We start from the raw sequence: 72,089 nt of genomic DNA, 5'->3' as shown, positions 1-72,089 counted from the left end.
CGTATCCCGTATGCAATTTTGGTATATTCGTGTTGTGTCCCCTTATTGCTTTTGTGTGTGTGCGCCCCCGCATCCTCCTCCTAACGACCACTCGCATCCTCCTCCTAACGACCACTTGCCCCTCGTCGCACGCTGTCGCCAGATGCCCCCCCATGGTGCGCCCCCGCATCCTCCTCCTGTTTTGGGAAGCCACTCCCTCCCGTGGACGCTTCTCCGCTCCCTCCTTTCTTCGGGCGGCCAGTTCGGCTCCTGCCTCGGTCGACGCTGGTCGCACCCTCATCGGCTTTAAATAAACGAAGTCTTAAAGTACCGTGTGCGTCTTTCGCTGCATTCAACACAGCGGCCGGACACGACAGTGGCGACGAGAAAGTGGATTCGACCCGCGCTACGCAACGCTATTGACAAGCCATGGCTACGCGAGGGTTTCCCAATCAGATACCAGAGTTCAACGGCTCATCGTGGTCATCGTGGGTTGGACGCCTTCAGTTCTACTTTGAAGCTAACAACATCACAGACCCAGCCTTGAAGAGGGCCAACCTGCTGACGCTGTGCGGGGAGCAGACCTACGATACTGTCTGCGCCCTTATTCAGCCAAGCACACCAGCGGCAGTGTCTTACGACGACATCGTAAAAGCGCTGCAAAAGCACTACGACCCAAGGCCATCCGAGGTCTACAGCCGGGCTCGCTTCCAACGACGAGATCAACTGGGAGGAGAAACTGTGAGCGCCTACGTAGCCGCGCTCAAGAAGCTAGCTGCCGACTGCAATTTTGGAACGCTGTCGACAACAGCTACCGGGCAGGAGGGAGACGCAGCTTCTTCTGCTAACACCACCATGCTTCCCTTGGACGTGATGTTACGCGACAGATTTGTGTGCGGACTGAGTGACGAGTCACTGCAGCAGCGCCTGTTCGCTGAGAAGGACCTCACATTCAGCAAAGCTTACGACATCGCCGTTCGAGCGGAGAGCGCCGGTCACCAGCAGAGAGGGATTCGCCGGAACACCGAGCCGGTACACCAGACAAGCAACCAGGTGCGCAAGCCTTCTGTTGTTGTAAAATCGGTCAAAAAGGCACAACGCTGCTGGCGGTGTGACGACCAACACAACCCCCAGGGATGTCGATTCCAGTCAGCCACGTGTAATTTTTGCCACAAGCGAGGGCATATCGAAAGAGCATGCATTACGAAACGGAGACTTGCCAAGATAAAGTCACCTTCCCAGCCTAATCACAGCGTCAACGCCTCAGAGAATACGCCGCTATCTGATCTCCATGGAACAACATCAGCAACACCATCTGTGTTGTACGACCTGAACACCATGAATCTCGGCACGCGACCGAAGATTTTTACAGAAGTAAGCGTACATCACCAGCTGATTAAGTTCGAGGTGGACTCCGGCGCAGCCTGTACTCTGATCAGTGAGGACACGTTCCGAACTTCATGGCCATCTGACGCACCCGCCCTGCAACAAGACGACACGCACCTGCGAACGTGGTCAGGACAGAATCTGCCACTATTGGGCTCTGCCAACGTGCAGGTTAACTACAACGGCCAGACCCATACGCTACCTCTGCTTGTTGTGAAGGGCACAGGATCAAGCCTTCTAGGGAGAAACTGGTTTTCTCCACTAGGCGTGATGATATGCGGCATACACCAGACGCCGAGCCAGGACATGGTTGAGCAACTGCAAGAGAAATACGAAAGAGTATTCTCGGAAGAGATTCCAGGAAACGAAGGGCCCCCGGTCACACTGGAGTTGTTGGACAACGCGCAACCCAAATTTCTGAAGGCCAGGCCGGTGCCGTTTGCTCTCCGAGATTCAGTTGAAAAAGAGTTGGACAAACTGGAGCAGCAAGGTGTCATCGAGCCGACGCAGCATTCAGAATGGGCCACACCACTTGTCGTAGTTCGCAAGAAGAACGGAACCATACGCCTCTGCGGAGACTACCGGAGCACCGTCAATCTTGCGACTAAAGCGTCCTCTTACCCGCTACCGACACCTGAAGAAGTATTCAGTGTACTGCGTGGCGCAAGAGTCTTCAGCACATTGGACCTCACCCAGGCGTATCAGCAGCTGAAGGTGAGCGAGTCAACTGCTGAATTATTGGCAATTAACACACTGAAAGGCTTGTACAAAGTCAAGCGACTGCCTTTTGGCGTAGCTGCAGCCCCGGCCATATTTCAAAAATTCATGGAGACAGTGCTTCAGGGCATCCCAGGAGTTTGTGTCTACCTTGACGATGTCATCATCAGTGGCACTTCCACTGAAGAGCATGCAGTGCGCCTAGAGCTCGTTCTCGAAAGGCTAGCAAACGCTAATTTGTGCATAAGCAAATCGAAGTGCTGTTTTGCGGTGCCAGAGGTGCAATTTCTGGGACACCGAATTGATGCGGAAGGCATTCACCCTACCGAGGACAAAGTGCGAGCGATCACAGAAGCACGAGCTCCAACAAACAAGCAGGAGCTACAGGCTTTTCTCGGACTCTTGACGTTCTACGACCGGTTCTTGGAACAAAGAGCTACCGTGGCCAACGACTTATACCAACTCCTTCCGAAAGATGTGACATGGACATGGTCGCCACGCCATCAGCAGTCATTCGATGCCCTGAAAGACCTGATTCGAAGATGTACAGTCCTCCGCCACTACGACGAAAGGAAGCCTCTGCTTTTGGCTTGCGACGCATCACCGTACGGAGTCGGCGCGGTTCTATCGCAAACTGACGAGCAAGGAAGGGAAGCTCCCATCGCCTTCGCCTCACGTACGTTGTCGCAAGCAGAACGCAACTACGCGCAACTTGACAAAGAAGGGCTAGCCATCGTCTACGCGGCGACACATTTTCACCAGTACATTGCCGGCCGGAAGGTGACCTTTATAACCGATCACCGACCGCTATTGGGCATTCTGGGACCACAAAGGCCTATGCCACCAACTTTGTCTCCGCGAATGACACGTTGGTGCATCAAACTCTCAGCGTACGACTACGCTCTGGTCTACCGCAATGGGAGTAAACATCAAAACGCCGATGCGCTAAGCCGTCTGCCACTAGACGCAACTGTTGACGAACCATTTCCACCAGGAGACGTTCTGATGTTCGAAGCACTGCCAGAACCTCCGCTTACAGCAGGCACAGTTGCAGCATCTACGCAGAAGTGCGCAGCTCTCCGGCTAGTTTACACAGCTGTTCAACAAGGCAACGTGCATAAACTCAAAGGGGACAACTTCGACGCTTACCGCAGGCGAGCTACAGAGTTGAGCACCCATCGCGGCTGCATCATATTTGGGTCCCGAGTTGTGATGCCAAGAGAACTACGCGCACAAGCTATGTCTCTCATCCACGCCGGACATCGGGGCATCGTTGCAATGAAAAAGTGTGCCAGAAGCTACATGTGGTGGCCTGGCATTGACAACGACATCGAAACAGTGGTGCGAGAATGCAAGCCTTGCCAGAGCAGCCGGAGCGCCCCGCCGAAAGCTCCTGTCCCAGAATGGGAAAAGCCAGACACACCATGGCACACACTGCACATTGATTTTGCAGGACCAATTGAGGGCTGCACTTTCCTTGTGGTCGTAGATGCCTACACAAGGTGGCTTGAGATAAGGCAAATGGGACAGACGACTTCGGCAGCAGTCATTGACAACCTCCGATCACTATTTGCAACGTTCGGCCTGCCGCGCAAGGTAGTGTCTGACAACGGAACACCGTTTGTGTCTGCGGAGATCCTCAAGTTTTATCGCGACAACGGGATCTCATCAGTTACATCGGCCCCCTACCACCCAGCGACAAACGGACAAGCCGAGCGCTACGTAGCCGAGCTAAAACGCGCCCTTGAAAGAGATCAGACAGGCTCGCTGCAGCGCCGCCTTGCGCGCTTTCTCTTCAAGCAGCACACGACGGTTCAGAGCACAACAGGCGAGACCCCCTCGAAAATGATGTTCGAGCGTGAAATGCGAACCCAGCTCACAGCCATCCTCCCCGAGCCAAAGGCAGAGACGTTCCGGGAAGAAAAAGCAATTCCGCGCTGCGGCACGCTTAATGAGGGGCAGCGCGTCCTCGCCCGACAGTTTCTGAAAAAGCCACGCTGGGAGGAAGCTACAATTGTCAGACGCATAGGCCTGCGCTCTTGGCTCGTCAACATACATGGCACAGTAGCACGCCGACATCTCAACCAGCTGCGTATAGTCGGATACAACTTAAGTCTGCAGTGAAGCTCCGCCCACATTCAGCCTCTGCACACAGAATTCCTCCACGACAAAAAAGTAGTCCGCTGCTTAAACGTTTCTTCTTACCTAAACAAGAAGCTTATAACAAGAAAAAGAATTATGAGCTCTATTATTTTGATACGTGGATTGTTTGATATAGTCAAACATTAAAAAGCTGATTTCGTTTACAGTTGCAATTGGCCAGCGGAGTAATACAGGACGCCGCGGACCGCGGCCCAGTGTTAGCAACTGCTGTTTTTTTAAGTTGTATCCTACTATAGATTTACGACGCCGTCTGAGAGCTGTCCGCCAGCGGAGAGAACACGTGCACCATCTTCCCACATAGCCTGGCACCTCTTCCCGGAAGAAGAGACTTCGCCCAGGACAGACCTAGGAGACACAGCGAACAACAGCCAGCCTACAAGTGTTTCTCCCCCGAGCGCACAAAGCCAGCGCGCCTCCACGCGTGAGCGCCGACCCCCTGCACGATACCAGGCAACTTTCTAAGGGGGAAGGAAGTGTTGTGTCCCCTTATTACTTTTGTGTGTGTGCGCCCCCGCATCCTCCTCCTAACGACCACTCGCATCCTCCTCCTAACGACCACTCGCATCCTCCTCCTAACGACCACTTGCCCCTCGTCGCACGCTGTCGCCAGATGCCCCCCATGGTGCGCCCCCGCATCCTCCTCCTGTTTTGGGAAGCCACTCCCTCCCGTGGACGCTTCTCCGCTCCCTCCTTTCTTCGGGCGGCCAGTTCGGCTCCTGCCTCGGTCGACGCTGGTCGCACCCTCATCGGCTTTAAATAAACGAAGTCTTAAAGTACCGTGTGCGTCTTTCGCTGCATTCAACACAGCGACCGGACACGACAATTCGATAGGCTAGGAAGGGAGTGCTGCCTTGTTCGACGTTCCGACAGGCCCCTCGCGAGTCGGTAATTATGTATTTTGAATTGGAATGTGTGGCCGCGAGAGCAATCGCGACCTCTTCTGCTTGTGTTGCACTGCGGGCTCTGAAAGTGCCCGACTGGTGCAGCCAGCACCTGTTGTTCCGGAGCCGCAACCCTACATCATGACCTACAGCGAGGCACTTCGACGGCCTGCGGCAGTGGCACAAGCTTTTTCACCTGTGTCGGCTATGCAGTACCCACGTCCAACTGTGCCCACCACCGTGCCGCAGGAATTCCGGCCCGCCATGCGTAAAGCGGACATGTGGCGAACGCCGAGGAACCGGCCACTCTGCTACCACTGCGGTGAGCCCGGCCACATCCTGCGCCACTGCCCCTACCGTCGGATGGGTTTAAGGGGTTTTTCATCAGACGCTCCTCGACCACGCTACGGCGAGCGACCCCAGGAGATTGAACAGTACCTGACGTCCAACTTGCAGGCTCAGACCGTGCCGCGACGCCAGTCTCGATCCCCATCGCCAAGGAGATTCTCTTCTCCCAGTCGCCCGTCGACCTCTGGCGAATTCAGAGGCAGGTCCCCACGGCGGGAAAACTGAAGACGGCGTCCACTGTGGGTAGGGCCGCCGCAGCTAGAAAGAGACAGGAGCCTCCACTCGACGATTTGCAGCGACTATGAGACCAACGACCACCTGACCCGACGAGCCCACCGACGAAGAGCCAGCAGTTGGCTTCTACGGAAATACTAGTAACCGCCGATAACTGTGAAGTAACCGCACTGGTAGATACCGGCGCTGATTTCTCTGTTATAAGCAGCCGGCTAGCCACGACCCTCAGAAAGGTTTTGACACCTTGGACTGGGCCGCAGATCCGCACAGCCGGCGGCCATGTTGTTACGCCGACCGGCGTTTGCACCTTACGAATTCAGATCCGCGGCGTCACTTTCCCCGGCTGCTTTGCTGTGCTTCCTGAGTGCTCTAAAGGCCTGATTCTCGGTCTGGATTTCCTACAGGAATATGGGGCTGTCATCGACTTTAAGGAGCTGATCGTGTCGTTTGCCGCAAACCGCACTGTTGCTGACGAGCCCCAGCAACGCAGGACTAAGTAGCGGGTCTGCGATGATGACGTGGTGATTCCGTCGAGAACCACCATGTTAGTAACTGTGGAGAGCAATGACAGCGCCGGCGCTCATGGCATCGCTGAAGCCAACATGTCACTGCTCCTGGGTTGGTAAGTGTGTGTCGCTCGCGGGTTTATAGAACTGAACAATAAGCGAGCCGAACTACTGATAACAAATTTCGGTTGTGAACCCCAACGTTTAGTGGGCAACACAACGATTGCTTATTTTGAAGAACTCGGGGAATGCGTCGGAGAATACGCGTTGACGGGGACTACGAAGTCAGTAGAATCAACGAATGCTCCGGTTAAACTCGGCGTGAACCCGAATCTCCTGCCTACTCAAAAATGCAACCTGCAGATTGTCATTGACTCTTTCCGGGACTGTTTTGCGTCAACCTCCAGAGGTAGACAAACGCCGATAACAAAATATCGAATTTTAGTTGATGAAAGCCAGAGACCATTACGCCAGTCGCCGTACCGGATATCTTCAAAGGAACGGGATGCAATTCGAAGACAAGTTCAAGAAATGCTTTGGGACGACGTGATCCAGCCATCGAAGAGCCCGTGGGCGTCGCCTGTGGTCCTAGTTGCAAAGAAAGATGGGACCCTACGGTTTTGTGTTGATTGCCGACGTCTGAACAAAGTAACTAAGAAAGACGTTTATCCTTTGCCTTGCATTGGTGACTCCCTAGACCGTCTGCGCCACGCCAAATGCTTTTCATCACTCGATTTACGCAGCGGCTACTGGCAAATAGAGGTGGACGAGCGTGACCGGGAGAAAACCGCATTTATTACCCCGGACGGTTTGTACGAATTCAGGGTGCTCCCCTTCGCTCTATGCTCAGCTCCAACAACTTTCCAACGGATGATGCACACTGTGCTTTCTGATCTCAAATCAATATTATACTCTATCCCCCGGCTACCACATACCTTATACGCAGACGACATTACCCTCGGGGTTTGAACAGGCAACGATGCTGAGGTTGAATCCTGACTTCAATAAGCAGTCGATGTCATTGGGCGCCATCTAGCCACGCCGACCTCTCGTGCTCCGCTCAGAAGTCTGAGCTGCTGCTCATCCGAGGTTAACCCTGACTCCATGGCCATCTCCCATCTGCATTACTGCTAGTGGCCAGCCCATACGCGAAGTGTCCACCATTAGGGTATTGCCGCTCCTCATCCAGGCCAATGGGAAAAACACCGACACTCTGGCTTAGCTTACTGTCTCTGTCTCGTAGACCATTCGTATAATTCGTCGCAGTGCTAACAAATATAGAGGCATGCGAGAGGCTAACGTCCGAAGACTTGTTCAGGCGTTTGTTATCAGTCGCCTTACATATACCCTCCCTCACCTCTACCTCAGCTGCCAGGAACGGGACGGCGTTGACTGCCTTATTATACAGGCTTACAAGGCTGCTCTTCATCTCTCCCACCGGAAACCCACATATAAACACTAGCATAAGGGGTATACAGCACTGTGACGGAGCTCTTGGAAGCTCATCTCACTTCTCAGAACGACCGTCTCACCCACCCGTCCACGGGACGTCACATACTCGACAAGCTTGGAATACGCTTCGAAACAACCGTCGCCGACAAGGTCCAGCTTCCGCACCACATCCACAGCAACCTTATTGTTACCCCTCTTCCTAACGCAGAGTATCATGTCACTCGTCGCAAGGACAGGGCTAAGTCTCTGCACAGAAAGTGTTTCACAGATCTATGTCGATGCCACCGAATATCCCGACAGCGAAGCTTTTTCGCTCGCGGTTGTAAACTACTGTGGACGGCTGCTGGTTGCGTGATCCATTCCCGTCAGATCGCCTGAAGAGGCCGAGGAGGCGGCCATAGCCTTGGCGATGGTCCCCACCTCAGCAGAAACCATCTTCAGCGACTCTAAATATGCGATTCGTAATTTCGTCAAAGGCCAGGTCTCTCCTGTCACCCTCTCTCTCCTCCACCCCACCAACCTCCCACTCCGCCCGATCGAATTGACCTGGGTCCCACGCACTCACCCCATCCAGGAAACGAGGCGGCCCACAGTTACGCCCTATGATTCGTCGACCGGGATGTGGTGTCAACCGCCCTGCGGACGGCGAGCGATCGTATGGTTACATTTCATGACAAAATCATGCACGACCGCTTAGGTACACTTCTATATCCCCCGCACATAGTTCTCTCACCAAACCCCAAGAGGTTGCGTGGAGGGAACTCCAAATGAACACCCCCAACCCCGCGATATATGCCCGCCTATAGCCTGGGGTCTACTCCCCTTCCTGTCAAGTATGTGGCCAAAATACCACTCTAACCCACATGCACTGGGCTTGCCCTCGAGACTGCCCTCCTCGAGGCTTCCAGCTCTCAAATCAAGACTAGTGGGGGGCCGCATTGCTCAGTTCCGACTCGGACACACTGATCCGGGTTGTGACAAGAGCCCTAAAGTCGCCGAACGTCACGGGCTCATGACCACTTCATGGGGCTATAACCCCACACCGCCAGCTACATTTGTCGGGGGAAATAAAGTTTATCCTCCTCCTCCTTCGAAAGTCCCTGCGCCCCTGTATTTTGGTTTTTATTTAGATTTTATATCTAACTTGGCCTAACACAAGCGCGCACTAAAATGAGTGGGCTCGGGCTCTGATCACCATATTTCTTGCGAATGTGCTAGCTCTAGTCTGCGACACAGGGATGAAAGCGTCATTGCGAGCCGCGACGGACAGATCTTGAGGTGGGGAAAGAGTAAAAACGCCCGTGCACTCTGTTACGACACTCCTTCACTGCTAGTTCACTCCTATGGTGACTTCACATATATGTCTTGGTCTTGACCTTTTTTTGTATATTTGTGCTTTCTCCGGCACCAGAAAAATATTATTGATGCTCTTCAATTTCTTGAAACTTAAATGCATACTAAGCTGCACATCTGCTGTAGATGCGGATGTTTTTCTTTGTATTGAGCGCCTCACAGATAGCTAGGTTTAGGTATCATGAACTGTTGATACGGATCATGCAATAAGGTTTAGAGGCTTAGCGAGCGTTGCAGCAGAGAGTTTTGTTTGTTTTTAAAATTTTACTCAAAATGTACTTAGTTCTCACAAATTTCTCATTGCAGAGCACATTTTATACAGGTTGTTTCACATATGACGTTACACAATTTTTAAAAGTAAGCTTTTCGACTTAGAAGAGCGCTTTTTATTCGGTATAGCGTTGTCAGCCGTGTAGTACATCAGAATATAGCTAAGACGTGCTAACTAGCAGGCTGGTTAACTAATATTAAGCTTCTTACTTACTGCGGGGCATATAACACACCGTGAGTAGTATTCATATCGATGTTTTGAATTTTGAAATCGCAGCTGCCATCGGTGCTGTGAGAAAACGAATGTTGGCTATTTCGATGTTACGTCCACTGCAAAGGTTGCTTTACCTGCAAGCTTCTCAAAAATGCATGAATGTTGGCGTGATTAGTCAAAATTTTTTGGGCCACAGCGCCGAGGGTAAGAGCGTTTGAAAAACTCCAACAACTGATATCTATAATTCCTACGGTGTGCTACACGTCTCTCAATAATTAAGGAGCCTAAAGGTAATAGATATAAATTTAACTATTCAATATCAGATAACAAGCCTGCTAGTTCTTGCGTACTTTACCGCTAATGTACTACACGGCTACATTCTGATCTACTAAACTACTGACAATGATATGCCGAAAAAGCTGTCTTCAAAGTCAAAAATCCTATTTTTAAAAATTCTGTAGTCTTGGGTGAAACACCCTGTATAGACTATCTGTTACAGCAATATCAATGTAGGTTACTTTCGAAAGTTATTGGCCGCACCAAGGACCCGGAATTAATAGCTGAAGTTCTTAAAGTTACAACTATGTGCATTATGTTTAACTGCTTCCGAAAAACAAGACGCTTTCACCGAGGAAAAATACCTTAAGAGAGCATTGAAGGGGTCCCGCTTTCCCGCTTGATCACCTGCCATTCACTGGAGCTTTTAGACATTAGCTTAGTGCTAAGCTACAATCATACGTCTCGGCCCTTTTCCTGAAGAACAGAACAAACTACGTCGATGGGATTCTGCCCGCTCCAAATTAGTAAATATGGGCAAAGCCAGCGATTGCCTAGAGTGGCTTACTAAATTGTTGACTCCCATTGCAATGCTTGGAAGGTTGCACAATCAGGCGCAAACTTGTGTTCAACCTAGTTATCTGCTTGCTGAGGGCACGCGTGGCTGAGAAGATAAAAACCGCAATCGCGGATGCGAGGGCTAAGCGCGCCCTCAGAACGACCAAACCTGTAGAAGTAGCAAAAACGAATGGATGCAAAAAACACTCAAGATGCATGACACAACGAATGGATGCAAAAAACGCGTAAGATGCATGACACAACCCGCCGCGGTGCTTCAGTGGTAAGGCGCTCGTCTACCGAGCCAGAGTAACCGGGCTCGAACCCGACAGCGGCGGCCGCATTTTTATGGAGGCGAAACGCAAGAGGCGCCCGTGTGCCGTGCGATGTCAGTGCATGTTAAAAATCCACAGGTGGTCGAAATTATTCCGGAGATCTCCACTACGGCACCACTTTCTCTCTTTCTTCTTTCACTCCCACCTTCCCCCCTTCCGTTACGGCGCGGTTCAGGTGTCCACCGAGATATGTGAGAGAGATACTGCGCCATTTCCTTTCCTCAAAAACCAATTTATGCATGACATATACATCGCAGGAATTGTGTGTATTATTCCGTTTATCTGTGGGCGTACCCACATAAGTGAGAAGAACTTATCATTTTATTTTTTAGTGAAAGCATGAGCGTTCAGCGAAAAATAAACCAGGTGCGCTTTTACTCCTTCGCAGTAGTGCATGTGTGTGCTCGGCGTGCTTAGAATTAATCAAGATTCTACACAGAAGATTCTACACGTTTAAGAATCCCGGGTGGACGAAATTCCCGGAGCGTACCTCATACCATGAGCCGCTTTTGGACGTCAAACCCCCATAAACTACGAACCATCTACACAGAAGCCAACGCATTGAAACACATGAAAGCGTACCAGGTAAGGAAAAAGGGTGGTGGCTTCCTTGAATTTTTTTTTTAATTACAAGATAAATTTTGTGCAGAGTTTGGTTTGGCATGCCCACTGCCTTCATTTTGGCCCCTCCATTTGGGCTTCTATTCATATCTAGCTGCATATTCCTTACCACGAAAGTAAACAAAATTATTTGAAGGTTTTTAATTTGTGCTAGAAAGAACGCCAACAAAAAATGAATAACACAACCGGACAGACATCTGTCGAATGTTTTTTTTCAAATTAAATGTGTATCTATGTCCTCTAAGCTTTATACCTTTCGCTAATCCTTTATGCTTGCACAGTATGCCGCTAAAAATACATAAATGAACTAGTCCGCTCTTTGGAAAGCTGACAAAGTGTCTACTGGAAAAGGGCGCTATACATTCCCAGATTCCTGAATTCTTAGAGTACTGCTTTCCCAGATGCAGCAAATGCTTATGAGTTCAAGCATACTCTTAGAGTTGGAGTTTATTTTGCTCGCGCTGTATAGTAGTTCTTGTTTCACCCCCTTACATGGGTCGTGTGTCAGTATTTCGGTTGAAGACACCAGTTTTATGTGCGTCTACTCACCGCGATGCGAGTGCCAGCCAGCGTTTGTGTGTGTGTGTGTGTGTGTGCGCGCGTGCGCGCGCGTGTGTGTGTGTGTGTGTGTGTGTGTGTGTGTGTGTGTGTGTGTGTGTGTGTGTGTGTGTGTGTGTGTGTGTCGACATCACCCGTGAAACTCATTGTATTATGCCATCATCATCTTTCATTCGCACTTTCCTTTTCCTCCCCTTCCCTTTCCCCTGTGTGGTGTTGCAGGCCAGGGCCATGTTGCCACTGGCCGACCTCTCCACCTTTTCCTCATTAAAAATTCCTTTTCTCTCTCTCCAAAACTTTCTAACGGTGTAGTGAGAAATACCGAATATTCGAGAGCCCGAATAGTAATCCAGATGAAAAGTTGAGAAATATACGTGTTCTCTTTTCATTATTTGCTGTTTTGGGAGTACTACGAGTGGGATATTGACTCAGGGAAAGGTGGCAAGTAGCTAAAATGTAGAGCATCTATCTGGAACTAAGCTTTTCCGAAGGACAACATGTTAAGCTAGAATACGGACGTAACATAAGCCCTATATGTTGTTCCAGATGGCATTTTGAGTGTCCGTGTGTTCTTTTTCGCATTGACTACTTTACGGTACTAAAAGAAAAGACTTCCGCCTGGGTCTTCTTATGTGGAACCTAAGTCGAACACAGGGCCCCCTCATTGTGTTATCGGTTTTAAGATTAGCAAGAGCATTTCTACAACCTACCACCTACCTTCTGCAGCGTTTTTGTCGCAACGATCTTCCCGAAGAAGTCGATAACCTTTTTCAAAAGTGTTCAGGGTGTCCTTGACGTCTTCAGGACAGACACTGAATTTCTCGTAGCACTGTGAGGGCAATGTGTACGTTCTGTAAAAAATGTTCACATGAGAATACGCCAATATTTAGGGTATTTGGTCTCAAGAAAAAAACTCAGCAACCTCTCTCTGTAATATTACACCTAAAGCGCAAAGGATTTAACGATTTTAAAAATGAAAAATATATTGCATACACTGGCAACTGTAGTTTCATTTTTAGGGCAACCACTTGAAGCAGCATACCGCCCTGAAAACTTAATAAGTATGATTAAATATTTTGGAACATATGGCGCACAATTCCGTCGCAGGCTTCCGGCACGTGTCTTGTGCGACACAAACTATTTACCATTAAATGTATGTCTGCGATCTTCGACATATCAAATGTACCCCTTATTAATCCCACATGCAACTCGGGTACAAACTCTAATGGTGCCAATACGCTCCAGCAGCCTGAGCTTTCCGCTAAAAATGTATTGAGCCGATATGAGGCGGCTGTCTTCTGAGGCTCGGGGGCTGACGGGCGAAGACAAAAGGGCGACGACTAATTTATAATAGTTACACGATGTAATGTTACACAATCGAGCCGCGATAGCGCGACACACACACCATTCATCCCACGTGGATTCAGCAGAAGACTGCGCCAGTTATCGTTTGTGCCATGCAAGCTAGGGTGCCTCGATGCGGCAGGCACATTCGTGGCGCCCTAATGCAAGCAAGAGATGAGCTGCTCCCTGTCGCGCGGCTGACGAATCATAAGAATTGTATGGCTGTCGGGTGCTTCCGTCTGTCAGCAGCTGTAGTAGATGGCTCGTGTCTCGCGTCCCACCTACTTTTTACTACCAAACCCCTTGGTCGTAAAGTTACACAAGTTTATCGCTAGAAAGTCATATTACGTTGTTACGGAATAAAGACTGATCTTGCAGATGCAACAAGAAGGGAACTGTTGCTGAACTTAGTCACATCTTATACGCGTTCCCAATAGTCACACTTCAGTCTAAAACAAAGCCGGAATTCAGCGGCTAAGGTGCTGTCGTTATCAATGTGACTGCTGCGGCTGCATCCGTTCAGAATCCACGGAGGTTCTGGCTTCAGTATAGGCAGAGCTGTTTGGCTTCCTGCTAAGGGCCAGTGCACTCTTGCCCAGAAATCCGGCGAGCGAAGGGGATGCGGCCGATTTTTATGTCGACCACGGTAACGTGGTGGCCGGGAAGTCTGTGGAAAACCGAGAAACAGCGGTAGCACGGCGGTTCGGCCTCGCCCTGGCGTCAACAGATGAGAACAGGTGCTTGTTTTTCAGACGAGCCAAGCGGATTCCCTTGCCGGATTTTTGAACAAGTGTGAACGCTCCCGTTCAAGCGTTCATTGAACCTCCATTATCTAGTTTGACTGTTAGTCGCTTCCATAATCTCGTCTCTCATAATCGTTGTCTCTGGCTTATCATCTGGTTCATTTCAGACCCGTGGCTTAGCAGCAGGTTTCTTCTTGGCAGGGGCCTAACTCCAAATGCCTGGCTTGGCTGATTTCTGCTTCTTTAAAAAAGCTGTTATTAAGGAAGAAAGTCCTTCCTGGTCCGGAGGGAGTGCACTTGACTCGCCTTTAATAGCTGATGTAGTCTGCTTAGAAAATCGAGTGCGCACTTTCAGCGATCTCTTTTTGCTGGCGGTAGCTCACTTGACAAATTTCTTGTATGCCTCTTTTCTCAAGGAGATGCTTCTTATATTCTTTGTTGAAAGTTTCCGCTGCAACCACTTTGCTGTGGAAGGCTTGTTTGCAGAAATATACCTATATCTAGCTTGACTGCTGTGCACAGTATCACCGTTGTTACGATTGACAATTGCGTCACCTACCACCATAACATTACTGCCGACTGACTGGTGATACGAAGACAGCTGCATGCAAGCAGAGGTGGTAGAAGGTCTGGGCGGATGCTTACATTTACGGCAGTGAGTGTAATGCCAGGTGTAGTGGCAGAGGAACTGATATCTTTAATCATATGAACTGCTAATGATTGCCAGGAAAAATTATTTTCAGAAGGCAAGTCACTTTTCGGTCGGCAGTCTCTGAAAATGGGCTCTAGTAGAGCCAAATGTGTCGAAAACGCAGAAAGAACTGCGTTGGCTATGCACTGAACAAACTTCTGGCACAATAAGTGTGACGTTTGTGACTTCATGTTGGAGCTGGAGTGGCTTTGGTGGTTCAAAGATGACACGAGTTTGTGCAGATAAAAACCCATCTTCACATAATATAAAGGAAGCACGTTGTTCTCAAGAAGTGCGGCTTCTTAGAAGGGCTACACCAATTGGTAGCAAAGTAATGCCTGCAACAACAGCTTGAGGCAGCTCAGTCTGAAGGATGATCATGCCAGTTGCAAGGAGAGCTTTGAAAATTAATGTGACTTTTGATCCAGAGTTCGGAAAGGCGTCAGTCACATTCACCTATTCCAGCGATAGTGGTGACGAAGATTGTAAACTGTTGGTGTGAGCCTCCGTGTGTAAAAGGGGAACTGTGCAGGGCTGGTGGCTGGCGTGCAGCTTGTGTGCTTTCAGCTGGTGGCACGGTTTGTGATGAGTGTTGGCTGCGAGAAGAGCACTTCGCGGCTAAATCTCCTAATCCCATGCACTTGTAGCATACAGCAAGTGAAAGATGTTGGCCACTACGATAGCCTGGTGCGACATGTTATGCAGATATGGCAGCATACTTTGCTTCCCGTTCTTGCGCCAACGTCTATCCGTCATGTAACTAACGGCTCTTACTTCCTGACCCATTTCGACCTTATTTATTTATTTACCCTCAAGGCCTAGGAGGCGTTACAGATGGGGTGGGTACAGGGGTTGAACAAAATTCTAACAAAACAATTTGAAAAAAAAAGAGATAAAGCACACGCGTACAGGCACTCCCGCTTGGGCAGCACTGCTGCCTGCAGTATATGGAAATAAATAAAAACTGAAACATATGTTGCAGGGCTTAAGAAAAGAAACAAAGTGCTCCAGACACAGCAAACAAGTGATAAGAAAAAACATGAAATAAGCAGGCTAGACAGTCAAAAAAATTTTAGCGCCTCTTTGGATGCCACAGGATCTTGAATATAGGCAATGGAGGGGGGGGAGGTGGTTCCAGTCCGTTATAGTTTTTGGCAAGCAAGAATCAGAAAACAAATTTGTATGGCAGTGTGGGGCGCGAACTTCATATGTGTGATCGACACGCGTTGATATGTAAGTAGGTTCCGAAAAGCGTTCACTTTTCAGCAAAGGGTTATTGAAGTAAATTTTATGAAACAGGCACAAACGGGAGATCTTCCTTCGAATGTGCAAGTTTGGTAGACCTAGTTGTGATTTCGTTAAGGAAACACTTGCAGTCCGGGCATAATTAGACAAAATGAAGCGCACTGATCGATTATGGATTGCTTTAATGTTGTCGCTTAGTGTGGAAAGAGCTGGGTCCCATATTCCGGAGGCATATTCTAGTTTCGGTCGAATGAATGTTTGATACAATATTACTTTGAGATGATTTCGTGCTTGAGAAATGTTCCTACGGAGATAACCGAGAGTGTGATTAGCATTGCTCGTAATATATTTCACATGAACATGCCATGAAAAGTTGTTTGTTATGTAAACTCCGAGATATTTATAGGATGTGACATTTTCAAGAGCTATGGAGTTAATTCTGTAGCAGGAAGGTATAGGCATGCGCCGCCATCGCCTCTTCGACAGCAAGAGGCGCCTTTTCATCGATGCAGTTGTGTTCGCTGTCACTCCTACTGACATCCGCACGCCTATTCTGATATGCTTGAATGCTGAAGCTCTGGAAGACTTTCCTGACGTTACAGCCCCGCATACTAAATAAGCCATGCAGTCACAGTGTAACCCGCCACGCAGTAATGCGTGGTCCACCGTCGCATCATGACCACGCTGTCTCATCGGTGAGCGTCTGGCGATTGCTAAAAGGAAATTCGAGCAGATGCTCAGCCGGGGTATAATACAATCTTCGCCCAGCAGTTGGACCTCACCACTCCAACTGGAACCCAAGAAAGAACCAGGAGACTGGCGGCCTGTGCAGAGAATGCCGGGCACTGGAAGCTCACACGGTCCAAGATAGCTATCTGTATCCCCACCTGAAATATGTCACCGCCAACTTGTAACCAGGCAAGACCTTTAAGAATGTGGACCTTTCGATGGCGCATCATCGAATACCTCTCGAGCCTGTCGGTATACAGAAGACGGCCATTACTGCACCTTTCGGCCTGCTTGAGTAGGTGCATATGCCTTTTGGGCTCCGCAACGCAGCTTGGACTTTTCATCGATTTATTGCCAAGGTAACGCGCGGACTCCATGCTGTATTTGGATACCTCGACGACATCCTCGTCGCGAGTCGCACACAGCAAGACCACGAACGCACCTCCGGGAATTCCTACGTCGGCTTCAACAATATGTGCCGGTAGTCAATGCCCAGAAATGTGTCTTCTGGTGTCCCGAGCTCGTGTATCAGGACCACCACATTTCGGCGCTGCGAAGGTCAAGACTGTTAGACTTTCCAGTATCCACTATGCTGAGCAAGCTACGGGAGTTCCTAGGCCTCGTGAATTTCTCATGGTGCTTTGTTCAGCATTGTACCTCGATTCTGCACACCTTGGCTGGCCTTCTTCGCGCAACCAAAAGCTGTTGATGCGCGATTTCCTGGTCCCACGAGGCTGAGTCTGGTTTCACGGCTGGTAAGCAAGCCGTTGCTGATTCGGTTCTTCTCGTTCACCCGAGGGCTGATATGGCCACAAGTTTCACGGTGGATGCTTCCAGCATGGCCATCGGCGCTGTTCTTGAGCAGCAAATGGACTGCGAGTGGCATCCGTTCGGTCTCTTCTCCCGGAAACTCAAAGCTCTGAGACCCGCTACAGCTTTTTTGGCACTGACCTGCTTGTCATCTACTGCCACAATACAGCACTCCCAGCATCTTGGAACGCCAGGAATTTTACATTCTGACGGATCGTAAGCCTCTGGCATATGCGTTCCGTAGAAACTCTTCCAAATGCATCGCGCGAAACCTCCATGGCCTGGCCTCTATATTGGAGTTCACAACAGATATCTGCCACATCAAAGGCATCAACAACAAGGCAGCGGACGCACTTTCATGCATCACCTACAATGGCATTTCTATATTTGCTGTGGACTGTCAGCGACTGGTCAAGGCGCAGATAGAGGACCCTGAGCTGCAAGCCCTGCGTGAATATCCCCGTTCCCTCCGTCTGCAGTTGATGCCTCATCGTTTTTTACCTGGAGCGCTCTGCTGCGGCTCGTCAACGGTTCTACCTCGCCCTATCATTCTGACTTTCTTTCATCGAGCAGTTTTTCACTCCATAACATCTGACATCCACGAATCCGAGCCACGCAGCGCCTCGTTATCCAGCGGTACATCTGGCCTAGTACTACTACTGATGTTTTGTAAAACTAAAACTTGAAATAGACTGCGTTTGTATTTGTAGATTCGCATGTGGGACCGCTCGTAAAATGTATTTTATTTTATCTGTTTTAGCCTTAAAGAACATGCCTTTGTTATCACCGTGGTTCTTGCTGTTTCCTTGTTGGCTGCTCATCATAGCTACGTTTGCATCTGGTTTTGATGTATCATAAAAAAGAGGAGCTTCGCAGTTTTTGCTGGACAGTACCTCTTTTTGTTTTGTCACCGAACGAGAAAGAAGAAAGTATCCTGCCTGTCGGGGGGTTTTCTGGTTTCTTGGTGTATGTTGACAGATTTTGAAGGTGAAAAATGCTTCTTACCTAACTTCCTACATCGCGGGTCTAGACTAGAAACTGTATAAATACGTTGTCCCCGTTTCTTGTTGCCCTTATTCAACTTGTCCGTTGGCCTTTGACGCTGATTCATCAAAGGACATCCTGGGGCCTGGGAATCACGGAGTTTAAGCGCTTCGGGCGATGGGTTGACATATAACACCAAGTGGCTTTTTTAGTCAGGCAAGTATGAAGATTCCGTCGACGGTACAAGTAAAGCTGGCACACGCCGTAGGACAACGCGTCATTATCAGCAGCGTCCGATGCCCAGAAATGGCACGAATCACATTTAGGGAGCCCTAACACTTGTTCAAGTGTCTAACTGTTCAGCTGTGGCATTTGTCTAGTGTCGACATTAGTTGCATTGATTCGCCCATTAATATGCGTTTAGTCTTATTATACGTATCTGACTTTGCTTGTAAAGCGGGTGCAAGCTCGTGAAGCTTCTTGAAATTAACCCACGGCCCTTTCCATAAGTGCCTGGACTCCACACTGTGAATTGAGAATACTGAGCGCTAAGATCCCCACTGTTTTGCGAAGAACTTCACTGCACACCACTTCAGAAGTTGAGAGTCCGATTGGAATGGTGGACTACCATGCTCCATCTCTCAGCCAGATACGTCTCTACCTCCTACCTTTTTGCAAAACTAGCTCATCACCGGTGCCTCGGCTATTGACCAACACGGACAAGCACGCGCTTTAGCTTTTGCCTAAACACGGCAGCCAGGGCGGGCAGAATCGACAACGCCCTGATCCGCACCCTGAGCGACGACCTCATAGAAGAGCTCGTAAGCTTTCTTAATAACAAACATTGGGAGGCGTAGACGGATCCCGACAGTTGGAAACACGCCGAGGTAATTATGATATCTAAACCTGGTAAAAAAGTCAATATTGAAACTCTCAGGCCTATCTAGCTCATGTTGTGCCTGACAAGCTTTACTAGTGGGTCGTTACGCTAAGACTACAACGTTACCTGGAAGATAACGACTGTGTACCCCATACCATGTTCCACTTCAGAGCAAAAATCTCGACGCTGGACGTTTTCATCAAAATACAAGATGTGCGGCGAAACATACTCCGAACCGATGAAAATGTCATAATGGTCCTGGACATTAAGGTGGCATTCGATAACGTCCGTCACGAAGCGTTCCTTACGAGCCTACACGACCAGGACGCAGTATCCATGGCTGCGTCGAAGCCTTTTTGTCCGATAGAACTGCCACCATCAGCATGGGAGACCATCGATCGGACAAAATCAGCACTCCAAACAAGGGAACAGCCCTAAGGTCAGTTCTCTCGGACATACTTCTCAACATAGCTATGGTACTCCTAGCTAGAAAACTAGAGAAGACCGAAGGCCTCAGGCACGCCATGTATTCGGAAGACGTAACGTTCTGTACAAGCACGGGCTCCCTCGGAGAGAAAGAAGAAACACGGCAGGGAACGGCCTCCTGTATTGAGCAATACCTCGAAGAAAGCGGACTCGCATGCTCGGCCGGGAAATCGGAACTGGTGCGAGTCTGGAGGGGCAAGCATACCCGGACTGTCCCAACAAGCGAGGACCTGAAACTGAAGGTCTAGCTCGATGAAATGCCCATACCGGAAAAGACATCAATAACAATCTTCGGCATGTTGATTTAATCTAACCAGCGCAGTAAAATCACACATTCAGCCTGCCCAAAGCAACAACTCTACAAGTCGCACGCATGACTACCCGCATCACATACAGGCGACATGACATGTGTGAAGAGGACGCGCTAAAACTGGTAAGAAACCCGATAGTTAGCCGAATCACGTACAGCTTCCCTACCAGCGCTTTACCAAGTGCGAAATAGAACTAGCAGATGCTCTGTTACGCAAAGCGTTTAAGACAGCGCTCCGGCTACTGCGCAGAAGGTCTACTGAAAAATTCATGGCCCTAGGATTGCAAAACATCTCTGAGGAGCTACGAGACGTGTTGCTTGAGTGGAAAAAACTCACATTGTTGCAGGCAACGACTGGAAGAGCGCTCTTACAGATCCTCGGATACCGCGAGCAGATGTCAGAAATTACAAAGACGAAAAGGATCCCCGACGAGCTTAGCAAGTCCCTCGTGGTAGCGCCAATACCAAGAAACACGGACCCCAACCTCCAACGAGGCAGAAGAAATGCAAGGGACGAATTCATCGAGAAAACATACGCTCCTCAAGGCACAACAGTGTATGCGGTTGCATAGTTCAGAAGAGAATACACCAAAATCCCAGTGGCCGCGGTGGTCGATTCGTCTCTACGCGAAATGACCAGCGCGTATATTCGAGACTGCACGGCTACAGAGGCCGAGCAAGTAGCCGTTGCGCTAGCGGTGGCGGAGGGCTATAGAACCGGGTGGTCGCTAGCAATGCTCCAGGACTCCCAAACAGTCTGACAAAATTACATGAGTGGCAGGACAGGTCGTCAAGCGCTTCGTATACTCCTGGCAGCGAAAGACAGCATTAGAAACCACGAAGAAGAAAATTACAATATAACACACTAAATTGTGCTGGTACGGGGCACAAGGGGTCGCAGGGAACCAAGAGTTGGAGACAATAGCTCGAGGATACATTACTTTCCGAGCATCCGACGAGTCCTCGAAACTCCGGACAGCACCCAAGGAATACTCGGTCATATTCGAAAACTATAGAGGCAGAAGAATGCGATATCCTCCGCCGCACAAACCTCTCAACAGAGGGGTAGCTGTCACTTGGAGACAATTACAAATAGGTTCTTTCCCAAACCTACATGTACTAAACGAAATTCACCCTACGATATACGCTGACAAAGGTCCCTGGTGCGACGAAATACCCACTCTATATCACACAACATGAGCCTGCTATAACATAGACATGGTCCTCAAAATACAAAACCCGAGCACAGAGCAACGGGAGACAGCTGTCCAGCGACCGCTGTAAAGACCAACAAGGTCTGGTACAGCGAGCTCAAGGGATGGCAGTGGCCAGCGGAGCTTGCGACTGAGGGAAACCGACCACTGGTTAGAGGTGGAGGACGTCGACAGAGAAGACTCCTGTGGATACAACCGAGGAGAGAACGTCTCTGAAGATGCCCCAAAACCGCACAAAAAAGCACTAGAGCAAAATAAAGTTTTCCCTTCCTTTAGCGTTGCAATTTAGGCAGACTTCTTAAGAACTTTTTACAACTACTTTTATTTGCAAGAGCTACAAGTAAGTTATGAGCCATATTGATGGAGACGGCATCATATTTTTTGTTTACTACGTGCAAACGTCTTATCGAAGCGATTGTTTAGTTCGGAGTAGTCTAACCACTTTGAATCAAGCTCGAAGAACGCACCGCCGCCAAAATGTCTATCCTCCGCCTCATTGGCTGAAAGTGATATTACAAAGTTCACAGAGCCGGTGTCAGCATTTTTTAAACACTACAGGATTTATGGACAAGAATCCGTGGGAAGACTCTGGTCGGACAAAAAATGTTAAGGAGTGCAAAAGCAGGTAAATGCAGTAAAGGCTATTTACAAACTGAAATGGTGAGGGGTTCAAAATTGGCGGGGCAAAGCTGTCACGACTTGCGTGAACGAGTGTTAAATATTGATCACACGGTGAAGCCGTCTTCTCTGTGTGCAGTTTGCTTGTTGATCATGAGCACAGTAAGAGAAGAGGAAACATTACTCCAAGCGCAACAGTAAGTGTTAAAAGCATAGTCGATAGGGCAAAGTCAAGAAAAGAACCCTGGTCACTACTGAGAATCTCTCGCACGGTCACTACAAATGCTTTTAATATATTTGCGCTGCGGTATGCTGTGTTATTATTAAGTGTGTATTTCAAGCGTATTAAACCCGCCCGACACCATTTTTTCCTTACCCAGAGGCGAGAAATGCGCCTCTCACTTTTCAAAGAAAACGTTCGGGCAGTACGCTATCTGTACGCCATGTCAAGCGCTTTCATTGGACCATTAGTTCGTCGGCAATATCTATTTCAACTTGTGTGAATGAATAAACGCGACGGTGATGAACACTACTTGCAAAGCGGGTAAAAGACAACAATTTTGGCTGCACCTGGCTTTGATAAGCCATTACCCAAAATCTCCCAGCCAAATATTTCTTGTGCCCTTCCGGCTTGCGGGCAATAATTACGAGCAGCGAACTATAGCCCTGAAGTAAAACCATGCAAGTAAAAAACTTTCCAGATCGCGTAGCACGCTAAGTACTAGTGCCTTGGTTGCGCGTCAATCAAATTTCGTAACAGCATTGACAACAGAACCTGAAAGTAAGTTCCATTCATCCGGTTATTAACGGGCAACAAACGGATCGCTAAGCTCGTTTCTCAAAACGCTTAAACGTGCGCAAAACACCCTGAAAAATTCCTTTGTATTGTCACAGTTGCAGGAAACCCGCCTTTAAAAATGTTTGAGGTTTTTTACCAAAATACCAATGCACTTGTATTCAAAATATGTTCTGCATTCTTTCTTACAAAAATTATGGTCTATTCCGCTCACTGTAGGGCTTCCTTCATTTTTATTTTGTAGTTCATGCAAGCTATAGGACAAACTCCAGCAGGTTATTCTTCGTACTTGGTGACCGACTGTGCCAATATAACAGGTTCATTCAGATGCTACAATGTGCGGGATCAAAGCCTGAGCTGCTGCTGACCTAAATAAAGTGTGCAATACAGTAATGAACGTTTTCTTACGCGCAGGCATCGGCGAACATTTTCTCGTTGGTGTTTCCTGGTGGGCCTCGTGTCATCCCAACATCGTGTTCGGAAACGAGGCCTACGTAACACTCTTTCATCGCCATCCAGGAGCAAGGATCTTGTTTAGGAGGCACTACAATGACAGCCAACAAACGCATGCAGTCAATAAATGTTTAAGTGGACAGACTATTGGGGGAAAAATCAAAGTATGCAGTCAGTAGCAAACTAGAGAAGGTAACAGCAGCGGAAAAAGACGGGAACACAAGAGACACACAACCAACAGGACTGGCGCCAGTCCTGTTGGTTCTGTGTCTCTTGTGTTCCGTCTTTCTGCGCTGCTATTACCTTCCTTAAGATGAACCACCGACTAGCCCATACAAAAATTTTGATCGCATACTACAGAGTTTTTCTGCATCTGTAGGACAGCAAATTTATAAATTATTACCAAGCCTTCTACGCGGCATACCCCGTTAGCCAAATGTTCCTGTCACTCTAAAATACGTATCAGTTATTACTTTATCTTAAATGCAATAGTTTACTCGTTGTTCTTACCTTGTTCTGATGCCGCGAAGTGGCAAAGCACAAGTACAGATGCTGAAACGAAGATTGCCGCCATCGGTGTGAACGTGCCGCAAGATCTCATGTAGCTTTCAACAGAGTGGTCTCCGTTGCTCCAGTGTTTATATAGCTCTTTCAAGCGATCGCATCGCGCAGAAGCCATTACGGCACCGTCGATAACTTATCTTTGCGCGTTTAAGAAGACGTTCTTTGGGCTTGATGCGCTAGCGTCTGCCACGTAATGTGTTGCCGCATTGTGTGGTGCAGACTCAAGGTAGAGCTTGAAGCGCACTCTTCAAGATAAAAAAAATGACTAAGACAAACAATGAAAGGTTGCTGTCATCATTGCGTTCTATAGTGGTATTTCGTATGCTCTCGAAAAGTGCTTGTTGTACTCCTTTCACCTCAATGCGAGTCATATTAAAAGTGAGAAATGACAATCCCTCATAGCTTTTCTGGCTTCACTTTGCGCCTGGGTAGGTTGTATGGTTCCCCTGTGCTTCAATTCATGTCCTGTTTGCCTTGAGCTTCTTACGGTGAACCGCTCGCCCCTTCACTGCCCCTTAGCATTTGAGCGTTTTGGCTCCGAAACCCTGAGTCATGCTTTATATTAGAATGTCGTGCCAAGAAGGAAAGAAAAAGCAAGATACGAAAGAAGCATTCGCTCACGTAGCGCTTGTATCTGCTGTTCTTGAGTTTAATGACAAAGGTAAGGGGAACGTGATTGAAGAAGGAAGAAAGAAAATGGCCTTTGCAGGTTGCCACCAATAATGCTCTGTTTTATTTCTTACTTTGATAATACCTGTGGGCAATTTCTATCAGTGCGTGCCGGTTTCTCGTTAACAGAAAATGCACCAACTCCACGCTCAGCGTTCCGTTTGTTTTTTTTTTATATGTTGTTGGCATCTATAGCCCAGAATTATTTCGAACAAGAAGCGTCAAATTTTCTCCTAATTATGCAGGAGGATTCAGAGAAGAATGGCCCTACCAATCTGGTTCTTGGGCAAAAGAAAAACGATCTTGCGAGGCAACAAGAGCAGCGGATACGGAGATCAGAAAGTAGATGAATCATAATATCTATAAATGGTTAACTTAATTCTAACAGTGAAAACTTTTACTTTGAAGTTTCGTGTGTAAATGCAATTATTTAGTTGAAAATATACTGCAAGCCTTTTTTCGCCCTAGCAGGAGGGGTGCAGTAGAAGAAAGACTTGAACAACATCACGACAAAATTAGTGTTAACAACGGACAAAAACAAGAAACACAGTAAGGTACACAAAGCGCTATATTAAAAGAGGATTAAATTCTAACTAACCAAGAACAGACGCCCTACTGCAGCCACAAAATATCTTGACTAGAAAACGTCACGTGGTAGTGAATGCCACTCAGCAACCGTGCGGGGACCTGCAGCCGGCAACTAACTCTATCGATAAATTCCTAGAATACTGAACACGGGATTGTGGCGACCTCGGTGGGGTAACAAACACTGGTCATACCACGTGTCTTGTAATACGCGTGTAGCAACACCGACAAAGAAACAGTCGTCGTCGACGACGCCCATGTCGCAAGACCTTCGCATTCTCGCCTAGAGGCGAATAGCGAGTGGCCCGGCCAGAGTCTGTCACTTGACGATTTGCTTGAAGATTCCACCAATCGGTGCGCTGACGCGCAGCCGAATTGGTTCTGCGAAAAAGAATAATTTATGCTAATTCATGGAGGATGTCCGATTCTAATTTCAAAATAAAAAAAATATTGCTGTTTGCTCTGCTATCCACGAAACTTTACAAGTTTGAAGAGACCGAACACTGCGTTCGCTAGATTTTTATCGTTATCTCATTTCTCCGTATGTTAATTTTTTTTATGAGAAGAAAGAGAGGAATCACGTTCCTAATCGCTTCGTTGAAGACACATCCGTTTACCCTTAGGGTTGTACGGATATAAAATTTTTTCAGTGTGAATCTCATATGAATGCGAAAACGGAACGCCAGCAAATATCCAGTCCAATACTTGTTATGTATTCTGAGAAAGTTGAAAAGCCAAAGTTCGTTCTCATGATTTTTTCAGAGCAATATGTGGTCCTTGCGGCCAATAGAAAACGCAACCCGAGTGTGTCTCAGAGCCATAAAAATCATGACGTGCACTTAAACGAATGTTGCTTGATAAGACAGCATAACAGATCCAACCTGTGCTGTGGTCATGTGTAAGGAACCTCTAACTGAAATGCATGAATCGATATGACTGGCAACTAGATAGAAAATGATGGGAATTAACGTCTTAATTACTCGGAAACAAAGAGACTGCAAGAAATGTCCTCATCATGCGAAGGTTCGGATATAAAATGCGCACTCATCCATCAAAATAGAAAAGGTCGAATTTGTGAAATTTAAAGTGAGGCTTCACAGCTTACGAATAAATAGCGAAAAGCTCCTTACGAGCGCACGGTTTCATCCTACTGCAAAAACAAGGCAGTCGTAAGCGAAGAGAACGCGCATTGGCATTGGAACGGGGAGGCGTCGTCCAAGAGCAAAGAAGAATGACCAGCGATGCATATAGAATGCGCGGGCCCGAAAGCCGTCGTCGCCGCGAGATAGCGGCAAATTCTCAGAAACCGAAACTATGCAGCCAGGCTCTTTTTTGGCCCACCGATATCGACTCTCCTATCACCGTCAAGCCCGCCTTTCGCGCAACATGGAGGTCCACCGCAGAGAGAGAGTAATGCGCCGTGTAAGAAGTAAGATTTTTACGCCATCCCTTGCTTTTCCGGCGACACTTCGACTCAGCCTACCTCCGGGAGCCGCATGGAGAATTCTTCAAGTGGGCTTTTCAGCATATCATAACTAACCAGATGAAGTGGCGGAGGTCACTATAAAAGCGCGTCAATTTGGGCGACTGATATTATTTGAGACAGAAAATAAGAGTGGTAAAAAGTGACCAGCATCGGTCTTGTGTTTTTCTCCCTTCAGCGATATTATTTTCTGTCCCACGATAATAGAGTCCAGAAGGAGATAGTGTGGGTGGCTGGAGTGTGGGCGTTAAGCATGCAACATATTATGCATGAAACAAAAATCTGCTCTTTTTAACGTTTTTATTGCAGTCAGCTCCTTCTTCCCACCCCGTCCGATATATTTGAAAGCCTATGTTCAGAACATCACAGGAAGTTGAAGTTTAGAGCACCTTAATGTGAGAAGCGAACAAAATTAAACACGAAAAAAATAGAAGAGAAAGCGTTTGAATTTTGAGCAGATTATCTGTTTGCGCCACGGTATGAATAATAAAATTGGCGCTCAATTAGACCACTGCTAATTTTTCAGAATTCTTTTTAAATATTCTCATGTTCTCGCCTGTTAACATTGCGAGTATTATATTTATTTATTTTTTATTTTACACATGAAAAGCCTCTAATACGGGTATTACATGGGGATTTGATAATCAGGTTTGCAGTTTTCGGGCTTCATATAGTTGAGTGAGTTGAATAAAAACATAACTGAGATTCGACATTTCGTATATTCTCTTACCGTAAGTTATTACATAATATAGGTGCAGAATCAAAATAACGTGCTCATGTTCAAGGTTATCAGTATAGATAAAATGGGTATTTTGCGTGCTGTGAGGCTGATTTTATTTGCTACGCGCTATTGGTGCGTGTTTTCTTTAAAATAAATGACTTCTACTACCTCCTAAATCTGAGTGCATTTTTCGCCCAAAAGGAGCTTTTTCAAGTTTCGTGCCTAACGTAATATACCTGTATAGCTTTGTACTTACTAATAACTAACCTTTTTTTGAGAAGCAAAGACAGACGCCTTTGATGTCTTCATTTCATGTTCTAAAATGGAGTGGAGATGGAAGTTTCTGGTAGGATAAGTAAGTCAGGCGTAGAATTTTTCGCCTTCATGCAATTGAGAGACCGCTGAAATTCTATCCTGCCAAAAGTATCCATCTGACGTACAGCACCAAAACAAATATATATTCTGCGCCTCAGCATGAGCGTTATTTCTCTCCTTTGACATTCTGCTTTCAAAGCAGCGTGACTGCGGCATGCTTACATCACTGCTCGGTGTTGGATTACAAGACACTTAAATGCAAAACAATGTCAAAGGGCTGTTCTGTGCTCAAAAACATAGCATGACTAGTAATATGCGAGGAGACGGTTTAAAATATCGCTTGCCGCCGGCGCTAAAATGCAGTTTCTGCGTGCCTGGAAGATTTCTGTATGAAATGTTAGGGGAAAAGGAGGCGCTACTTATGACATCTCAAGGTGTTTCTTTTCTGATGCGGCGGGTTTTATGGCACATAGGCAGATAAGGCCATAATGCGCCAAACGCGTCTTAAGGTCAAGACCAACTATTGCACGCGGAGCTTAGAGATGTCAGTCGCGCAAATTGATCAAAGCTTCTACCCGGGCGATAAATGTGAAGTGACCCCAGCATTTAGCCGTCGATAGCGCAATCACATACACCCAAGGGGAGGCAAAACGTTGTGGCTCTCTTAGGAGTCCCAACATCAAACTTGTCACGACGCACGGGCATAGAAGAGTTGTGTCAATATGTTGTATGCGCCTAAGAGGGTGAAACGGTGTCGTATTAGACGGAAAATGCACAGATGAATTTATCTCAAAAAGTACAGCAAAAGGCTAAGCACTTACTGCGCAACCCACTTGGAATCTTTCCTTCGGATGATTTCTATAACACATTTTAGTACCCATTAAGAGGCCCATGCCAACTGCGTGTGTTTTTCTTTTTCTTGACAGCAGGATATCTGATCTGAGTGGATCGTACTAACAGTGGATCGTAGTATTTCCTCTAGAATTGCCAAAAAGGATGGAATGTCAAGTTTCAGCAATGACAGTCAACAAATACTTTCCAGGCGTCGCCACAGGATGCAAAAATAAAGAAATGATGATATCAAAGGTCTCAGCGATGGCTTAGAAAGTTTTCTAAACACACTCAATAAAATTCGTACTATAACATACTACACTTCTTCAAAAATGAGATCAGAAGACAAGTACTTTGAGAAAAAAATGCAAAGCAAATGCCTTGCGCAACACTTGTTGGGCTAGTTGGTAGGATATGCTTCTGAACGGACCAGCGCAAAAAACACAACGGACAAGAAAAAGGTGGAACACGACGGATAGGAGCGCTGAACTTACAACTTTACTTCGGAAGTACAGATTGTAAGTTCTCTTACAGATTGTAAGAGATAATAAAGTTATAAGTTGCTGGGATAATGGGATAATGGAAGCGTCATTCAGAGACTCTATTATGCGGAGAAAGTGCAGTGTATCCTCGACAAAGGAAGGGAGGTGGGTAGGAATATCTGCAAGATACTTGTTCAGAAAAATTGATAAGTTCTCTGTGGGCGTGTCATTGTTTGAAACGATAGGTCTGCCGGGGATATCTGCGGTAAACAAGTCTTCTGCTGAAACCTTATGGATTTTAGGGAGTAGGTAAAAGCGTCGTGCCTGTTTGTTTAGCGGATTTAAGAAGTGGTGGTCGGACTGCGTGATTAGTTCCCTTGATAGTAAATTTGCAGTTTGTTCAGAATCAATTTGCAGAACTCTGAAGTGGAATCTGAATCTAATTTCCTATAATGACAAGGGTTCTTGAGTTACCTAAAAGCTTCTTTTTTGTATTTTTCGGCCGGCAGGATAACTATGCTACCTGCTTTGTCTGCAGGCTTAATGACTATATCGGTTCTAGAAGCTGCGTGGTTCAGAGTAGCCTGTTCCGTTGGGGTAACGTTTCTGCGTTTTCGAGCTTGCTTTGTTTGGTCTATAATTTCTTTCGAGACAGATTTAATGTACAAGTCTAATTCGGGACTCTGCTGCGCCTCCAGCGTCCACGTGCTTTCGGCTTTGAGAGGGATGGGATTAAGGCTGGTTACTTCAGTAGGGTGAGCAGGTGTGTATCACGTGTTACATGAAAGAGCTAGGTTAGGAATCGGTGTGTTCGTTTTTTCGGTAAAAAATTCTTTAATTCGCAATCTTCGCGCAAATTCTGTGAGATCTCTGTAAAGTTCATACTCGTTAAAATTATTGTTAATTGGACAAAATATAAGGCCATGCTTAAGAATCCGTTTGTTGCTATCACTTAGGGATTTGTAAATATCGACCATGTTGTTGTCAGTGTCCTGCGGCGGAAAAGGCGTATCTTTTGTATATATCGAAATTGGCGGGCGGTTGTTAAACTGTCCAGATGTATTCGTATCTAGCGGAAATTTATCTCTAATTTGTTTACGCTGTTGTTTATCGTGCAGCTTGCGTTCCTTTCTGGCTACAAAATCTGCTAGTGCCTGGCTTTCGTGCGAATTTAGTTCTATCTTACTAAGTTGATCATCGAGGGAATTTAACTGCTCTTGATAATGTTCTTTTAAAATAGCTATGAATGAAAGGAATGCGTCATTTGAAACCTTTTCCCATCGAGCGAAGAGTTCAGGCCTGAGCGCACCGAGGGAGCACCTAACATTAACTCGAAGTCCTTTGGGTATTGTCCTATGCTGCGAGTAGGATTTGTAATGTGTAGGTGGAATCGGTAGTTAGTTTGTTTAGTGGCTAGGTTTCTGGTGACCAGGAAAATTCGTCTTTCTCCTGTTGCTGTCTAACCAAGTCCAAGGTCCCTAGACATTCTTTTGAACGTCACTACGTTATCGGAATAGACGACTTGCGGGGTTCCCCGTATAGCACAAAATATCCTGAACACCTTGAGGAATGACTCGGAGGTAAGGTCGAGGACATGCTCAAGATGAATAGCCCTCAAGGCGGGAAAAGTCAGAAACGCGACGTACACGTTCCTCGTGCGGTTGAATTTCGTGAAAGTTGGTCCAGTAATATCAACACTGGTGACTTCAAAACGTCTAGTGTTGTGAAGCCTTTCACATGGAAGAGGTGCTCTTGAGCAGGAACCGCTTTCCTCCGGAACCGTGCACACACCAAGCACTTTGCAAGGGCACTTTTAACACACTGACGGGCTTGCGTCACCCAAAACGTTGCTCGCTGCTCGGTTAGTGTGTCATTTACGCGCCCATGGAGAACGTTGCGATGGGCGTGCAACACCACAAGGAGGGTTGACGGGTGGTCACCAAAGGGCGCCCTTTGACTGGACGTCTCACGTTTAAAATCCTTGCACCCAGATGTGAAGCTCCGGCTTCCATCGGGCCTATCACGACGTGAAAAAATTTTGCTGTGTCGCCTCTGGCTTGCTGTAGCTTTCACCAACCATTACTCTTTCTTAATCGGTATGACCGATAGCCCTACTTGTGTCATCTGTGGGTATGACAAGACTATAACCCAGATTCTTTCTGACTGCCCTGCATACAGCGTCGAAAGGCAGTCTCTGAGCCGTGCGCTGGAGCGTCTAGACCCACGCCTATGACGGAAATGAAGCCGCGGCGTTCGCAGGCGGTGAAGCCCTCCAAGGCACTCCTCCGCTTCTTGCGCACTTCTGGCCTGCACGATTGCTTGCGACTTCAACGAACACTGACTCTTCATAGTGGCTTACATTTTCTGGTACTCTCCTTTGTCTTTCATTTTTAGAGCGCAGCTCTTAGGCGAACGTTTCTGCATTTCGCAGCGTCGCCGTCGCCGTTGTCCGTTGTAACTAGCAGTGGACACCCTTTAAGCTGCGAAAGCAATGCAATGGCAGCTTGGAAAGGAGAATGTAAAAGCGCAAGCTCCTCCCCTTCTTAGCAGCCGGCGCGCCAGTGGGGGACACCACTGTGGATAGCAACCGTGACGTCACACAGTAGCGGCAAAACGAGCACGCGCGCTTCGGCTATGGCAGCTACACCCCCGCTCCTTCGCTAGGTGTCTCGTTGCAGTCGAGTGAGTGAGACGCATGGCTCCGAAGCGAACCAGTCATTCCGCACCAAGCCGTTCCGGAAAGCGGCAGTGGGTTGACCCCAAGGCTTTCGCCAAGCACACTTTAGAATTTTGCAAAGTGTCACCGGTATTATTTTGAGGAAAGGAAATGCGCAATATTTGTTTCCCACAGATACGCGGCGACGCCGGCAACACATCGTATTCTTGCCACGGCCACCTCTCTCGACCAAACGGTTACTCTGTCGTGAGTCACTGGGCATGCCTCGATCGCCGGTAATGAGCACGTTCATGCGCTGGCCCGAGAACTCTCCTCCCGGACCGCGGATGATCAGGCAGCAAACCCTGCGCATGAGGCCCCATTGGTCCTCTCTACATAACACCAAATCACCACATTCTACAAACTCAGCCGTATGACACTGCCACCACCCCACAGTACCTTGTCTTCCTCATCCAGCGCCACATGGCGACAATTACAGACAGGCTGCTTTATTCCCCCCCCCCCCCCCCCCGTCTCTCATGTTTTCACCCCACCTTTCCTCCTGATTGTAAAACCTGTGGCGTGCCCAGCTCCACACTTTTCCACTACCTTTGGGAATGTCCTTCCACAAAGGCAGTATCCCGCAACACAAATCCCACTCATTCTTCCTGGGAGGTTGATTTACGGACCACTTAGCCCGCTGGCCAGAATAGGCTGGTAAATCGGGCTTTGCTTGAAGCACAAGCCCGCAGACTCCTGCACCAGTAGGGGACCACCCTGGAAGATTTTTATTGCGAAAGCAATACTACTTGCGCTTTCACGCCTTTGCCGTGCCGCGGCGTTGACCAGCATCGTGACGCGGCGGTGGCCACCATTGACTTTCATTTGAACTTGATTCCATTAGATTGGATTAGATTAGATTGGATTGGACTGGACTGGATTGGACTGGACTGGACTTGACTTGACTTGACTGGACTGGATTAGATTGGATTGGATTGGATTAGATTAGATTACATTACATTAGATTAGAGTAGATTACATTGGATTGGATAGGAGTGGATTGGATTGGATTGCAGTGGATTGGATTGGAGTGGATTGAATTGGATTGAATTGCATTAAATTAGATTGCGTTGGAATTGATTGGATTGGATTGCATAACCGATGCATCACCACAAGTCTAACCACAAGCACCACCAGCTGTACCATGGCGTAGGTACGGATATTGCTTTTGCAATTACCGGGCTTAACCAAGCTAAGCCACAACGAATTTTTTTTGTATGTGTATGTGTAATAAAGTTGTTTCCATCCATCCATCCATCCATCCGGTACTCACAAATGGGACAGAAACATGGAGGCTAACAACGAGGGTTTGATTGATTGATTGATTGATTGATTGATTGATTGATTGATTGATTGATTGATTGATTGATTGAAAAATGATACGTGTAACGTTAAGAGGTCGGAATCGGGCGGAGTGGGTGGGGAAACAAACGTGGGTGAACGACATCCTAGTCGAAATCAACAGGAAGAAATCGGCTTCGGCAGGACATGTACTGTGAAGGCAAGATAATTGCGAGTCCGTAAGGGTAACAGAGCGGATTCCAAGAGAAGGCAAGCGTAGCAGGGGGCGGCAGAAGGTTAGGTGGGCGGATGAGATTAAGAAGTTTGCGGGGATATGGTGGCCGCAACTGGCAAAGGATAGGGTTCCTTAAAGAGACATTAGAGACGCCTCTGCCTGGGGGCAGTCCACCTGACATTCACGATTATGATCTCCAGAAAAATATGTAGAGAGATTCGGTATATTCTGCGCTTTTCTACGCTACCTGATTGATGGTGTGAATGTGATCTATCATTGTGTATCCTTCTCGAGCGCCAGCCAGATTCTTTGGTTGACTGAAATTAGAACTGATGTAATTTGTTACGCGATCACATTAGTAAACCTCTTGTCAGCAACAGACAGTAACCGTATCGGCCAGCAATTCTGATGGCCTTGACATCCCACATGTCATGTATAAAAACATTTTAGCGTTCTTCCAAGAGTCTGGTTTTGTCGAGGTCGTGAGGCAATGCGTAAAGAGGTTGGCGAGTTTTTGAGGCACAATGCCTCTGTAAAATATCAATACATGTGTATTTACCTTATCCTTATTTGCTGCTTCCCACCTTTTCATTCTGTCTAAGGCTTTCTACCTTTTTCGCTTACCGATGCGATCTACACTTTGCTTCACGTTTAGCATCCTGATTATATTGAATGCTCTAAGAATCTGTCTTTGACACCTCTGTTCTTTCAATTCTCACATTCTTGTTAGCAGTGAGAGGGCCTTCCTTGTCCCTTTGGTCAAAATTGTGGCTATTTCCATTCGCTGACTTCCTCTTTACCACTTTTAGACTATCTCACTTCTCCAGAGTGTCCTCTATATTACTGTAAATGTTATCGTTCTTAATGTCGATAGCTTTCCGCTTATTGATAACGTTTGGAGTTGTGCAAGATTTTCCCACCTAAGGCCTGATACTTCGGCATTTCTTAAACAATTTTCTGTCTCCTGAGAAACCTTGCCAGTATCCTGTGTACATACGTTACCCGATACGTCTATTGCGCATTCGGGAACGATATTTTCAGATTTTTATTGCTTTCCTGAAAGCTATATTCATCATCTTACTTCAAAGCGGAATATTTCTCATCAAGGGCATCATAAATTGTTATATTTTTGTCCTCACCAAATGCTCGTTTGTGTGCTTGCTTTCTTCCAGTTTCTTTCTACCAGTTTTGTTGCCAGTTCAAACCTATTATAATTCGAGACCTCAGATCCCATGGTCACACCTTACCCTACACAGCACCTCCATGTCCTGCCCTCTGCCAGGATGAGCGCCCAATATGAAGTGCATTTTATTTTTAGTCTCACCGTTCTCACTGCATTAGATCCACGTCCGGTTTTCCTATTTGCGGAAGAAGGTATCCATTACCTGTACACCATTTTACTCTGCGAACTCACTAATATCCCTCCCATCCTATTCCTAGAATAGACGCCGCAATCTCCTACTGCCTCGTTGCCTACCTGCTTCTAGCCTGTGCGGGTATTCAGGTCTCCCATAAGTGAGGTCTAGTGCATTTTTATCCTAATGATTGGTGATTCTACACCTTCCCAAAGCCTTCCGACTACCTCGCCATAATGACCGGCTGTAGCTGCAGTGGAGTGCACCAACTTCGGTTTACGCCTCTTGTTAGCTCTAACTGGAGCTATTAACTGGTATCCTTTGTTGCTGTAGAATATCTTTGCTTCCAGCTAAATTCTTTTTGATCAGGAATCCCACACAGCCATTGCTGGTCCGGTAAACCAAGATTGCACGGCACGTACTCGCAGTTCAACGCTTGATTAGATTAATCTGTCCTAATTTCACAAATTCTATAACACAGGATTTAATGCGCACTGCACCCTCGAACACTATTGCTAATCTAGCCTCACCAGACAATATTCTTGCGTTAAACTTTGCCACGTTCTGTTTCACTACCGGCCGTTCCAGTGCCAGAGACTCTCAGCACTCTCCGCTGCGTCACAGGTCCAGTCCGACTAGTCGTCTTGGTTAGTGCCTTCGCAGCCACTTTTTCGGAGGGCTAGGAGTTAACATGTGTTTTCATAATGTAAGTGGTGTCCAAGGACTACGCCTGATTAGTGAAATCCTGCTCTGTGGTTCAAATGTAGGCACTGCAAAGATAGCTTAATTTGCCTAGCTAATGCACAACCTACAGGACAGCGGGATGTGAAGGCATTTGAAGTCTATTCAAGGTTTGGTCTCTATTTTCTGGGTCCTCCGAGTCCATTTATGGTTTTCGCAGGCACGAAATTATCTGTTGAAGGCTCTTAAACTGTTGCTTTGTGCGAACAGTACTACTAGATTTGGTTTGGTTTGGATTATTGGGGTTTAACGTCCCAAAGCAACTCAGGCTATGAGGGACACCGTAGTGAAGGGCTCCGGAAATTTCGACCACCTGGGGTTCTTTAACGTAAACTGACATCGCACAGCACATGGGCGTCTAGAATTTCACCTTCATCGAAATTCAGCCGCCGCGGCCGGGATCGAACCCGCGTCTTTCGGGTCAGTAGCCGAGCGCCGTGACCACTGAGCCACCGCGGCGGGGAGTACTACTAGAAGGTGTCTTCCACTCTCCATACTGAGGACTATGTTCCCCTATCCCTGGTAGCCTGCCAGCTTCTTGCCTTGGAGCGCACTGAAGCCGCCGATCAGTGCATTGTAAAGCATTTAAACGTTATATTTTGCGGTATTGACCTCCTGGCATCTCACAGGCATGTAGAATCATGAAGGGATGTATATACGAAGGCCTATAAAATATATTTTGCCAGCTGTTTACTTTCAGGAAATGCCATGCTCTCGTTCACGCTGCCGAATTCGTCGATATCGCTAGTTGTTTTCGATCATGACTCATGTAGCGAGTCCACGCCTATTCGGTAACCCGTGAGAGCGTAGTACAGCACATGTGCAGCTTGTGATAATTGTATGGTGCATGAGGAATTCGCTGCACTGTGCGGTAGATGTTTGGCTTCATGCGGTGACTAGGAATGGCGCGTCATTTCATGTGGTTGAGAGATATAGCTTAAACGGGGACGCGGCAAATAAATAGGCCAAGAATGTTATTTTCAATTTTAGTTCAGTTTTTTGTTCTCCTTGCCACTTCATGTGTGTGTGAGCAAGAATTACAGAATATCAGTAGTACAAGTTTATGTAAGAAGCTCTCCCTTCATCTTTATTATAAAAATCTGAGTGAATTGCGCTATAATGGTTTCGGTACATAATGGCATCCGCGATTTTTAATCACCAGCACCGCCTTTTTAGTATGGAAAGAGACCAGAGCTTCTAATTTGATCGCTCTCGTCCGACGGCACAATCTAAGCACAGGAGCCCGTGCTTAATGTTGACTTTCTCATACCTCATCAGTGATAATGTCCTAAAGCAGGCAAGTAGGATAGGGAAAAATTTCCCAACAGTACATTCTTGCTGTGCAAAAGTTTTCCGTCCACAGTCTAGCATACGGGACTGTGGTTCTAGTATCCACTTATCAGAAATTGTCCAGAGTGGTTTATCTTCAGCAAGATAGAAGAGTGCGGAGCGTATGAATCGCAAAAAGATCACAGTTCTTCCTGCAACGGAAGCACAAATGTCGCACTGCGGACAGACTTCACAAGCTTGTTATGTACTGGGCAGTACTGAAGCCCATGCTGTGCGTGCACGTACTAACCTGCTCAGACGTATGCAGTCACGTTTAAGATGAGACCGATTTATTCAAGTCAAATGATTGGTTTACTAATGTTTTGTGCCTGTTTTATCAGAATGGCACTTTTTATTCAGCCCGGCAATGGTATCTATGCGGTTTCTGAACGGACAGCGCTCGTAATAACTTTCTCCGGTGATTATCAGCTAGATTATGCAAAATACGAGCTCATATCAAGCGTCGCCCTGCAAATTTCAGCTCGCGCACCATCCTGCCATTATCATCAGCGCACCCAAACTACACATCTAATGAACGCCACGGAACGCGCTTAACTCTTCCCAGTGCAACAAACAGATTTTGTACCAAATAAACGAAGAAACTTTATACTTTAAAAGATAAATATATTCTGTTCTGTGGATGCTGGCCTGAGTGACCGGCGGCTAGCCGCATCACTTTGCTTTTTAATCACAAAGGTAAAGTTTTATTACCTTGAGGGCCGGCGCCGCATTCCGTAAAACGTTCATGCGTTCCTTTTGCTGAGCATTTACGCTTTCGGGTCGCGTTAACGCGGCATTGTTAGCTGAATATGCTCAATTAGTGGTGATTAGTGAGCGAACGGTAGTTTACATGGGTGTATTAAATGCTGAAGTTGTTCTAAATTTGTAGCGTTGACTAGGGTCGTTTTAAACAGGCTTACTCCAGTCGGAGTTACATCTCGCTGTCTGTCCGTGATGCTTGTGTGTTCGCTGTTACCAACACTGCAGTCAGTGGTGCAAAAAACGGGCATAGGTATAAGAACGTTATGGACCTGTGTATAATTAGCAGATGTTTAGGTCGCTTTTGGTCTTTAAACTCTTCGTCCTAGTGTTCCTAAGCCTGCATGACAGGACCGACGTCTTCTGTGGATGTTACAGCACCGACCAGGACCAACGTACTGGAGCAGTCGCAGTAAGTACAGACGGAGAAAATTCCTTCTAAGGGCCACAGCCCACTAGAGTATGGCTCCGTTTTTATTCCACATATATTGTTTTCATAGTCCAGAGTTCGACGAAAACTCGTCTGGCGAGGAAATGACATCATTGTGAAAAACCTATCACTCGCCAAGAAATTGAAGAACAAGGTAAAAACAAATGACGTTTCGGGACCCCTACGGATCCCTTGTTCACATATGAAAACGAAAAAAAAATGCCTGTGGCTTAGCTTGGTTAAACCTGGTAATTGCGAAGAAAGGCGGCCTCTGATAGGCTTGACGAGAGGAGCGAACCGGCGTTGGTGCCTACCAGCCTCGCGCTGCGACGGCGCGAGATGGGGTCCCGTTTTTTTTTACACAGATAGTATGACGTCACTCCGCGCGTGGCGCCCCTGGTGAGAGGAGCAGGAGTTAGGCCGCCGTTGGTGCCTTCGAGCCTCGCGCTGCGACGGCGCGAGATGGGGCCCCGTTTTTACACAGATGGTATGACGTCATGACAAAGGTCATGCCAAAGGTCAAATGGTGCCTACCACCGCCTCGCGCTGGAACGGGCTGAGTTGGTAGCTAAAGTAGTATTGCTTCGCAATAGAAAACGGATCGGCCGTGTTTATACAGGTGAAGTTCGCTGTAATGAGCATGCGTATGCTGCAGGCAAGGGCCCAAGTGTCCGATTAAGTGTGTGCGGAGTTTATTGGATATGGGATGACTCTAAGAGTAGGCGTGATGACAATGCTTTCTCGGTGGATATGATACTGGCTGCGTCCCAGGCGATAATGTGATCGGTGCTTTTATGGTGATCTGCCAAGGCGTTTTCCTGGGCGCGAGTTTTCGAGTAAAACAAAGGAGTTAGGTCGGTCACAACTACGTGTATGTGCCAGGCGATTCGAATGCATTAATTTTTCTGGATAACACATCACGAGGGGAAACACGACGAAGAGAGAGCAATGCATGGGCAATTCGTCAAATAACTGACACCGAAACATTAAAGCCAGTTTAACTTTACAAGAATTTCGGGCGCCAAGCTCAGTCAACTAGCAAGTGACGGTGTCGAACTTGATTAATTAATATCTGACTTTTCGAAGCATCGTTCTGGCAGCGTCCTCTTTGGCCTTGTCTTTCGTTGAGCGACATGTAAAGGCATGGGGCGGCTTTTTTCTGGAGGCAGCTTCTAAATGAGTGTACCACTGGAACTTTTGGTACATAGAAAACAATCCATTGCTTAAAGTTAAAGACTGGGTTGTGGAATATAAGATGACCACACTCAGTTGAGCTAACGTAGAGCCTCAAAACGCAGACCCTGGAGGTGGTAAAATGATCTGCACGTAGAATCTGTAAACCAAACGTAGTCGGACAATAAAAGGGCCACACTCACGGACAAGAAGTGTGCTATCAATGTAAGAAAAAAACCGTGAACAATATTACGAGTGCGCCAAGACAGAGAAATATCAGCTGCTTGTTAGGAAATTCAACCTTGCTTTGTTGCCACCAGAAAAGAGTCAAGAAAAGTTAAAATCTACGAATGCCCATGGGAGTTAGGGGGCCCGAGGAGAAAGAGCTGAGCCGGGTACGCAGGTGCCGCGAGGAGGGGTCGCTGACTCGCCGGATATGCGCCTCGCACGTGTGCTAGTTGGCGTCTTCATATGCCCGCTCCATTTCTCCCCGCGGCAGGAACAAATGGCTCGCCGCTTTCTCTCTCTCTCTCTTTCCCTCTCTCCTGTTGTCCCTTTCTTCCCGCGGGCGCTTGTTGGGAAATAAACCAGTTATCAGTGTGTACGGAATCTCTACGCTGTCGAGACGTCTCTGCGTTTCCCTCTCGGACGAGCCTGGCGCGCGCTACGGAAGCAATTAATGAATGTTTCATGCTTTGCGGTATTGAGCTAAATACGAAGAAAAAAACAGTACATCTCCGCATTGCAAAAAAAAAAAATCCAAGTAAATTCCCTTATCTGCTTTGCGGTACACCTGTTTTAGCAGTACAGACGTGTACGTACTTAGGAGTGGCAATTTCTGACAGCACACATTTCTGATACCGGTTCAAGCGATACGAAAACTGTGGTTCATTAAAAGAAAGCTTAAAGGTGCCCCAATAGTTACTAAGATGATGGCCGTAAGAGGATGTCGTAGACCTGTGCAAGAGGGTGAATGCACAGATGACGGAAGCCGACAAGATCAGGCATATCCTCAAAGGCATAGATGACGACGCCTTTGAGATGTTGTTGGCGCGAGACCTGCGCACCGTCGCCGAAGTCATCACCCTATGTCAAAGCTTCGACGAACTACGCAAGCAGGCGAACACACCACGAGCATCGGCCCGCTTGCTGGCCTGAGCGATGCAAGAGACCAGTCCCCGCTCCTGCCGCAAATCAAGAGTTTCATCAGTGAAGAAGTTGCTCGGCAGCTCTCGCTTATTTCATGCCATCAAGAGCCATCAGCACACATAACTCCGACTCTGAGGCACGTTATTCAAGAACAGGTCGCTGAGGCTCTCCCACAAGCCCCTCAGCCCACCCCTCTCGCGGCCCCGCTGACCTATGCGGAGGTTGTTGCGCGACCTAGACCACCTACCTATGCTCTGCCTCCTGGTCCTTTTCGAGAGCCTGCTGCTTTTATTCCACCGCCTGCTCATCTGCAAACCTCCTGGGGCACGCCTGATAACATTCGACCGCCAGCTCAACTGGGCACGCCTGACAACCGCCCGATCTGCTACTTCTGCGGCTTGCCAGGTCATGTGGCGCGGCTTTGCTGTCGACGCATAAACGCCTCACGACCACGTCCAAGAGTTTCCGGTTACTGGTCCCAGCGACAGTATTCGCCTCCTGCAGAGCCGCCTTGAAGCCGTTCTCTGTCTCCTGAGCGCACCGCCTTCTCTGGACGCCGTTCGCCTTCTCCACGCCGTTGCTCCATCTCTCCGATGCGACGGCGCCCCTCGACCACTCAAGAGGAAAACTAGGTGCCGCAGTTCCTGAGGCGAGAACTGCGCAGTCGTCGAAATTTGAAAGGCCTCGTTTGTCTGCTGCTAATTTAATTGAAGTTTTTGTAGAGGGCGTACCTGTCATGGCGCTTGTCGACACCGGTGCTGCGGTTTCTGTCATGGATGCAGCGCTTTGCCGCTCTCTGAGGAAAGTGAAGACGCCCCTTTCTGGCCTGTCGTTACGAACTGCAAGTGCGCACCTCATCCAACCGTTAGCAGCGTGTTCATAGAAGGCATTTTATATTTGGTCGAGTTCATTGTTCTGCCGTCCTGTTCGCATTCGATCATCTTGGGCTGGGGCTTCCTAACGCTCCACAATGCGGTCATCGACTGTGCTCCTGCTCTATGCGACCTCTCTACGCTGCTCTCTACGCTGCCAGAGACTGAAATTTGCGGTGCCCCTGTTTCTACCAAAGATTTTGTCGCCGACATTACCCATATTCCTGCGTGCTCTTCCGTGATTGTGCCTCTCCTGTGACTGCGTTCGCGATGCCAGTGTCATCTTCACGCCGTCTCCTACTTTTCTACGCCGCCATTGTCTGCCTCTGCCTTATGCCCTGCTCACTTTATCCGCCGGCCTCACCGCACTGTGGGTCTAAAACCCGTTTTCCAGCCCCTTCGCATTGCGCCGCGGGGATTGCGTCGGAACCGTGCAGCTCTTTGATTATGTTTTAAACCTCCCCGACGCTGCCGCAGAATCACCGCCGGTCGCCATGGACGCCCTCAGCTCACCTACTCCTGCGCCCGCCACGTTGTCGACCGATCTGTTTCTTCGCTCTATTGACACCAGTCTTCCGTCAACTCAGCGAACCCAGCTTCTTGCGCTTCTTGAGGAGTTTCGCTCTTCCTTCGATTGTCACCAACGTGTTTTGGGACGCACAACGACTGTGGAACACCGCATTGACACCGGCGCCCATGCCCCTCTGCGCCAGCGCCCATATCGTGTTTCCGCCGCTGAACGACGAGTTATTGAAGAAAAGGTAGACACCATGCTTCAGAGCGGCGTTATTACCAGCGCCTTCCACCAGCGCCTGGGCCTCCCCGGGTGTCCTCGTCAAGAAGAAGGATGGCTCCGTTCGATTTTGCGTCGATTACCGCCGCATTAATACGATCACACGCAAAGACTTCTACCCTTTGCCCCGTATTGATGACGCTCTGGACTGTCTCCAAGGCGCGGAGCTCTTTTCTTCCCTAGATTTAGGCTCTGGTTATTGGCAGGTCCCAATGGCAGCTGCAGATCGTGCCAAAACCGCGTTTGTGACCTCCGACGGCCTCTACGAGTTTAACGTCATGCCTTTTGGCCTGTGTAACGCTCCTGCTACTTTCGAGCGAATGATGGATACCGTTTTGCGTGGTCTCAAGTAGAAGACATGCTTGTGCTACCTGGACGATATAGTTATCTTTTCGCCCGACTTTGAAACGCATCTATGTCGCCTGAAGCACGTCTTGAAATGCATCAGAAACGCAGGCCTGCAGCTGAACTTAAAAAAATGCACCTTTGCTGCCCGCGAAATTACAATTTTAGGTAAGCTTCGAAGCTGCGAAGCTTCGAGCCGAGACTGAGTTTCCCAAACCTTCCACCACTAAGGAACTTAGCAGCTTCCTAGGGTTCTGCTCTTATTGTAGACGTTTCATTCGCAACTTTGCCTCAATTGCTGCCCCTTTGACTCAGTTGCTCGGCACCAATGTTGACTTTTCGGCTTGGTCACCCGCATGCGATGACGCCTACAACACCTTGCGTCGTCTCCTCATAGCACCATCCATCTTGCGACATTTCGACCCGGCGGCCACCACTGAAGTCCACACGGATGCCAGTGGTATTGGTCTTGGTGCAGTGTTCGCCCAACGCAAATCTGGCTTCGACGAATATGTCCTTGCCTATGCCAGCCGCACACTTACCAAGGCTGAGTCTCACTACTCTGTGACTGAAAAAGAGTGTCTCGCCATTGTGTGGGCCTTAGGCAAGTATCGCCTTTACGTGTACGGCCGTCCCTTCGACGTCGTTACGGATCATCACGCTCTTTGTTGGCTTTCCTCACTAAAGGATCCTTCCGGCCGCCTGGCGCGATGGGCGCTGCGTCTTCAAGAATACAACATCCGAGTTGTGTACCGGTCGGGCCGCAAACATCAGGACGCCGACGCCTAGTCTCGCTCCCCGCTCCCCGCCGAACTTGCTAGCCTCTGCGAAATCGACGCCCCGGTTCCGTCTCCCACCATCAGTGACCTGCCTTCTGAGCAGCGCACGGATCACTGGATTCGTGCTCCTCTCGACTTTCTCTCCGACCCATCGGCAGTTGTGCCATCCCGCGCCCTGCGCCGTCAAGTTGCACACTTTGAGGTCAGAGATAACCTGCTTTATCGCCGTAATTATCATTCTGATGGACGAAAATGGCTCCTCGTCATAACTCGCCACCTCAGGTCCTATATCTGTTCATGTTTTCACGCTGACTTGCAATGCGGTCACGCGGGCTTTTTCATGACTTACACGCGCATCCGCCTCCGCTACTACTGGCGTGGCATGTACAATTTCGTTTTGCAATAAGTACACTCCTGTCTCGACTGCCAACGCCGCAAGAAACCCACCAACCGTATTGCTGGCGAGTTGCAGCCGCTGTCTTGTCCGCCTCGCCCTTTCGACCGCATTGGCATCGATTTATACGGGCCCCTCACGTATACTGCTTCTGGCAAACGATGGGTCATTGTTGCCGTCGATCACCTCACGAGGTATGCTGAAATCGCCGCGCTCTCTGCTGCCACGGCCCAGGTTGTGCCATCCTTTCTTCTGCGTCGATTCATCCTTCGACACGGTGCTCCGTGTGAAATTGCGACATATTCTCGAAATTGCGACATATTGACAGAGTTTAAAAGATTCAGAAACAAATTAAACTTCGATCTGAAAGAGGCAAAAGATGATTATTACGAAAGAAAATTTCACGACATTCAGAAAGATCAACGCAGACTGTGGAATACTGTGAACGATTTAACTGGCCGAGGGCGAAAAACACATATCGTGAATGAAATTGTAATCGATAATGCCAGCGTAGTTGGGAAAGAGCTGGTGAATGAAATGAATCGACACTTTATTAGCACAGGGGTATATAGTGGACAAAACTCAGAAGTGCATAGTTTTATGACTGGAGGGCAGGTTGATTCCATTATGCTTGAACCAGCGACCCCTGCTGAAATTGAAAGAATTATCATGGCGCTAGAAAGCAAAGCTGCAGGCGGGGAAGACGAAATAAAGACCCTACCTGTCAAGCATGTCGCTCATCTTATTAGTCCTGTATTAACACATATAATAAACGAGATGCTTACACGTGGTGTGTTCCCAGATGAATTAAAAATAGCTAAGGTCACCCCTGTTTATAAAGGTGGAGATGAGAAAAAGCTTACCAACTACAGGCCAATATCTGTTCTGCCGGTATTTTCCAAGATATTTGAGCGTGTTATCAATGATAGGCTCTCGTCTTTTTTTCATAAACACGATGTAATTACCAAGTCGCAGTATGGCTTTCAAAAGGGTAAGTCTGCAGAACAAGCTTTGATAAACATAAAGGACAAAATAATTGAAAACATCGAAAACAAACTGCTTACTCTGAGAATCTTCTTGGACTTGAAAAAGGCATTCGATACTGTGCAACACGATATCCTTCTTAAGAAGCTTGCTGTGTACGGTGCCCGAGGTGCAGCGAATTAATTTAATTACATCATATCTCTCAAATCGGTATCAGTATGTATGCGTCGACAGTCTGGTGTCACAAAAATTGAAAGTCGAATATGGCGTCCCTCAAGGATCAATCTTAGGACCCCTCTTCTTTCTTGTATACATAAATGATATAACGTCAATACCAAACTCCCCTGAAATAATAATGTATGCTGACGACACAAATATCTTCTTCACTGGCACCACAAAAGAGGGCATAGAATCATCAGCTAACAGTTACCTCCTGCATCTTTCCAGATGGCTTAAAAGCAACCGGCTGAGTTTAAACACATGCAAAACCAAATACATAATTTTTAAGCGAGCAAATAAAAGAGACCCCTACTGTGTTCATCCGAAATTTGAGGACACGCTACTGGAAGAAGTCACAGAGCAAAAGTTCTTGGGCGTATGGTTTACAGAGCACCTAACATGGAATACTCACGTTAACAAATTAAAAAGTGAGCTATCTCGAGTTACTGGTTGCATGTATAAAATACAAAATATACTACCCACCTGGTTGAAGCAAGCATTATACTATTCACTTTTTTATTCAAAACTCAGTTACGGCATTCTAGTATGGGGAACTACGACAGCTTCAAACTACAACAAACTAATCATGATACAAAAGAAAATATTGAGAATGTGTGAAAACTATATTGGTGACAAACGAGGACTCCGAACAAAACCGCTCTTCATTAAACACAGCATGCTTAAAGCAGATCAAGTTTATTATTTCAAACTACTTCAGTGGATTTACAAAAATAGGCTGCACACAATACCCGTAGACAGTTGCACTTCATACCCAATACGTAGACCACACCATCTCAAGCCCGCCACAAGAACTAATTATGGAAGCCAAACATTGAATTATCAAACAATTAACATATTAAACAGTGATCACTTTAATGTACAATACACACAATCCTTCCACAACTTCAAAAAGAACTGTAAAAAGCTATTAGTGGGCAGTGACATTGCATTCTCTTTTTGTTAACTTGCGCTCATCCCTGATAACACATGTAACCTCAGCTACGTTGCATTATGTTATGTTATTTCTATTATTTATGTTATATTATGTTATGTTATTTATCTGTTCGGTTGTACAATATATTTGCCATTGTTTCAGCATGTACCCTACCATCAGTCTAAACCTTGTTTTTTTCTGCAATGCTTGTATGTACTGATCTATTTACTGCATATGCGATTTATTTTTCGGACCAATGAATTGTGGTTTTTATTTTCTTTGATTGGCTTCTGATGCAAGCCAATTTTGTTATTACATAATGCCTATTGCATATGCCTTTTCTTCCTCTTTAAAATATACAATGTTCAAGAAAAACTAATGCTGTGAAGACATGTGATCTAAATAACTGAATTTTTTTTGCTTTCTGTTGTGTGCTAAAAATGTTTAGCAAATATGTGTGTAAATGACACGTTATGCTGCCTTGAACTGTGGGGGCGCAGAGGCTCTGTCAGGCATTTTGCCTTTACCTCGGCCCCCTACACGGAGAGAATCCGTGACAAAATAAAGAAAAAAAAACTCTTTAGCGACAGAGGTCGTGTCTTCTTATCTGACGTCATCAAAACTCTTCTCCGTGAGTGCAACGTCATCCATCGGACTTGCACCGCTTACCACCCTCAGACAAACGGCCTCACTGAACGCTTTAACCGAACTCTGGGGGACATGCTGGCTATACATTGGTTCGAACCACACCAACTGGGACCTCATTCTCCCGTATATTACATTCGCGTACAATACTGCTACGCAGTCTACAACCGGATTTTCTCCTTTCTTTCTCCTTTACGGCCGACATCCCTCCGTTCCCATTGATACTGTTCTCCCCTACCACCCTGACGCATCTGAATGTACCACCGTTTCGGAAGCCGCAAGGCCCGTCGAAGACTGCCGCCAGATCGCCCGGTCGCTCACGACAGCTACCCAGACCCCCCAGAAAACCCGCCACGATGAAGATCAACCTCACCAGCATTTCTCGACCGGCTCTCTTGTCTGGCTGTGGATACCTCCCCGTACTCCAGGCCTCTCCAGGAAATTGCTCGCTAGGTATCACGGGCCCTACCGCGTCTTGCAGCAAACATTTCCCGTCAACTACATTGTTGAGCCCCTCACGTCGTCACCCGATCTCAGACGCCGCGGCCGTGAGACTCTCCATATACACCGCCTCAAGAGATACTACGACCCCGCTGTCTTGTCTGTCCCTTAAGTCGCCAGGATGGCTCCTCTTCTGTCCGGGGGCCATTGTAAGGAAGACGACGGGCCTACGCGCGAGCCGCATTGCCATCGCCTGGTGCACGCTCCTGTCGACCAGCTGACCTCGGACTGCTGTTAGCCCTGCTCCCGTTGTGAAGCTTCGCAGAACAAATCCCACCTTACATACCCTCCTCTGGAGAGCCTTTAGGAGTAACGTGAATGCATCAGTAAATAAATAAATAACGAATAAGCAAAAATGGCTGTAGGAAAAATAACCTCATTCAGTTGCTTGGTATTTTGCAGCCAACTGTAAGAGAGGGGTAGGTTAGGATGTAAGAGGAGAGATAAGATGTGTTGTTTGGATGTGCCGGATGTGGGCAACAGTCAGCGACCAGAGGACGGGCTGCAGGAAGTTTGGCGGAGCGGTCCATTGGGCCCACGTGAGGTGAGAGGAGCAAGGTACTTGATGTGAGGTAAATATGCTGGCGGAGTTAAGGGCGCGCAGCAGTAACCAATATGCATGGGTGTTTGAGGGACGGTCACCACACACCCAAAGGCGAGATTGCCAGGTTTGTGAAATATATAGTGGAAATACAGTTCACAGGCATAGGAGCTTCTCTGTGCCTATAGAATGAAAGCGGCGTCGGCATCGCACTATCAATGGGAGGCGAAGAGAAGGGCTAGTTGTAGGTGCCGCAAATTGCAAAGATGTTTACGATGTTCTTGACTGTCTGCCTTGGGATTATAGTAGGCTTGCCAAACACTCGGCTGGCGCTGTAGAATTTTTTCACTGGCCAACGCGTGAGGAAGCTCATTCTTCGGTATGTCTTTGTGACCAGGAATTGATTCAAGACGGACATGGAGTGTGGGGTGCGTGGTCAAGTAGCGTTGCAAAGTATCTAGGATATGCGTAGGCAGTTCTTGAGATTCGAATGCTCGTAGAGAAGCCTGAGAGTCTGAACGTATGGTGATGGAGGGCGAGAAGTGGTTGTGATGGGGGATCGCCTCCGCTATGGCCACAGTCACTGCATCGGTTGAGGAGGGCACTTCTGTGTGCAGGTGTGTGGAGGTGCTGCAAGGGCCGACGGTCAGCTTCAATTCCAAGGGAGAAAAACGCTGCAGCCAAGGCGGGTATGGCTTGCAGCGAGCGATGCGCACAGCATGACAGTGCGCACATGGTCATGCGGAGCGTTCAGCAGTTCGTAGCAGAAAACTTGTAAAAAAACAGTCTTCATCGGTAAGGTGATTGAATACCCATGGCAAGAAGAGAAAACGACACGCCGTCGGCGGGAAACCGAACACCTGATCTCTGCATGGCGTGTGCGGTGCTCTACTAATTTAAAACTCAATTGTGCGGGCTAGTTGGAGTTTCATGACGAAATTCTGCTCGGTACAGCAAAAAACGAGGATAGAGACAAGTGGACGTGCTAGCACTCAGTGTCAACTTTGCACTGTTCACGTTTGTTGGTGTGTTGCGCTGCAGTTCGTCTACCACTTCAACCATGGCAACAGCTGTCGAACCTTCTAAATTCGAGGGTATGTTTGTTTTGTTACCTAACTCTGGCACTGTCAACCATCACTGAGCTCGTCCAATGCGGTGGAGGTAGAACATTTTTATTCATGAAGAGCAATGTGCAGCCTGATAGAATGGCGAAGTAAGCAGATGTGCGAGAACACTGTTGTGCTTCCTACGACTTCATGAGAATCAGAACCGAGACTCTCGTTTAGGTTTTCAGACGACAAGGGTAGGGAATTGGTGAGCTCGTTAAGACATAAATATGGCGGTTTCAGTGACTGTTGCCTCGCTCTCATAATGTCATCACGAGACCCTCTTTTCCTAACCCTGTGTTCTGACTATTTAATTGACAAGAACTGTTTGCTAAGGGTGTGGTAAGAACCGTGATACCGAAAAAGGAGCTTCTGGGGAAGACCGAGTGTAGAGGCAGGCATCAAGAGCTACACAAAAGAGTTTGGAGGATAGGATCGAGGCGAGTGGCAGGAGTAACGCTTAAGTTGTTTACACCAACAGCTATAGCTATAATGAGCTGACGGGATTCTTCGGTGTACTTAGAGAATGTCGGAAACTGGGAAATGCCTGAGCGCTAATAAAGAAGAGTATCCATTCTGAATGATTACTTGGCGCATAAAGGAAAAGAACGGAGGTAATTTAATGCTAGATTGTCTCGAAGTGTTGTTAAAGAGGGTGGCGCAGGGTAGAAGCTCTTCTCCCTTGTAGCGGTAGCCGTTTACGTGCCGAGCCAACAATGTCGAAGAGGTATCAGTTGAAGGGCTGAGAGGCACCATTATTTTGAACGTGAGATTTGAAGTGAGATGTAGCGGTGAGGTTGATGATGCGTCATTCCTTAAACAAGGGCTCAAGAGTCCTCGGTCGATGGACAGTAAGATTCGGAGCATCTTGTGGAGAAATGAGGTGGTTGGGAATGAAGGGAGCTACTTCACGCGCATTGCCGGGAGCTAATAGGCGCAGTGATGGCGTACAGCACAGTGATAGCTTTAAGGCAATAGAGGTCGAAGAAAATAGGTGAAACAGGCAGATATGAATGGTATTGGTGGCTATAGAGCAACTGAACGCTGAGGAGGAAGCATCACTGTTGGAAAGACGAGCAGTTGTCTTCATTTTGGCGAAGAGAGCTGTAAATGCCACGCCAGTAGCCCCACAGGCTCAACCCAAGTATGTTTTCAACACGCCGGTATGAAAAGGTGCGCAGATGTCGGAGATGAGGGTGTACGTAGGTTCACGGTGAGTACTTGGCACAAATTATCCGGAACGGGATTGGAAATTAAGTTTAGTCTAGAGACCGTGGCAACCTCCTCTTCTTTGGGCCCTCGCAGCCTCTGCATGGGGGGCACTGCAACTGGTGACGTTTGACACACTGCGATATCTATTTCAGAGGCGCTGCATATTTATTTATTTCAAGATACCCCTAAAGGCCCTCTTCACGAGGATATTACATAGGGTTTAGGTCTCACCGAGATATACACCGTGCGCACGGCGTATTGAACAACCACGGCATGTCTCGTAAACAGGACGCGATGGCGCTGTTATCGACGGCTGTGCCGGCTGGAAGTGTAAAGTAGGGTAAGCGCACATTCGACAATATGTAAACAAATGGTTCCTAAAGAGTTTTCTGATTTAAAGTGCGTCTGTGATGTTGTAGCTTTGTAAACAAAAAGAAATTAAATCCTGGAACAGATTGTGAACATATTAAACGTTACTACAAAGGCTACGTATTTTTTAAACGCCCCGATACGTGCACGTAGGATTCGGTCCCCTCTTCTCAAGAGGGCTGGAGTGCGACCGATAGAAACATGTGTAAGCAATAAATTCTCAAATATTTTTCTTTTTTTTTCTCGCAATACCCAAGGAAACGGCCGAACGTTAGCATTTACCAAGTACATTGATGAAAAGTGTGACATAATGTGCATAAAAAAAATTGTGTTGTATATTTTCCAAACACCGCGATAAATGCTTGATATGAACACCGACTACCTCCAAAAGGCGATCAATACTCATTGCAAGTTTCTCTGAATCGCGCAGGCTTCTTGTGTAGTCCGACATCATACCACCTCCACTACATTTCTTCTCAAATACTGCCGTTAACCCTTCCAAACAGACACCATATAAATGTTTATAATGAATACATTCCTCAAACAGCACGATAAACGAGCCACGTGCAGTGGCCGACGATGACTCTGCTCCATGTTCACAAATATAGGCCGCGCTAGGGAACGCTATAGTCGGAGGCAGCCCAGGGCATCGTCTTCGCAGTTATCACCAACACTCCGTGGTTCTTTTCTGTTCGGTTGCCATTGCATATTAGAATGCTTTTTCTTGTAATATGGTCCACTGGTTTCGTTTCGGAGACTTCTTTAGCGACGGAATGCGTCGCACGCGGCAGCAACTTGGACTCCTTGAGAACCTTCCGCTATTCGGAAAAACACCCAGCGAGCACAGCGCCTGTGGGGGTATGTCTGGCTTCATTACACTCATTTAATATCGTGCTGTTTTAAAAAAAGAGATTCGACATGACGCAGCACAATTTGTGACGCTCTTCTTGAAAGTACTCACCAAATGTTAACTAACAGCCCCCTCTTGGTACTTTTGAAGCGTGAAAATTATTTTGTAATGTTTTCGTTCCATGTGTTGCTATGGGTCGCGCATACGCCTCGTACCTTCGTGGGACTTGACTCCTGATGGTGATGACATCGCCTTTGAAATGCTGCTTAATACAATCAGTTCTTAGATATACTTGGTCATTCTTCATGAAGAGCAGTATTGGTGGATTATGAAAGCATAAAACTGCATTCAGAAAGTTTGCTTACATCTGTTGCTATGGGACGGAAGCCCTACTTGGTGTCTGCGAGTGCCCCCTAAGCTTGTAAACAAGCTCTTGGTCTAAACACCTCTTTCAGAAGTGAGGATGCGTTTCCTCTCTTCCCTTTGTTTGTGTGGTTGATGAGCGGCGTTCTCTGCGTAGGCTGTGCTGGACTTGGAATTATATGTTTGCCTGCCCTCTCAGCGCATTTTAACAGGCTGTATATTTTCCATACCACAAACAGACCACAGAGAAATATTCGGCAATAATGCCACACACTCCGTTTTTTAGTAAAGAAAAAGCAAAAAAATACTGCTGTTCTTCTCTAGAGGTCGCGATTTTACGGCACTGATTGAAACTTCTGTGCATGACACACATAGTTACGGCATGGTCGGTTCATGTGAGCAGTGCTGCGTAGTAGCATATTAAAAAGCATTATATTGTATTAACATCATTGAAATTCATTGCTGAATATTTATATATATATATATATATATATATATATATATATATATATATATATATATATATATATATATATATATATATATATATATATATACAGCAATGCATTTCAATGGTGTTGTACGGAGAACAATCTTGCTTATGAGCACAAATCGGACGCAGGTGATGCGTTCGCTCTTTTCCTGTATGCATCAGCAAAACGATAAATAAATAACAAAAATGAAAACCACGTTTTCTATTTATTTATTAGTAAACGCCTGACTGCCGATTATACGTAACGTGCAATGGAAAACTGCACAGGAGTATTTTCAACTGTATATGTCCCGCTTTTCGCATATGTTCTGCATGGCTGACTATACATTCGCTACGCGCCGGAATCAAGGCTCTCGAAGCAATAGATCTACACTGAATTGCAATACCTGCTCTTTCAACACTCCGAACAACGTAGGACTTTCCTATCGCGTCGTTTATTTACACTCAGCATACGTTGCTTGTCCTACGCACAACTGGCGTGCGCAGAGGCACTTTGAGCCAGCGACAGCAGTGCGAGATAATAGCTGGGACAGCTGCGAGAGCCGTGTCTGATCAATTTTATTTTTGAAAAGGTCAGCACGCTGGAAAGAAACGTTTAAATAAGTAGTGTTGTTTAAAGTAATAAACGGTTGCTCCTGCTCGATCAAACGCAGCTGCGGCCCGCGTTTGCTGCAGAGCGTGACGGTCATACAGCATCCAGTAAACAGATGGGGTTAGTTTTCCGACAGGGCGCTGCTAATGAAGAAATACTGTACAGGGGCACTGCTGAAAGTCGCCTCCCCGCCTAGTCGCGCCTTCCCGCTGCCAATTTAAGCATGGCTCAGATACGTGCGTCTTATTTTCTGTTCGTCCGCATCCGGTAAAGTGCATTTCGCGGCGAAAGCATGCGCAAGGGAATAACACTGCATGAGAGCTGGCATCTACCCGCCGAGACATCTAGACGGGACGAAAGTGCTTTCCACATGAAAGAGTGCAAAAACATCATGAATCACTAATACAAAAAATGAAAATGCGCAAAGTCTGTGAAACAGAGCATGGTTAATAAAACACTTGCGAGGCATCTTGACAGTGTACAATGACTACAGACGCCGTGGCTGGAACGTTTAAGGCTTTTAGTACTAAAAAAAAACATATTACAAAGCGGTCGCAAGCGATGTAACGTCTCACGAGATGCGGGCAGTGCTTGCAAATGCGAGTGCAATGACGCGGTCATTCGTAGTTTAGCGGCCGGGGCATTTTAACCTGATCCAGAGGGTCACACTAAAGTTTTCAGTGGATGCTCTCAGCTGTATGGATGCCCCTAAATAGTGTGCCAGACAGGCCACACTGTTTATTGCTATGGCAGATGTACTATAATTCGCCGAATCATTGCAGTCGTATTTCGGAGCGTCTCATGCATGGAGCGAGTTCCAGATACACGAGAGCAGGGGGCACGCAGTCTTGTACGATGCATTTTTTTTAAGCTGTCGCAAGCTTCTTAATAGCCAACCCATTTTCAAGAAGTATACAGAAGCAGTGAGCAGCTCACAACTTGGCTCTGCGTCATCGGACTTGACTTCTCCGCACAGTTTTTTTTCTTTAAAAGCGCACTTGCGTCGAAAGGTAGGAGACCTGTTGCATTTTGAAACGTACCACCTGTTTTGCACCTTGTTAGCCATAAATGACGCCACCATCCATGAAAACGATTGCTGAATATGGAGAGTGACAGAAACGCAAGAAATGCAGTGGGCGCTCTAGCGCGAAAATTCAACATGGCGACTACTTTTATTTTTCTTGTCGGGCACCAACTATCCACCGCTGCCCAGTCAAGACACAGGAGGGTGTCAGGAGTGAGTTCATTGGCAGTTTTAAATGCTTCCGAGCAGTCAATTACGCAGAAGTATGTTCCTTTACGTAACTAAAGGCTTGCGTGAGGGTATCTTCCTGATTAATAAATCCGCCTCGCCATGTAAGCTATGAAAATACAAGCGTATCGCGAAAGCGAAAAAACGGACGGGGAAAGCCGCAGTAGTGGCCGTCCGGTAGTTCGCTGGCTTGCCCACAGGTGGCGCAGCCATCGGCGTACGAATGGCGTGTAGCACCAACAGCTGGCACCAAAATAAGAGTACGCATGAAAAAAAAAAAGAACGGCCATATAAAATTCCTGGAGACTTCGCACAGTGTTCTATTGCGTGACTGATTGACTTCTGCGGCGATATTTCTCCAAACAACTGGAGTAATAGAAGCAGACCCTCCATAAAAGGAATAAGGCCGCGCAATTTTTAACCACTTCGGGTTTGTATGGAAAGTTTAGATTTTCTAGATCCTAATGGGTGTTTTATTTTAAAACTAAAAAATATGATATGAGTTGAAGTTTTCACTTCAGATGAAGCGAATCGTTGCTTTCAGCAGTGGTTAGCAAGAGCCTCCTGTGACATGTTTTTGCGTTGACAGTGTTCCCGACAATGAAAAGAAAGAAATTACGTTTTCGGTTTGTTTAAGCGCAATACTGAGACATGGGAGCGCTAGGTTCTAGACAAGGGAAGAACACGCACAAAGGAACAACACGAGACACGAGCTCTCGTTTCTCGTGTTGTTCCCTTGTGCGTGTTGTTTCCTTGTGTAGATCCTATAGCTCCTCTGTCTCAGTATGCACGACCAACTAGCCCCCTTCCAAGCTTTATTGAGCGCAATATCGTATTGCCGCGAACCTCGGTAATGTTTTGTAGTGTTTGTTTATTCTTCAAGGCTGCCGACACGCCGCTTTATCGCTTCGTTTGTGACGCAAGACGCGCCTAGATTTGTCTCGATTGATCGCATCCAGGCGGAGCCGATTCTACTATGCGCCAGAATGTTCTAGTCACTTTCCAAGCTTTATCTCGAATGTTCGCTATCAGCTTTAAAAAGAGCACGGCAGACAGCGGCGGGCACTCTGTTCGATGACCGCCGGGCACGCTTGTTTCTGCGCCGCCGCCGAGTGATTCAGTTCTTTGCGGGCGCAAGTCAGCCCAAATAAAGAGTTTCGTCTCGAAGGCGTTCTCGCTGTTTTCCTGTTCGCCGTACTGCGGTCACCACTCCGTGACATCTGCTTGGAGGTGCGGACCTGCTATCCAGCTAGATGTCACGTAGTGGTGACTGCAGTACGGAGAACAGGAAAACAGCGAGAACGTCTCCGAAATGAAACTCTTTATTTGGGCTGACTCGCGCCCGCAAAGAACTGAATCGCTCGGCGGCGGCGCAGCAACAAGCGTGCCCGGCGGTCGTTGAACAGAATGCCCGCCGCTGTCTGCCGTGCTCTTTTTAAAGCTGATAGCGAACATTCGAGATAAAGCTTGGAAAGTGACTAGAACATTCTGGCGCATAGTAGAATCGGCTCCGCCTGGATGCGATCAATCGAGACAAATCTAGGCGCGTCTTGCGTCACAAACGAAGCGATAAAGCGGCGTGTCGGCAGCCTTGAAGCATAAACAAACACTACAAAACGTTACAAAGATTCGCGGCAGTATTGTCACAACAGGTCACTGCGTGCTGAATGTATTCGTAAAGTATTTGAGAGTTGGAGGTGTTATTTATCGGGAGTAAATACGCAGACGTCTGCGAAAAGGCGGATATGAGGGTACATATTTTTGAGCAGATGGATTATGCAGATGAGAAAGAACAAAAGTACGAGTAGAATTTCCTTGCTTTTTTTGTTCACCACTGAGAATTCGAGAGAAAGTTTGCGAGTGATTGGAAGCGTATACAAATTGCTAGTGGCCAGTAAGGAAATTGCATACCCAGTCGAAAGCATACGAGCGACGTTCAACCTGTAAAGTTCGCGGAGAAATCGTTAATGGGGTGCTTTGTCGAAAGCGCTTTTAAAATTGAGCGTCTACCGGGGTAATAAAATCAAGATTACAACATATGTACTTCATTAATAAAGATTATTCAGTGCCTCATCACAGCCCGTTACCAAGGCCTCTTGAAGAAAAATATGGACATTAGAAACCTTATTCTATGACAACGGAGCTGATGTGTCAATTGTTTCCGAAAACCACTTTTGGAAAAATGCGACGATGACTGGGCCAAAAAGAGAGAGGATCATTTTCGGAAATAAACCTACATTGACTGCTTTCCAGTCTTGCAGCGCTCCTGATTCGTCTGATTGGAGAAAAATATTCAAAAATCACGTAAAAATTTCTGTATACTTTAGTACTTCAGAGTTGATGCCAGCGATAGAAGAGAAAAATGTACGCTTTAGTGATTCAGAGATTTTTCGCGATACGGGTAGCATTAAAAGTAATATTATGCGTGACTGAGGGACTGCAATGAGGAAGAGCTGGTGAGATATTGTCAGAGTATTCAGTTAATAAACAAGATAACCTACAGTTAAAAACATTGGCTACGTCAGCATCGGGACTCGGATCGTTCTTATCATGTCCTGTATCCTTCAAGAAAAATTGCGAACATTGGAAAATTGTAAGTTACTATTATAGAAATATTGAGAGTCGATTCTTCCAATATTGTAAAAATCTTTCTTTTAATTTTTTTGCATCGCTACGCGTCGAGCAGTTAAGACTGCACTAGGGGCTTTTGATGGTAGCAAAAACGTTAAAAAAAATGCATGCCCCTCTAAAGAAAATCTGTGGATATTGCCACCGTCCGAACCAATCAGTGGCGCCGCAACGCGGCCGAACTGTTTAAGCTGGGACTTGCCAAGCCTTGGGCACTCGAGGTGCTCAAAGATCTTCTTCCTCGCTCGAGCTGCCTGCTGGCTGGCACGCCCACCTCGTCTAATTAGAACCTCGTTTGTTTCTTCAACCGTTTGTCGGTGACAGTATATTGATTGATGTAGTGAAATCTTACAAGCTATAAAAAAATTGCGTTCATGAACTCTATCACGTTCAAAAATGATTTTCTCCAGAATTATTTGGTATCACCGTTCTAAGGGTCCGAGTGTTTCTGGATTATCGCGTTTAGAGTTTTTATCATCTTTTTTTGGTGATGATTGGTATAACCGACTAATAGAAAAAAAATATACTTTGTATTCTTTGCATGTGGCTGAAACTCTTTCTGAACAGTGTAATATTCTTCGTGCGAGCATTTATTCCTAGTCGGTTTCTTAGAAACAAAGCCTCCTATTTCCCTTCCTCAGGCCTTATATCGAGCATTCGACGCGCGGCGATGGCTCCCTTTCGGTTACAGTGGTGGTGGGTATGCCTTCTTGTGAACTGATGCATTTTGTGCTTTAAAGGTAACCAATTAATTGTACTACAAGTCTTGAAAAATCATCAAGATGCGAGATCAAAAATTGCGAAGTGCAGCTTTATCCGAATTATTCCCTTTGTGTATAGCATTATTTATTTTGGCTTTATTTTCCGCAGACGCCAAAAAGGAGAATAGAATGAGCACATGATAAATAGGTCACTAAGTGCTGGCAAATGTAGCATTCGAGAACCCATCCGAGTGAGAACAGAGGACAAGGTTGTTATATTCGATTAACTACCACCGCGACGCGCTGGTTGTGCGATGATTTGAGTAAACCAATAGGTTTGACATGTGTTGGAAATGGACTTTCAGTAAGTAATCTTCTGTAAGGTTGAGGCGAAGTAAGACCAGGCTGTTTCGGAAAAGATGAAGTCAACAAATATCAGTAGTAGCAAATGATGATATGTTGTGCCTTACACAAGCATAAGCACTGCTTGTGGAAGGGTCCTCATAAAAAATTCTAAAGGTGCTCTTCTCATTCAAGTACAGTTTTCCAAATGCGAAAACAGCATCCTTAGCCAGTATTTTCTCATTCCTCTAAAGTTGTATTTCAGAGCTAACTTCCGTCTTCCCGGAGAAGAAGTAATCTCATCATTCGAGGCCACTATTAGCGCCGCGCAATAAGGACTGCTTGTTACTATAAGGCCATATTCGGCAATTTACCGGTTCACACCCAGCAATTCTGGACAAAACCATTTTTGAGAGAGAACCCATTCAAGAACGTAATTTTTTATATAATGGAAGATTGCGCTATAAATAAATACATCCATGGTAAAACAGCGCGGAAAAAACACGAGGACGGAACAAACATGACAACACGAGCGCTGACTTTCAACTGACGATTTATTACGCACATGTGTACATATATAGCATTCCCGCCAAACACTAAACAGAACAAAAAAACACTGCATCATCACTGAAAATATTAAATCTACATATCTACAAATGCATGCTCCAAAAAGGTGATTTCGCGGTTAGCCAGTGATAACCAACTTGCCCACCTTTCTGTACTTATAAATACATCTTCTGATCTACATATCCTCTGATGATATCCTCTGATCATCAAAATTTTGGTCGGAGAATGTTGGACTTGCTTAGCGAAGTGTGCAACTTCATTTGAAGCGGCGATCGTAAGGGCAATAACGGAAGGCTATGGCCACGTTGTCACAATCACAAGACCGCATAGAAATGTTCAGTCACCTCCGTTGCTAAACAGGCATTTAGCATCAACAGTTAACTCATTTAGGAGCCTTTCCGCTTCTAATGGCTTTTCGAGAGGCTCATCTCGACAGTTCCGTATCAGTTTCAGTGTAACCAACACAGGGGTAACCAACAACAGTAACCAACACAGGGGTAGAAAACTTCATAGCTACTATCCAGCCAGAACCTGACATCAGCGTCAGTTGATCCCATAGAAGCCGGAAGAAAGCCAGCTCCTTAATTTGTTTCGTTATAGCGGCAGTGACACTCACCAAGCAAAAACTCCATTCGCTAATGGGATTTCAAGCACTACGGGCGAAAACACAGAAACTCATTTTCACGATTCCACAGACATTTCGGCTATCGCCAGAACCTCTCGCGTTGCGTGCACGTGCCGTAATTGTTTCTTTGTAAACATGAGTTATCCTCCTGTCAGGAAGTGGGCTGAAATAGTTGACAGCGGAGCTAAGTGGAGTTTCCTACTCCTGACCATATTCTTAGTTCGACACCCGCGGATGGCGCTGCTTGCTATCGCGGGCGTCAAATTTTGTTTACATGCGGATCCATAGCGCACAATATTCAAGGGACACCACACGAGCGATCCGCATGTCGACTACCAAGTAGCCCGAAAGCTGACCCTTCTAAGTTTTGTTTATTTTCTTAGCCCAAGGTCGCTGACTAAATGGTTTAGCCCTGCACCTACCAACCTCACTGCGTGCGGCTAATAATCGTTAGTAACTGCGACATTGCAACTAGCGTGGAAAGCACAAGGACAGCGACAAGGAACCGACGGGACAGCACGCTAGACTTCAACTGACGTTTTAATGCACACATAACAGATTTTTACACTTGTATTCGGCGCATGCTCAGGAGACTGCACCCCCGCCCCCTTCTCTTTATCACGAAGCAAGTTGTCATAACAAAGAGTAAACATTTAAACCAAATTGACGCGTAAGTTTTTTGACAGATAGATTATCTCTTTTTTCGTGAGGGCTACTGAGGGCGTGCTCACGCACTTGTCCCCTGCCTTATCAATGCAAAATGCTTCAAATATCTCCCTATCACCCTGCCTATGAAGCCGCCTCAGCACTCTCGTGTGGCTGAAGAGTGGAACGCATTTTTCTTCATTACCACCTGTTGTTTTTACTTTGCATTTGCGGCAATGTGCGGCTAGTAATCCTGCCTTCAAGCAGAAACACTTGCCATTGCATCTTCCGCTGACTCACTAGAAGCACAGCCAAGAACAAGCGAAATGTCTGAAAGATTGGTTTCTGTTGCCATAGCAAAGAATTTTTATTTCCTGCTTAAAGGGGTAGTCAGCACTCGTACCTGCCTCTGCAGCAGCTCTCAAAATTTACGCAGCTCCATGATCCCTGTTGCCTCCATTTTCCGTGTGGGCAAGCACACACATTGCTCCCCTTAGAGCATGGCCTCTTTTTCTTAATACCCGGGCATGTTTCTTCCGGGTAAAGTCCTAGACTGGAGCAAGGTCTGGATTCCTCACCCGAACCACATCCCGAGACCTGTGAAAATTAAGATCACCGAGTGTTTAATTGAACAGCACAGATCAAGAACTAAAAGGCGGCGGCATCAAACCTCTTATGTTTTTAGAATGATTCACCAAAATTATTAATAATGATAGATTAGAATGCACACTCGGAGTGGCTCCGAGAATAAATATCATAGCTTCCTCATATTCATCAGAATCAATTTCCTTAGCCTTTTGTTTAGCCAGTTTTTCTGAGAGAATATCCTGAATCTGCCCCGAGGGATATAAATTTTTTTCTGACGCCTTTGTGAAGTAAAGAACGTTGTAAAGCACGAGTGGCGCATCCTTGTTGACACTTTCGTCTCTCCAGAGCAGTAGTTTAGTCTTCGGCTTATTAAAGCACGTCTTGTACAAGTGCGGAAATAAGCATGATTTTATAATCTCAAATTAAACGGTGCATACCCAGCATTTCTGGACAAAAACATTTTTGAGGAGGAGGCTATTTATGAAGGTAGTTTTTTCATGTAATGTCAGATATCACTAAAACGATCAATATAACCGCAGAACCCATGACGGTACTCTTGCATTTTTTGTTGAAGCTTTTTCTATCGTGAAAGGTGTTCCCCGTTGGTTTTCTAAGCCAGTTTTCACGGTTCGATGCGATCGATGGAAACACTTTAAAAGAAAGATATTGCTGCATATCAGAAGAATGAGCCATTACCTTTGATATTTCCATAAGAGTATCTAACAATTAGTATTCCATTTCCGCGAGTTGGTTCATTCTGCATAAACTCAAATATGTTTGCCCCCAAAAATTGCAAGAAATGAGTCGTGAGGACAGCGCTATATTCTATCTTAATGTCTTTATTCTAGTTAATTTTTTGCGCAAGTATATTTGTTTTAATGCAATGTTGTACAATTTTGCAATTTTCGAAGTTTTTAGCGGCGAATTCTGCACAAGTGGTTTGAATGCATTTCACTGTGTTCTTCATAAGAGAACTAATTCACAGGAAGCACTTGGATATATTCGTGTGCAGTGTGTACTGAAACTGAAGCTACTGCTCGGTAAGGAATGTACTATCGCGCTCAATATGAGTTGCAACGCGCGGTCATCGACCGGGGTTCGTTCCGTGGTGTGCCTCCTCCAAACAGTCGCTCGGAATTCTGGGAGAAACTGCTGTTGCAGGAAACAACAGCACCCCCGCTTAGGAAAAAGTTTCTCCCAGAATTCCGAGCGACTGTTTGGAGGAGGCACACCACGCAACGAACCCCGGTCGATGACCGCGCGTTGCAACTCATATTGAGCGCGATAGTACTCATTGACTTTTAACGCTCTCCACGAGGTAAAACCATCTGTCTTCGGCGGCCAGGATTTCTGCTGCATGGTTGCAAGTGCAAATGGCTGTGTGTCTCGGGGAAGCGAGTCAAGAGCAGTTCTTGTCATCTAGTTTCTTTCTTCCAATGAGGACTTCCGGCATAAAGCAGCAATTGTCGTTTCTTAAGAAAACTGCCTTAGAAAATAAATTATTTATTTTTACAAAACCCACATTTCGCGCGCGTTCCATGAGCAGGAGAGTAGCCGAATGCCACACAAGAATTCGACCTCCTGTGATGGATATCGAAAGAAAGGGACGGAAAGTTCGCCGTCAAATGGTTACATTGTTCTAGCGCAAGCAAGCTGCCCAGATTCAGAGTCGCATACCTAAAAAAAATAATTAGCAGCCATCTGTGAACAACTTGCAATCGGCGGTAATTATTCAATCTTTACCACGATCTGAAATCGTAAAAAATCTTTTTCAACACAGCTGCTTTTCCCGAATCGCTCCCAAGTGTCAACAGCTTCCTTTGTAAGAAGGGATCCAGAAGCGTCTAGCACGTTATTACAGTTCTGACGTAAAATCTCTCTAACAGCTCATCTGGTTCCAAGATGCTGCCCTTTTGCTTTGCCTGCTGCACACTGTTTGACTGGTCATTCTGATATACCGGTGTTCAATATTGCACGTTACAAGTTATAAATGTGTCTTTGAATTGTTTTCTCCAACACAATGAATGGTACTCCGTAGCTTTCTTTGCGGGTGGTGATTTTTAAGCATGAAATGCTTTTAGCTCCCGTTGTCGGCAGTGTGGTGACGTCACGCCGAGACCGAGAGCCATCATCCGGGCACTGAAATCCACTCATCCGGGCACTGAATTCCATCGTGGTGGAGCAGCGCAAAGGACGGGACACAAGAAACAAGGAAAGACGAACACAGGCGCTGACTATCAACTCAGTTGATAGTCAGTTGATAGTCAGCGCCTGTGTTCGTCTTTCCTTGTTTCTTGTGTCCCGTCCTTTGCGCTGCTCCACCACGATGCAACAGCACCAACTAGCCCAGCAACTTGCTCTTCTAAACTGAATTCCAGTCATCCGGGCACTGAAATCCACTCATCCGGGCACTGAATTCCAGTCATCCGGGCACTGAATTCCAGTCATCCGGGCACTGAAATCCACTCATCCGGGCACTGAATTCCAGTCATCCGGGCACTGAAATCCACTCATCCGGGCACTGAATTTCAGTCATCCGGGCTCTGAAACGAGAACATCCGGGCACCGTACGAGACTTAACGAGATTTAACGAGACTCTCTAAGCCCTCCTACGCGACCGGCATGCAAGCAACGGTTGGTCTCCAAACGAGTCACAAAAAATAACTGCTGCCAGTGCCTTCTCAATGTGGAGCTGTGGGTTTGATAATGCACGGAATTATAATTTCCGATTTCTAATAACGCGTGCAAAAAGCACATAAATGCCACGTTACACTTCGTTGTCATACGTGATCCGGGGGAGAAGCGCTGCGTTCAAAGGGCAAGGCATCGCGCCGAACGGGTGGTGGCGTTCCTCCCTTCCTTTACGGTGCGGTTCGGGTGTCCACCGAGATGGCAGAGAATTACTGCGCCATTTCCTTTCCTCAAAAAACCTTGCGTTCAAATGGCAAGGCATTGCGCTGAACGGGTGGTGGCGTTCCTCCCTTCCTGTACGCTGCGGTTCGGGTGTCCACCGAGATGACATTAGGCCCGTAAACATTTCATGCTTACTCTACTCTCGTTTACGGGAGAGGCAGAGATAATTTTTTGCACTGTAAACAGTTTACTTCCGATTTTTTCGTTAGACATATTATCATGCGTCTGGTTGGCTGTAAATAAATATACAGCATCAGTGTGGACTCCTTCTAACGGAAACATTGCAATAAAGCAAAATACCTCAGAGGCTACTCCGGTGTACATACAATCATGAGTTGTAGGAAACACATTCATACGGAAAATGTTCAATGGCATCATGCTTATATACGTACCATATTTATATGGCATATTATACAAAATAGCAGGAGGATCGCAGAGAGTTTCATTACTTCAGGCGATCGAGGCCAAACGCGGAGAATGTTTCGTGAGGCACAAAATAATCGGACTGTGCTGAAGTAAATTCTGAAAATGAAAAGAGAGTGTTGTTGTATAGTATCTTTAGGTAAGTACTGGCCATGCAACCGAGTTATCGAGGTGTGCATAGACCAGGACTGAAATAAAAGCGAAATCTCCGAGAAGTTATTAGTACCATGAAAACTAGAGAAAAATGCCTCTCGGTATTTTCTGTACAGGCAGCACTCCTACAGACAGAACCACAAAATTTTTGTTTATTCTCTGGTGTCTTTCTCTAGGCTGTAAAAACATCCGAGTAGAGGAATAACATTTTCCCTAAAAGTGTGTTTTCTGCAACGTCTCCATAAAGAGCGCTGATTCTTTCAAAATACAAGGCGCGAAATTCTGCAGGAACTAATTTCCTATCACCCTCATTGACCCTGTAGCGATCCATATAGTAAAGTAGGGGTCATTGAAAAGCTAGCATATTCAATTAATAACCAGACGTAACAGCTCGAAAAAAATGCGTTCGCTGTGTCCTCCTCATTCTCACTTTGCGGTTTCCAGAACATTTTCGTGTGAAGATAGTGCCCATTTTCAGCGCTGAGTTTCAGCGCTAGTGCCCATTTTCAGCGAGGCAGATGCGCAAGCCGACAGGCCTGTGTGACTTGTTCTCAATAGACTACATGAAAAAATTTGCTGTGATCTGTTGTCGAACTTTAGCGCAGAGAAACGAACTATAAGATGACTCTTAGAAACTTTGCTCAGCAATGACCAGGCCATTAATATGGGCACGAAAGAAACGCATCCCATGCTTTTCAGAGTGTTACACAATCAAGAATTTCAGTTTTTTTTTCAAATCCGCATTCAAATGCCGCGCAGACTTTTTCCTTGCAGTGTCTACAGATCAACCTCGACATTCATATTCACTATAAGTGTAACACTATAAAGGTAACGGTCGCCTCTGTAGATGTTGCTTACATCCATCGTGGTGGATACGTAAAGGAAGGTATAAAGTAAATATAAAGAAGATTACCAGAGAGAAAAACTGTAGCGGAATCATTGACAGGGGTTTGTAAAATGTGATGAAATATTTACAGTCGGTACAGTTCGTTGGTTTGCGTTGTGAAAGTATTAATTTCCAAAGCGCTTTCAATTAGACAAGTTTGAATGGTGTGCTTGGTTTCAAAATTTTCAGCACGAAACTCTTCAGAACCACATTTGCACTTCATCCTAGAGCACTGTAGTCGGGAATGTAGCATTAATGGTATCCTTTGATACTTCAGCACAATTCTTTGAGCAGTCATGCCTATGGCGTCCTTACACGGGGCATTCCTTTGCGAACTTTAAAAATTTTTTAACTAAATCATATTTGAATGAACAAACTTCAATCACTGCAGCTCAACAATGTTTAAGGCCCATCGAAATAAACTTACGTTCAAACTTAAGCGGTCTAAATATGTTTACTTAATGAACATGTTCCGTGATGATCATGCTAAATGTCCGAGTGTAGTTTGGCGCAATCGGAACTTATTTTTGCATCCCGCCAGTCATGCTTCAACCCTTGATGTCCTTACACATGAGGGTAAACTGCTATCCAGTGCTTCATTGGCAGATGCTTTTAACCGCTTCTTTATTGAGCAGAATAAACACGGGAAACACAATGGGAGTATATGCCGGAACTATGCTCAGTATGTACGGGGAAATGATGGCATGCAATCCCTCTTTTTAGCCGCAGCTGATCAAGTTGAAATCTTCGCTTGTGTAAATCATACCAAGAATAGCAAGTCGCCGGACTTGAACGCTATGTAGATTTTTCTCGTGAAATACGTTCTTGACATTTTCTGCTCTGTTATTACCCATATTTACAACCTCATCTTATACACTGGGGTTCTCCCTAAGGAAATGCAGATCGCGCGCGTAATTCCAGTAATTAAGTATTGAGATCAAAATTATTCTCAATCTAGCTACCAATTTCTATATTGACTGTACTTTCCAAGGGCATTGAGAAAATAATACATATTAGACAGACCTCATGTTTTGAATACAATGACATTCCTTGTCTCTGAACATGGGTTTAGGAAGCATAGGTATATTGAAGCGGCGCTTCTAACACAGAAAGAAATCTTAATTAAGAGATTCAGAAAAAATAAACTCACCGTGGGCATTTATATCGGTTTCACCAAGGCTTACTGTCGGGAAAACTTTTTGTCTTTGAGTCTTCTCTATTAGGTTTTTGGTTTGGTTTGGTTTATGGGGCTTAACATCCCAAAGCGACTAAGGCTATGAGAGACGCCGTAGTGGAGGGCTCCGGAAATTTCAACCACCTGGGGTTCTTTAACGCGCACTGACGTCGCACAGTACACGGGCCTCTAGAATTTCTCCTCCAAAGAAATTCAACAGCCGCGGCCGGGGTCGAACCCGCGGCTTTCGGGTCAGCAGCCGAGCACCATAACCACTGAGCCACCGCGGCGGCTCTATTACGTTTTTGGGCTCATTGCTTGCGCTGTTATTTTCATTACTTGCGCCGTTATTTTCTTCACTGCGTTATTCCTATTTCTTTTGCTCACTTCAGAGATTACATATATATGTGTACTGAACCTGTAGGCACACTATATGTGCACAGGTAGTGCATAAATTCTTCAGTTATTTACATTCTCAGTGAAAACAAATGTATTTAGATTTTTTGTGTATTACTTTTGCCATAAGTATAAATATGCAAATTTATGAAATGCTGTATACCCATTGTGGTCCTTATTTTGCAGTATTATGTAATACAATGTAAGCGTCCTATTCCTCCTGTGCTATAAGTTACTTGAAGGGGCCGGGACCTTATGTCAAGCTGTTGTCACAGCTTTCAGTCCCGGGTCCTCCTTTGTAAGAAAGGAAATAAACTTTAACCTCCATTCTAATAGGAAGGAAAAACGCTATTAACGTTTTATTTTCTTGTTGTTGCACAGTGTCTGCCGTATTTATACTTGGAAATTCAGTGCTCAGGGAAAAATATTCAGTTGAGCACTTTTTTCTATGGACTTGTTCGCAAGCCCTATGTCCTTCCGGCGACGCAGCATAAGTATGACATGACTGAAGTGTTCATATATTCACTTTATAGCAATGGTGGCGGTTGCTTTCCCGCGCAGCCCTCCCCAAATTCTTGATGAGCGCCGTTGAAGAGATATTAGTAAAGGTTTCGTGAAGTCAAGCTTTGCATTCTGGAGAAGTGACTGAGCGGAAGAATCTTGCAACATTGAGCTGCTGTGATGAAGTAATTGGGTTCATTACCTGGTTAATGGATAAACTTTATTTATTCAACAATTTAAAGAAGAAGATACCAAAAAGGACGAGGATATTTTATTTAAAAAGGTCTAAACGCTTTCTGAAGGCGCTAGAGTGTGATCCTGAATCTGTTTCTGAGCAAACATTCACGGCAGTACCTTGTTGGCGCCGCATGGGTTTAGCACCAGGACTTCTGCATGCTCCAACCACTTATTATGATGATCGCGTCATCAAGACGCTGCAGACAAGTTCCAAGAAGGTCTCCAGCTACATGAGCATGAGTAAGTCCTTATCTCAGGTCCTGAGTATCAAAAATACAATTTTGAAATATTCCAAACCCGTAATAAATGAGGTCAACTTACGCATATTTTACTGTCTTCCTTGCACACAAGTGCAGCAACGTTTTTGCGGTGTTGACGCACGTACGACACTTGGCACAATGGCGTTGGACAAATGCTTGAAATGAACGTTTGGGCAAGTTGGTGTAGATTCATGATGAAAAAAGCAGCGCACACTTTGACCGAACACAAAGAAAAAGAAGGATGGCACCACGAGGACAGCGAAAGATGTCGCTGCGCGCAAAGATTTACGCAAGGATTCATAGGAACGGCGCACGACACGACGCTGACCAACTGATTACGCACAGAAAGCTACTGCTGCACGAAAATGTACCGGCAGTTAAATGAGTGCCGATATGCCAGCCGGTGAAGAACGGCTGCTTGAATGGAATATCAGGTATTTATTTTTTTCGTGTTTATTGTCAGCTTATTAGCTCAGAACCATTTCGCTATTTTATGGACTTCTTGATTCGTTTTTTCATCTAGCTCTTTCATTGTATCTGCCGTTATTATTAAGAATGAATCATCAGCATACATCAGAAGTTTTGAACAGTCGATAAATGAAGGTAACTCATTAACGTACAAAGAAAACAACAGCGGACCAAGTACGGATCCCTGCGAAACTCCAGTGCAAAGCTTGTGCGGTGAGGATGTAAAGGAATTCATCACCACAACTTGCTGACGGTCACTCATATAAATAGTGAGTAGGTCGGAAATATTATGACGAAAACCGTAGTGTTTTAGTTTTGTTATCGGTATAGAATGATCAACTGTGTCGAATGCCTTTTTTAAATCCAAAAATATTACTCCAACTAACATGCCATTGTGCAAAACCGTGTTAACTTTCTGGGTAAGTGTGGGAACTGCTCTGGAAGTTGAATTATGTGACCAGAAACCATGTTGTTGTGTACAAAGGTACCGTATTTATCTAAAAACTTGCTGAATCTGTTTGCAAGAATTTTTTCAAAGTTGTTATTAATTGCGCTAAGAAGAGATATTGGCCTGTAGCAATTTGTGTCGTTCCAGTCACCGGTATTACCTTCGCTGTTTTCAATCCAGACGGATACTTGGAAGCGTTAACAGAATGGTTAAAACCCGAGCACAAGACGGGACCAAGGATGTCAAAATTTTCTATCACAGCCCTATTGCTTATGTCGTCCAAACCTGTCGCTTTATTCGTCGGCATCTTTAAAATAAGACTGTATTTCTTCTAGTTCAATTCGGAACACAACAACCTATTAGGGAACTTAGACTCAAGGTCCATTACATTTAAGTCCTGTAGGTTCTTGCGCTAGGAGTGGGCCTATAGAGACGAAAGTTGAGTTGAAGTTTTCCACTGTACCCCTGTCTACTTTTTCAGGGAGTATATGCGATGCCTGTTTACTACCCACAATGTCTTTGAATATGTCCCAAAGTATTTTTGAGTTTCCATTTGCCCTCCCTATGCGTTCTCTGTAAAATTCCATTTTACGAGCCTGAATCATCGCTATCGACTTGTTTCGCATCGCCTTAAACTGACGCAGGTAAAAATCGTTCTCTTTCTTATGCTTTCATTTATTATACCAGTAGTCCTTTCTCATTAATACTTCGCGACTGGGCTTATTCATCCAGGGGCAAATTGGTATGCTGCGAGAGCGAGCCTTGATCGTTTCAGTACTGTTTGATATCGCACGTGTAAAAAATAATCATAAGTGTGAAAATTCGGTGTCAATATTCTCTTGATAAATCTCATCAAAATTAACTGATAAAAGATTGTCACTTAATAGTTGGCAGTTTATTTTGCTTAGGCTGTGAGAAAAATAGTTTTCTGCTTTTGGCAAATTATCTATGTTGGCAAATATGGGAAGGTGGTCAGACAAGGGGTCATCGAAAAGATCAGCAGTAATACCTGTGGTGAAATTAACGAGTGCATGATCAATTAACTTTGCTGATGTGCTCGTAACACGAGTAGGTGCGTTGATAATGTTTTGAAAGGAAAAAGTCTTGAGTAAATTAGCGTATTCGCTGTGCGTTGCATTTTTCATATCAATGTTTATACCTGCTGCAATAAGAATTCGTTGCTTTGGCTTTCGTGTCAGGAAGGATAAAATTGCTTCAAATTAATGAAGAAAAGAAGCTTGGCAAGAATTAGGACGCCGATAAACGACACCATTTATGAGCGAGGGCTCTAAATGAATAAAGAGGGCTTTAATAATAGAAGTGATACATGTGACATTATGCAAGACAGAGAAATGTTGACCTGTTTCACAAAGACGCAACGCCACCAATACGAGTGGAAGACAGACGAGGATGAGATATCATCATCTAACCTGGAGCGACTACACTTTCTCCTTTTTTCAGTCACGTTTCTCTTGTTGCGATTAGGTGAAATGCTCTTTTTTGTAATGATAGAAAGGAGATAAGCAGATCTATGTTTTTCCGGATACTTCGAATGTTACTATAAAAGACGGAAATGGTTTTGCTGCCATCCGTTAGCGACGCCATGAGGGAACTGGTTTGTGAGGGAATATGAAAAGATGCAGCTATAATATTTTGTCGACGTCTTCTTCGCACGTCACATGAATGACCCGGGAAGTTTCTGTTTTCCGTAACAGTATTTTGCCTTCAGAAACCCATGCCAAGCGCCACTCATTTTCTCGTTTTGCCTTGATCGCGTTTCCAAGGAGTATTTTTTTTTCAGCACACAGATGTTCATTGATGAACACTGGGTCTTATTCCTCAAAGCCCAGGTGGGATGTGTTCAGTCTGTGTTTTCTGGCTGCTTCCAAGTCCTTATCGCGGGCAGCTCGTGAAAGAAACCGCACTATGATATTGTCAGTTCCCTTGGCTATCGTAGGAACCCGGTGAAAAACTTCGACTTCGCTCTCTGAAAAATCTACCTGAAGTTATTTGGCAGCTGTCCCAATCACCTCACCAAGGTTTTCATTCGAAGTTGCAGGAACACGTTTTATTTCAATATTGTTTTTTTCTGCTAAACTGTTTCAGTTCCGCTAACTCTAGATTTAAGTCGTTCAGTTCTTTGTTTAGCTTCAGGGTTTCCTTTTGGGATCTTCTGATTTGAGCTTTCCCTTCTGTCAGCCCCTCTCGTAACGACTTCGTTTCGGACCGTAATTCCTCAAAGCTTTCGTTTATGAAGTCCACTGGGGAACAAACTGATGTCATTTCAGTTTTGATTGACTTAGTGGATGCGACAATGTTTCTGACTTCCTTTCTGAGATCAGATAGGGCTTCCACAAGTTTTGAAGTGATTTCTATAAGAACCTTTGCGACCTCTTTGATGCTACCCGGTGCCTTGTCACTCAAGGTGGCAGCAAACTGGAAATGGCGTCAACACTCTCACCAACCATCCCGACTCCTAAGATGTACTCCATTGAATCAATGCACTCGTATGATCAGTACCACAAGAACATCACAGCGTCAGAACGGTTCAGCAGCCGCAAGGTCTACAATGTAATGCGGAGGAGTGAATTGGTTAACCCACCTGCACGCAAGAAGTGGCGGTTAGCAGACGTAGAATGCGCGCCTGCCACAACCGTTATGAAGTGTCGATCGCAGTTTGCAGCTGGCGTATATGGTCGACGATGATGACGTCACAGTGGGGCGCTGTCAGACGGTCAGCCACGTGGAATGATAGCAGGTCAGCCTGATTGAGCTCCTACTGCTGGTGCGCCCTTTGGGAATAGGGGGCCGTTTCGAAAATGCCTGCACGCAAGAAGTGGCGGTTAGGAGGCGTAGAATGCACGAATGCCAGAACCGTTCTGAAGTCATATTGCACAAATATACTGCGCAAACCTTCGCCGGCCATCATTCATGCGTTTAAATTGTTCGTATCTTCACGACGGGCTGCTCCAAAGGTTATAGACTAAAAAACATCGTAGCTAATATCACGTGCTTTATTAGTTGCCACTTTTCTAGGACCAAACTCAGCACATGTAATAAAAAACAGCTGTTTGTTCGTGTTTAAGTGTTTTAGCACAACGTTCTCGTTGCATCTAGACACAAAATCCCGCAGGAGTATTGCGTGTTGCACCTCAGAAGTGAGGACATTTTCCGTGCAGCGTGTTCGTTTGATTCCAGGACATAAAAATGTGACAGTACAATTACTTCGACATGATCGATATTTTTGTGCGCACTTGCCTAGCTCTGTCAAGCGCGGCTGTTGTTGCTTGTCGCTGAAGACGAACGTCTCTAAAAAATAGGCATGTGCGCGCTAACAGAAAATATCTGGTGGTTTCTGTTTGTAAGCACAAAATATCATGCGAAAGCAATTTTTTGCCGGCGGACAGATTCAAAATACATAATCACCGACTCGCGACGAGCCTGTGGAAACGTCGAACAACGCTGCATTCCTTTCCTAGCCTATCGAATCTACCAAAAATGCATACGTGATAAGGACCCTGTCCACCGCTACTTTGTATGGGACCCTGATCATAGGGGGTTGGCAGGAAGCGAGGCAGCAGATGCAGCCGCCCGCGCGCTCTCTCAAGAGGCTATTTGCTCCCTCCCACCCTGTCAGGAACCCAATTTTAATCATGTATATTGCTTCAAAGATAATGCAACATTCTCTCAAGATAATCATCGCATTTACCCTCGCCCATGGAAACGCCTCAAGAGGACGGATGAGTGGCTCCTTCTCCGCCTTCAATGCAATACATTGCTGTGCCCGGCAGTACTAAAACATTTTGACCCCCGCTGTAGCGGCAGCTGCCCGCACTCTAGAGCGGTGTATTCGGGCACCTTTCACATGGTGTGAGCCTGCCCCTCTAAACCAGCTATTCCGCCCATCCCCAACCCAACGCGGGAGGACTTGGAGGTGATCCAGCTCAGCAGCCATGACTTACAGGACCAACAAGGCTTAGACGCACGTTCTGGCGGCGGCCACCGCCACTGCGGTCCACTAACACCATGCACCTGACAGCGCGATTGAGATGTCCACTTACTCGATAAGCCTGTATTGTGCGTTTTCGTTCCTTAAATCAATGAAGTCTACAACGTTTTCAACGCCAACGCCAATTTTATCCAATGAACACCGAATGCCTACTGAAATTGCAAATTGGTTTTGTAGCGAGAGATATACACTACGCCACGCAGTCGAGCATTTCGCCGTGAGCCTGGGAGGCCGATAGTGGCACGTGCAAAAGCAGAGAGGAGCAGCAGGTACCCTGAGCATGACGTCAGACTCCGCCGCCGCGCAAAAAGCTGCGCCGGCCCGACTATACCCGCCGCCGCCGCGCGCAAAGGCGCATGCGCCGCAACCGTCAAAACAATTGAATAAATAAACTATATGTGGCATCGAGCAGTTTTCCAGTGTTTAACATTATAGTCACAACAACATGCTTAACAGCATGCGTAACAAGAGAAAACTGTAGCTCTCGCTACGTATATCCTGGCATAGCTGCGCTAAACCACTACCACTTCTTTGAGGAAAGGAACGGCGACTGCCTAATGAACTTGAAAACTGCAAGACTGTCTCTTGAGAAAAGGCAATGATTCAGTATGGTAATGGTGGTGAAAACATTTATTAAGAAGGGACATGAGGTATGTTTGTATATGAGGCCGGAGCGCAGAGAACAGTCAGCAAAGCCGAGAACCTTGCGACGGCTGCACACTGGCTGCTCCGTGTCTCCGAAAAAAGAGGTTCCCTCTACCGCACCTGATGGCCACTGAGAGAGAATGCAGGATGATCTGCCAGAGCGAACTTGGACACGACTTCCACGGCAAACCCGGCCTCCATCTATGGATTTTGTGGAAGCAAACACCCATAAACCTTGTCGCAGTGGACGGTCAAGGGGATTCC

The 72,089-nt window shown here is 46.4% G+C and overlaps 1 long non-coding RNA gene across 1 annotated transcript; it reads right to left on the bottom strand.

The window, feature by feature from the left end:
- Positions 1–59,162: 59,162 nt before the first annotated feature.
- LOC149328385 (uncharacterized) lies at positions 59,163–70,026 on the bottom strand. Its single transcript, XR_016285551.1, has 3 exons — positions 69,774–70,026; positions 62,618–62,747; positions 59,163–59,321 (listed from the first exon to the last, which is right to left on the bottom strand). It is a non-coding gene; the product is annotated as an uncharacterized LOC149328385 (long non-coding RNA).
- Positions 70,027–72,089: the final 2,063 nt, after the last annotated feature.

The sequence above is a fragment of the Amblyomma mixtum genome, chromosome 9 (genome assembly GCF_055824585.1).
Source record: "Amblyomma mixtum isolate Tamu chromosome 9, ASM5582458v1, whole genome shotgun sequence".
NCBI lineage: Eukaryota > Metazoa > Arthropoda > Arachnida > Ixodida > Ixodidae > Amblyomma > Amblyomma mixtum.
This window is presented reverse-complemented; position numbering and strand designations above follow the sequence as displayed.